The sequence below is a fragment of the Hordeum vulgare genome, chromosome 3H, assembly GCF_904849725.1.
Source record: "Hordeum vulgare subsp. vulgare chromosome 3H, MorexV3_pseudomolecules_assembly, whole genome shotgun sequence".
In the NCBI taxonomy this organism is placed as follows: Eukaryota; Viridiplantae; Streptophyta; class Magnoliopsida; order Poales; family Poaceae; genus Hordeum; species Hordeum vulgare.
The window spans coordinates 586,423,953-586,495,648 of NC_058520.1; the positions used below are offsets into that span (position 1 = coordinate 586,423,953).

The 71,696-nt window shown below is 45.8% G+C and overlaps 4 protein-coding genes and 1 long non-coding RNA gene across 5 annotated transcripts; 4 read left to right on the top strand and 1 right to left on the bottom strand.

Moving 5' to 3' along the window:
- The first annotated feature begins 18,893 nt into the window (after positions 1 to 18,893).
- Positions 18,894 to 21,785, top strand: LOC123442117 (histone H2A-like). The gene is made up of 2 exons (XM_045118215.1): positions 18,894 to 18,903; positions 20,973 to 21,785. Exons 1-2 carry the CDS (start codon positions 18,894 to 18,896, stop codon positions 21,584 to 21,586), a joined length of 624 nt encoding a protein of 207 aa, XP_044974150.1. The 3' UTR covers positions 21,587 to 21,785.
- Positions 21,786 to 23,699: 1,914 nt separating this feature from the next.
- Positions 23,700 to 24,690, top strand: LOC123440819. The gene is made up of 4 exons (XR_006630361.1): positions 23,700 to 23,775; positions 23,854 to 23,943; positions 24,136 to 24,202; positions 24,312 to 24,690. It is a non-coding gene; the product is annotated as an uncharacterized LOC123440819 (long non-coding RNA).
- Positions 24,691 to 24,964: 274 nt separating this feature from the next.
- On the top strand, positions 24,965 to 26,825 carry LOC123442118 (protein LONG AFTER FAR-RED 3-like). The gene is made up of 7 exons (XM_045118216.1): positions 24,965 to 25,004; positions 25,115 to 25,230; positions 25,309 to 25,407; positions 25,513 to 25,587; positions 26,006 to 26,137; positions 26,272 to 26,387; positions 26,651 to 26,825. The coding sequence occupies exons 1-7, from the start codon at positions 24,965 to 24,967 to the stop codon at positions 26,823 to 26,825; spliced, it is 753 nt and encodes a 250-aa protein (XP_044974151.1).
- Positions 26,826 to 34,785: 7,960 nt separating this feature from the next.
- Positions 34,786 to 38,019, top strand: LOC123445382 (tetraspanin-18-like). The gene is made up of 6 exons (XM_045122356.1): positions 34,786 to 35,091; positions 35,206 to 35,305; positions 35,445 to 35,525; positions 35,622 to 35,726; positions 35,923 to 36,117; positions 37,564 to 38,019. The coding sequence occupies exons 1-6, from the start codon at positions 34,901 to 34,903 to the stop codon at positions 37,630 to 37,632; spliced, it is 741 nt and encodes a 246-aa protein (XP_044978291.1). The 5' UTR covers positions 34,786 to 34,900; the 3' UTR covers positions 37,633 to 38,019.
- A 1,637-nt stretch (positions 38,020 to 39,656) lies between these two features.
- Positions 39,657 to 40,205, bottom strand: LOC123445383. The gene has a single exon (XM_045122357.1). The coding sequence runs from the start codon at positions 40,051 to 40,053 to the stop codon at positions 39,904 to 39,906; it is 150 nt and encodes a 49-aa protein (XP_044978292.1). The 5' UTR covers positions 40,054 to 40,205; the 3' UTR covers positions 39,657 to 39,903.
- Positions 40,206 to 71,696: the final 31,491 nt, after the last annotated feature.

Genomic DNA, 71,696 nt, shown 5'->3' on the forward strand with positions numbered 1-71,696 from the left:
TTGCACATTGTCCCTCTTATGTTGTGCCTCGACGCATGGGAACCCAGTAACCGGGATCACCCCATCCTTATTTAACGTTCCGCACTCGTTCCCAGTACGTTGGCACGATATCTCGACGAGTTATCGGGATAGGGACGTTGCCATGTCATCGTTTTCGACTTGCCGCCATGGTTCCCTCTCGCTCGCCGTGGCGACACATGTTTCCTTCTCTTCTTGCCGTGACGTTGTAACTTGCATGCATGTCACATTCATGGCATGATATCGTGTGTTGCATGTCTCTTGTGTCGTAGCATCCGTTCTATGCTCCGCGTGTTAACCGACTAGGATGTCAGGTAGAATCACTCGCTTCACCCCTTGCCATGCTAACAACGATTTAATATTGCCGTGTAAATAAACGGGAGTGAATTAAATAATTAATCATGGAGTTTCGTCGATATGCAACCCGTTGCATATCGAGCTTCACTTAATGTGTAGTGTTTGCGTGAGGTGAATTGCCATGCCATCACTTGCACCATTGATCTGTTCATGCATCATATTAGGTTGTGCATCATGTTGTGCATCGTGTGGTGAATATTTGTGTTGATGTTTGTTTCCGGTTTGCTCCGTCTCGATAGAGTTCCGCAAGCGTGTCACAATGTGAGGACCCGTTCGACTACGTGGGTTCGCCGACATCTCGGAGTTGTTCTTCTTCCAAGCGGGATCTGAGGCAAGATGACCATTTCCCCAGATACCATTACTATCATTGCCATGCTAGTTTACCGCTTTTATCGTTTATGTCTCGTTGCCTACCACTTGTTAAATATCAGCCTCTGAACAATGCCATGACTACCTTCAACCTGTTCGAGCTAGCAAACCATTGATTGGCTATGTTACTGCTTGCTTGTCCCTGTTGATAGTGTTGCTAGTTGTAGGTGAAGTTGCTTCCATGTGATTACATGGGTTCCTTGTGATATCACCCTATTTAAATGCTATTTAATTTAATGCACCTATATACTTGGTAAAAGGTGGAAGGCTCGGCCTTTCTAGCCTGGTGTTTTGTTCCACCTTTGCCCCCTTAGTTTCGGCTACCGGTGTTATGTTCCATAAATGAGCGCTCCTAACACGATCGGGGTTGTTATGGGGACCCCCTTGATAATTCGTTTTAGATTAAAGCTGGTCTGGCAAGGCCCAACTTTGGTACCACTTTTGCCTAATAACTAATGAACTGCATAGGGAGTAATTAACCCGAGGAAATTTAATCAACCCCCGGGCCAATGCTCCTCATGAGTGTTAGCCCCACCAGAGCGATGTCCGGCGCCCCTCTGGTCACCTAGAGGTTTAGTGATTCCGACGTCTAGCTCATCCGTCGTGTCCTGAGAACGAGGTACGCGACTCCTATCGGGATCGTCGACACGTCGGGTAGCCTTGCTAGATTAGTTTTACCTTTGACGGAATATCTTGTGCATCGGGATTCCGGTGATGCTTTGGGTAATCTCAGAGTTGAGGTTTTCCACTAGGGAATCCGACGAGATCGCGAGCTTCGTGACTGAGGATTTCTATGCGGCTTGTGGTAATTTGTGATGGACTAGTTGGAGCACCCCTGCAGGGTTAAATCTTTTCGGAAAGTCGTGCCCGCGGTTATGTGGCAACGTGGAAGCTTTGTTTAACACTGGTCCTAGATAACTTGAAGTTAACTTAATTAAAATATGCCAACTGTGTGCGTAACCGTGACTGTCTCTTTCGTGAGTTCCTTCTCCGATCGAGGACACGGTGGGTTTATGTCTGACGTAGGTAGGTGTTCAGGATCATTCATTTGATCAACCGTAGTCACGTCCGTTATGCGTAGATCTTCCCCCTCTTATCTCTTGTACTCGTAAGTTAGCCACCAAATATATGCTTAGCCGCTGCTGCAACCTCACCACTTAACCATACCTCACCTAATAAGCTTTGCTAGTCTTGATACCTATGAAAATGAGATTGCTCAGTCCCGTGTGGCTCACAGATTACTACAACACCAGTTGCACGTACAGGTAAAGGTTACTCGACTCGAGCGCGTTAATTGTTCATTTGGAGTTGCTTCTTCTTCTTCTTCTTCTTCATCGATCTAGGATGGGATCCAGGCCGATAGCCTGGGATAGCAAGGATGGACGTCGTTCTTCTTTTCTCGTTTGTTTTCGTCCGTAGTCGGACCCTGCTCTTACTCTTGATGATTATGTAATGTACTGATGTGACTCTGATGTAGCTTGTGGCGAGTGTAAGCCAATTCTATATATATATATATATATATCTCTTCTTTTCAGTACATGTACTTGTAACGATATCCATTCTTGCGACACGACGAGATGCGCTTCTATCCCTGACGAGGCCTTCGTGCCAAATTGAGGATAGGGTCGCATCTTGGGCGTGACAATAGCTCAAACACAAAGCTGGGTTGTTAAGCTTATAAGAAGAGAAATCTGACATGTAATGGTTCCATGAAACTGGTTTACATTCTTCATTGTTGTGCTTCTGGCACAATGGTGTATAGAATGGACAGATTTGCGAGACATACGTGTTTGCATCAATACATCAAAGTTTCTTTGCGTACTGGTAGTTGTACTTCCGATGTTTCTGCGGTATATTTCTGCGGGATATTGTTCTGTTGGTAATGGCTCTGAATGTGAGGGTGCTAAGAACTACTTGCTGTGTTATGTTATTCCCTTCATTACATGAAGTAGATTGAATGACAGTAAAGACTCGTGATGTGATATCTTACTATATGTCTATATGTCTATTTCAATCTACTCTTTCTGTGTCTAAATATAGAACCTTTTAAAGATTTGCCTTATAAATTACATACGGATGTATATAGATATATTTTAAAATATATATTAATTAGTTCATAATGAAAAATATTCTCTTCCATTTGATAAGTGACGAATACATAATTTTGTTACTTGTTGCAACACACGGATTTTTTTCGTCTGGTGCAACGCACGGGCATTTGTACTATACTAATAAAGCACCGACGACTTCTGCCGTACGTCGCGGTGTTTTTGCAAAAACGCCCTTGTACTTTTCTATAATTAAACCTGCGGTCCTTTTTAGTGGAAAGATAACGTTTCCTTTTTGCAAAAAGACCCCTGTATGCAACCCATGGTCATCCTCTTTCTCTTATCCACTGCCTGACGCTCCCATTTGTATGCGCCGTCCTCAGCTCTCTTCGACCTCCGCCTCGCCGGGGTGTGTGCTCAGGTGAGGGGCGTCGCCCTTGTCGGCGACGGGGACAGCTCTTCCTGGTCCCCATTTAGGTGCCCAGCGCCCTCCACTGCTATTCTCGAAGCACAGGACGACGAGAACGCAAGGAGGCACAGGCTTCGGTTAGCCAAGGTGCGGCCGGAGCAGAGGACGATGAGGGGCTATAGACCAGGGCTGCCGAGGTGGTCGGAAGCAGGGAGGAGGAGAGGTGAGGACGAAGCAGTGTGACCGCAAGCGCTGCTGGTGGAGGGAGACACTACTGGAAAACAATAATTTGCCATCAGCCAGGGCTTTGCCGTCTGCTCGCTGATGGCAAAGACGCTCTTTGCCGCCAGCTGACCTAAAGCGGACGGTAAAGGTCTCACTGATAGTAAAAAGGATATTTTCCATCGGCCAGGGCTTTGCCGTCCGTCAACGGACGACAAAGGTAGTGAAGGCAGACCGCAAACCTTTCCCACCCCACCTCTCCTCTCTCGCCACCCCACCCCGCCCCACCCCACCCCTTTGCCGTCAGCCTAACTAACTTTGCCGTCTGCGGCAAACGGCAAAGGGGATGGACCCCCTAACGTTAACGGTCGTCCTGCCCACCCGCGCGCTCCCCCACTCTCTCTCCCCCCTCTCTCCACCGCAACCTCCACCCCCCAGCGCCGCTGACGCCACCCCACCCCAGCGCCGCCGCCCCACCCCATCCCAGCGCCGCCGCCCCACCCCAACCCAGCGCCGCCGCCCCACCCCAGCGCCGCCGCCGCCACGCCACCCAACGCCCTCCTCGCGCCCCTTACCCTGCGGCCCTCCTCCCCGCGCCTCTCCTCCTCGCGCCCCTCCCCCCTGCGGCCCTCCATCCCACGCCCTCCTCGGGCCCCTCCCCGGGTCAGTTTTTTTAGCTTTTTTGTAATAGTTTTGTTTAATTAGTTATAGTTTTAGGTTTGTTTTGGCTTAGGTTTAGTTTTAGGTTAGGTTTAGTTTTAGTTTAGTTTACGTTTATGTTTAGTCTTAGGTTAGTTTCCTGTTTAGTAGAAGAAAATAAGAAAAAGTAGAAGAAGAAGAATAAGTAGAAGAAGAAAAAAGGAGAAGAAGAAGAAGAAGAGCTAGAGGAGGGGGAGGAGAAGAAGAAGAAAAGAAGAAGGAGAAGAAGAATAATAGGAAAAAATAAAAAATAAAATAAGAAGAAGAAGAAGAAGAAGAAGAAGAAGAAAAATACGAGAGGAAGAGAAGAATAAGAGGAAAAAAGAAAAAAGAAAATAATAATAATAATAATAAGAAGAAGAAGAAGAAGAAGAAGAAGAAGAAAAATAGGAGAGGAAGAAAAGAAGAAGAAAAGAACCTTGGTTAGCTCATGAATATTATATACTTAGCTTGTTTTCCTCTAAAATGGGATAATTAGCCCATTTAGCTCCAAAAAGACATAATTAGGTAATTTAGCTCCAACAAGAGGAGAAGAAATAGGCAAAATGAAAAGAAAGAATAAGAAGAAGAAGAAGAGAAGAAGGAGAAGGAGGAGGAGGAGGAGGAGCAGAAGGCCAAGGACCTTCTAGTCCTTCTCATCCTCCTCCTTCTCCTCCTTCTCCTCCTTCTTCTTGATTTCTTCTTCTTCTCCTCCTCCACCTCTTTCTTCTCCTCTTTCATATTAGCCTTTCTTTAATTTCCCCAACAATGACATAATTAGCCCATTTAGCTCCAAAATACCATAATAAGCTCAAAATGGCATAAGAACCTTGGTTAGCTCATGAATATTATATACTTAGCTTGTTTTCCTCTAAAATGGGATAATTAGCTCATTTAGCTCCAAAAATACATAATTAAGTAATTTAGCTCCAACAAGAGGAGAAGAGGAGAAGAAATAGGCAAAATGAAAAGAAAGAAGAAGAAGAAGAAGAAGAAGAAGAGAAGAAGGAGAAGGAGGAGGGGGAGGAGGAGAAGGAGAAGGCCAAGTACCTTCTAGTCCTTCTCCTCCTTCTTCTTGATTTCTTCTTCTTCTCCTCCAACTCCTCTTTCTTCTCCTCTTTCATATTATCCTTGCTTTAATTTCCCCAACAATGACGTAATTAGCCCATTTAACTCCAAAATACCATAATAAGCTCAAAATGGCATAATAACCTTGGTTAGCTCATGAATATTATATACTTAGCTTGTTTTCCTCTAAAATGGCATAATTAGCCCATTTAGCTCCAAAAAGACATAATTAGGTAATTTAGCTCCAACAAGAGGAGAAGAGGAGAAGAAATAGGCAAAATGAAAAGAAAGAAGAAGAAGAAGAAGAAGAAGAAGAAGAAGAAGAGAAGAAGGAGAAGGAGGAGGAGAAGGAGAAGGCCAAGGACCTTCTAGTCCTTCTCCTCCTCCTCCTTCTCCTCCTTCTCCTCCTTCTTCTTGATTTCTTCTTCTTCTTCTCCTCCTCCTCTTTCTTCTCCTCTTTCATATTATCCTTGCTTTAATTTCCCCAACAATGACGTAATTAGCCCATTTAGCTCCAAAATACCATAATAAGCTCAAAATGGCATAATAACCTTGGTTAGCTCATGAATATTATATACTTAGCTTGTTTTCCTCTAAAATGGCATAATTAACCCGTTTAGCTCCAAAAAGACATAATTAGGTTATTTAGCTGCACCAAGAGGAGAAGAGGAGAAGAAATAGGCAAAATGAAAAGAAAGAAGAAGAAGAAGAAGAAGAAGAAGAAGAAGAGAAGAAGGAGAAGGAGGAGGGGGAGGAGGAGAAGTAGAAGGCCAAGTACCTTCTAGTCCTTCTCCTCCTTCTTCTTGATTTCTTCTTCTTCTCCTCCTCCTCCTCTTTCTTCTCCTCTTTCATATTATCCTTGCTTTAATTTCCCCAACAATGACATAATTAGCCCATTTAGCTCCAAAATACCATAATAAGCTCAAAATGGCATAAGAACCTTGGTTAGCTCATGAATATTATATTCTTAGCTTGATTTCCTCTAAAATGGTATAATTAACCCATTTAGCTCCAAAAATACATAATTAGGTAATTTAGCTCCAACAAGAGGAGAAGAAATAGGCAAAATGAAAAGAAAGAAGAAGAATAAGAAGAAGAAGAGAAGAAGGAGAAGGAGGAGGAGGAGGAGGAGGAGAAGTCCAAGGACCTTCTAGTACTTCTCCTTCTCCTCCTTCTCCTCCTTCTTCTTGATTTCTTCTTCTTCTCCTCCTCCTCCCCTTTCTTCTCCTCTTTCATATTATCCTTGCTTTAATTAACCCAACAATGACATAATTAGCCCATTTAGCTCCAAAATACCATAATAAGCTCAAAATGGCATAAGAACCTTGGTTAGCTCATGAATATTATTTACTTAGCTTGTTTTCCTCTAAAATGGGATAATTAGCTCATTTAGCTCCAAAAATACATAATTAAGTAATTTAGCTCCAACAAGAGGAGAAGAGGAGAAGAAATAGGCAAAATGAAAAGAAAGAAGAAGAAGAAGAAGAAGAAGAAGAAGAAGAAGAGAAGAAGGAGAAGGAGGAAGGGGAGGAGGAGAAGGAGAAGGCCAAGTACCTTCTAGTCCTTCTCCTCCTCCTCCTTCTCCTCCTTCTTCTTGATTTCTTCTTCTTCTCCTCCAACTCCTCTTTCTTCTCCTCTTTCATATTATCCTTGCTTTAATTTCCCCAACAATGACGTAATTAGCCCATTTAACTCCAAAATACCATAATAAGCTCAAAATGGCATAAGAACCTTGGTTAGCTCATGAATATTATATACTTAGCTTGTTTTCCTCTAAAATGGGATAATTAGCCCATTTAGCTCCAAAAAGACATAATTAGGTAATTTAGCTCCAACAAGAGGAGAAGAGGAGAAGAAATAGGCAAAATGAAAAGAAAGAAGAAGAAGAAGAAGAAGAAGAAGAAGAGAAGAAGGAGAAGGAGGAGGAGAAGGAGAAGGCCAAGGACCTTCTAGTCCTTCTCCTCCTCCTCCTTCTCCTCCTTCTCCTCCTTCTTCTTGATTTCTTCTTCTTCTTCTCCTCCTCCTCTTTCTTCTCCTCTTTCATATTATCCTTGCTTTAATTTCCCCAACAATGACGTAATTAGCCCATTTAGCTCCAAAATACCATAATAAGCTCAAAATGGCATAATAACCTTGGTTAGCTCATGAATATTATATACTTAGCTTGTTTTCCTCTAAAATGGCATAATTAACCCGTTTAGCTCCAAAAAGACATAATTAGGTAATTTAGCTCCAACAAGAGGAGAAGAGGAGAAGAAATAGGCAAAATGAAAAGAAAGAAGAAGAAGAAGAAGAAGAAGAAGAAGAGAAGAAGGAGAAGGAGGAGGGGGAGGAGGAGAAGGAGAAGGCCAAGTACCTTCTAGTCCTTCTCCTCCTCCTCCTTCTCCTCCTTCTTCTTGATTTCTTCTTCTTCTCCTCCTCCTCCTCTTTCTTCTCCTCTTTCATATTATCCTTGCTTTAATTTCCCCAACAATGACATAATTAGCCCATTTAGCTCCAAAATACCATAATAAGCTCAAAATGGCATAAGAACCTTGGTTAGCTCATGAATATTATATTCTTAGCTTGATTTCCTCTAAAATGGTATAATTAACCCATTTAGCTCCAAAAATACATAATTAGGTAATTTAGCTCCAACAAGAGGAGAAGAAATAGGCAAAATGAAAAGAAAGAAGAAGAATAAGAAGAAGAAGAGAAGAAGGAGAAGGAGGAGGAGGAGGAGGAGGAGGAGGAGAAGTCCAAGGACCTTCTAGTACTTCTCCTTCTCCTCCTTCTCCTCCTTCTTCTTGATTTCTTCTTCTTCTCCTCCTCCTCCCCTTTCTTCTCCTCTTTCATATTATCCTTGCTTTAATTAACCCAACAATGACATAATTAGCCCATTTAGCTAGAAAATGCCATAATAAGCTCAAAATGGCATAAGAACCTTTGTTAGAGCATGAATATTATATACTTAGCTTGTTTTCCTCTAAAATGACATAATTAGCCCATATAGCTCCAAAAAGACATAATTAGATAATTTAGCTCCAACAAGAGGAGAAGAGGAGAATAAATAGGAAAAATGAAAAGAAAGATAGAAGAAGAAGAAGAAGATAAGAAAAATACCTTCTCCTCCTTCTCCTTCTTCTCCTCTTCCTCCTTCTCCTCCTTTTTGATTTCTTCTTCTTCTTCTCCTCCTCCTCTTTATTCTCCTCTTTCATATTATCCTTGCTTTAATTTCCCCAACAATGACATAATTAGCCCATTTAGCTCCAAAATACCATAATAAGCTCAAAATGGCATAAGAACCTTGGTTAGCTCATGAATATTATATTCTTAGCTTGATTTCCTCTAAAATGGTATAATTAACCCATTTAGATCCAAAAATACATAATTAGGTAATTTAGCTCCAACAAGAGGAGAAGAAATAGGCAAAATGAAAAGAAAGAAGAAGAATAAGAAGAAGAAGAGAAGAAGGAGAAGGAGGAGGAGGAGGAGGAGAAGTCCAAGGACCTTCTAGTACTTCTCCTTCTCCTCCTTCTCCTCCTTCTTCTTGATTTCTTCTTCTTATCCTCCTCCTCCCCTTTCTTCTCCTCTTTCATATTATCCTTGCTTTAATTAACCCAACAATGACATAATTAGCCCATTTAGCTCGAAAATGCCATAATAAGGTCAAAATGGCATAAGAACCTTTGTTAGCGCATGAATATTATATACTTAGCTTGTTTTCCTCTAAAATGACATAATTAGCCCATATAGCTCCAAAAAGACATAATTAGATAATTTAGCTCCAACAAGAGGAGAAGAGGAGAATAAATAGGAAAAATGAAAAGAAAGATAGAAGAAGAAGATAAGAAAAATACCTTCTCCTCCTTCTCCTTCTTCTCCTCTTCCTCCTTATCCTCCTTCTCCTCCTTTTTGATTTCTTCTTCTTCTTATCCTCCTCTTTCTTCTCCTCTTTCATATTATCCTTGCTTTAATTTCCCCAACAATGACATAATTAGCCCATTTAGCTCCAAAATGCCATAATAACCTCAAAATGGCATAAGAACCTTGGTTAGCTCATGAATATTATATACTTAGCTTGTTTTCCTCTAAAATGACATAATTGGAATATTTGTGTTGATCGGGTGGATTTACATGTGATAGTTGTCTCGTTGCTGTGAGGTCTGCTGTGCGAAGACCTGCCCGTGCGTTGTACGAGCTCCGCCCCTGCATTCGTGGGTCAATACAAATTTCATCTCCTCCCCACCCTTCATTTACTGTGGCTCGGTTTCCGGATGAAACTTTATAGATTTAGGTAATTCAATTAACTTATCAGTATGCGTGACCAGTATGCATCTCCCGTTCGAAAGGGCGACATCTATAAATATGCATGTCTTTGCATATTTATAACCGCCATCCTTTCGAATTGTCCAACATTATCCATGGACAGCCCGAGTATGTATAGATTGGGTTCATTTTCCCCTATGCTGTGCTCTGGATCCGATGCGGAATTTTGTCAGTGCCTCCCCCTTTGTTCTCCGGATGCACATCCTCTCTGTTTATTGCGGAGACGTGTATCAGGAGAACAGCGGGGAGGTGCTGCCAAAATTTTGCGTTGGATCCGGAGGAGAGCATGGGAAAACGAACCCAATCTACACATACTCGGGTGGGATTAGGACCTATCTTTACCTATTAGCGTGTGGGTTGCCTGGACGTAATAAAAATGGCGAACCTAATTAACCGATGAATATGAATGCTAAATTATATATAAATATATTTCTTCTGTCTTTAGTAGCTACGCAAGATGAGTGATCGTGCGTGGATGTATACCGGTCACCCTAGTCAGAAAGAGATGACGAAAGAATGGTTTGTAAAAACAAAGGAATTTGTGAAAGCCGCATTCGCAAATGGCCAGGAAAGTAACTATTGCCCCTGTCCTGGATGCGACAACTATAAAAAGACGACAGAGGCTGTAATGATTAAACACCTGCAGAGGAGGGGTTTTAAGCCTAATTATACGGTGTGGACATTTCATGGTGAGTCTATACAACGCACAAGAGCTGAGGTGGTCCGTCGTCGCACGGACGAGCATGGTACCGGGATCGAAGACATGGTGCAAGACTTTGATGTTGCTCGGGATTCGGAAGATGAGATGGAGGAATCTGCAAAGGCCTTTTATAAAATGTTGGAGTCTTCAAAACGTCCTCTCCATGAGCACACTGAGCTCTGTCAGCTGGATGCAATTGCACAAGTAATGGCTCTGAATGCTCAGTTCAATTTGGGAAGAGAATGCTACGACGTGATGATGACACTATTTGGACGTTTCCTACCGAAAGGCCATGCCATGCCTGCAAACCTGTACTAGTCGGACAAAATACTTCGTGTACTTAAGGTGCCCTATGAGAAGATAGATGCATGTGAGAAAGGATGTGTCTTATTTAGGAAGGAGTATGCACACTTGGACTATTGTCCCAATTGCGAGTCTTGCAGGTATCTTGTGGTAGACAACGGTATGGGTGAGAAGAGGCAGACCAAAATCGCAGTTACTGTTCTTCGGTATATGCCAATCGTACCAAGACTTCAATGTATTTTCATGGTCGAAGAGACAGCCAGATAGATGACATGGCACAAATTGGGCAAAAGAACCAAACTAGATGCGGATGGGAATAAGATGATGGTACACACATCGGATGGGGAAGCGTGGAAACATTTCGATGGATTGCATCAGGATAAAGCGGCAGATCCAAGGAATCCTCGAGTCTGCGCCGCCACGGATGGTTTTAATCCCTTCGGCATGACGGCAACCCAATACAGTTGTTGGCCTGTATTTGTAATTCCACTCAATCTCCCCCCGGGCAGATTATGCAAAGAAAGAACATATTTCTGACGTTGATAATTCCAGGGCCCAATTATCCGGGGAAGAATATGAATGTGTACCTGCAACCACTTAAGGATGAATTGGAAGAAGCTTGGGAAAATGGGGTCAAGACATACGATGCCGCTAGAAAAGAAAACTTCAAAATGCATGTGTGGTACATGTACTCTATGCATGACTTGCCGGCGTATGCGCTATTCTCTGGATGGTGTGTGCATGGAAGGTTCTCGTGCCCCCAATGCAAGGCAGCTCTTCAATTTCATTGGTTGCAGGAGGGTCGGAAGTATTCTTGCTTTGACTTGCATAGACAGTTCCTGGATCCTGACCATCAGTTCAGAAAAGACAAGAAGAACTTTACCAAAGGTAAAGTTGTCAAAAACTTGGCACCACCTGCGTTCACAGGCCAACAGATCCTGGATCAGTTAAACGCCCTCGAGCCTGATCCAGAGTGTCCACGGTATTTCAAGGGGTATAATTCAAAACACGCCTAGACTCACAAGCCATGCTTCTGGGATTTGCCTTACTTAAAAGACCTCCTTCTTCCACACAATATCGACATGATGCACACTGAAAAGAATATTGGAGAGGCTATTTTTGGTACATTGTTCGACATAGATGGGAAGACAAAGTATAATATTAAGGCTAGAGTCGATCAAGAGACACTATGTCATAGACCGTTACAAAACATGCGAGAAGGCAAAGGAAAGCAGAAGTGGTCGAAGCCAAAGGCCTGGTTCAATCTTGGAAGGCCAGCTATGAGGGAAATTATCTTGTGGGTCAAAATGCACTTGATGTTCCCCGATGGGTATGCAGCGAATCTAAAGAGGGGAGCGAGTCTTGAAAAATTAAAAAGCTTTGGTCTCAAGAGTCATGATTGGCACATATGGCTAGAGCGGGTAATGTCGGTGATGTTACGTGGCTTTATTCCTGAGGATGAATGGCTAGTACTCGCGGAGCTGAGCTATTTCTTCCGTGTTCTTTGTGCGAAAGGATTGTCGCCTGGCGTGGTAGAAGACATGGAGGAGTTTGCACCGGAGTTGTTGTGCAAGTTAGAGAAGATCTTTCCACCGGGCTTCTTTAATCCAATGCAGCATTTGATTTTACATCTACCGACCGATGCAAGATTGGGTGGGCCCGTGCAAGATCGTTGGTGCTATGCAACTGAGAGGATGCAGAAGACCCTTCGAGCTAAATGTAAAAATAAGCGTAGAATTGAAGCATCGATGGCTGAGGCATTCATTACTGAGGAGGTGGCAAACTTTGTGACAGCACACTACGAAGCCAAAAATCATCATTTGCATAATCCGAAGCCTCGGCACAATGATGCAGACCCTAAAAAGGAGGGTCCAACCTCAGCCTATTCAAAGGGAAGCTCGCACCAGCCGGTACTTCGAAACCAATAACTTTGGATGTCGAAGAATGGCGGAACATTTCGTTGTATATCTTCAACAACCTAACAGAAGTGCGGTCGTACATCGAGTGAGTTCTCGGCACATTTTCCCGTAACTTCTAATTCATTTGAACTACTCTTATTCCCGGATATTTCAAAAAGCCGTTACGTTGTCAAATTCTCGGATGGAGGGTGATCGAAAATGATTCCGTCGAAGAGTATGAGCTTCTGTCAAAGACAGGAGGCGGCTATCCTGGTTTTATCTCTTGGTTCAAACAAACGGTAATTATCAAAAATGGACCATTTCATTCTTGGTCTAACCTGCGGCTAATGCAACAACCGTTTCGTATTAAACTTGTAGGCTAATTCAGAGTCTATGGACGCCGAATTGAGACAAGTCGCTAATGGTTTTGACTATAAGGTCCGTTCATTTGAGAAATACAACATCAACGGGTATCTCTTTCGTACCTTTGGCAAAGAGCTATCTATGCCCGACCGGAAATCTACAAATTGTGGTGTCTCTGCTATCAGCGAAGGTGTTATCGAGTATTATGGAAGAGTTGAAGCAATTTATGAACTTCAATTCTATGGTGAAAACCCACCGAACGTCGTAGTCTTCAAATGTTATTGGTTCCAGTCGAAAAAGACTAGGAGGACTCATGAACATATAGGACTAGTCAAAATCAATCCAAACACCCATTTAGATGTTCACGATGTCTATATTACGGCTCAACAGGCGATCCAAGTTTTCTATCTACCGTGGGCATGCCAAATGGATAAGAATCTCGAAGGTTGGTATGGTGTTTATGAAGTGCCGCCACATGTCAGACCACTTCTCCCAAATGAACAGGATTATGAACCTCACATTAACCCAGACACATATGATGGAGAATTCTTCCAAGAAACACGTCTTTCCAAGAAACGTTTCAAGAACCGCCATGCTTCACCCAAGAACATGGAAGTAGAAAGCGACAATGAATCCGATTCCAGCCCTGAGCCGGAACCAGAAGACCTGGAACTCGTAGAGGTTACTGATGCGGATGACCTGTCAATGCTTCAACGATTAAAGAAAGGCCTTTCACAACTTCACACCGTTGAACCCGACGAGCACGTCATTCATGAAGACATGCGTGATAGTGATGATGATGATGCATTTATTGATGATGATTATTAGTTTGTAAGATTTACAACTTAAATTATATATTTTTTAATCTTTATTATTCATGTACATATTATTATTCATGTCAGTTATTCAATTTTTTTATGTTGTACTAATTTCTTTTAATCTTTATCATGGCAGGTCACCAGGTGTGGAAAGATGGTGGGCGCTGGTCTAGATCGCTCGACGGGTTCTTCCCAGGCGCCCCGCACGAGGGGTGGTACTTCCCTTCCACCCCTATCTCTCCGTAGAGCCTTGGCAGACAGTCTGTCGACACCACCCGTGGGTTCTTCTTCGTCGGTGGCATTTCCCACTGGGAGAGGTGCTGGTCAGGTAGGGAAGAAGGGGAAGGGTACAGGGAGAGGTGGTGGCCGCGGAAGATCCAGGAGGACTGTTGAGCCGTCCTCGCCACCACCACCAGCTCATTCACCCGAGCATAGGACTAGTATGGTCGACCCGTTTGCGGAGGAGGCTACGGGGACTCCGTTCCAGTAGCCTGTTGTTGACGGGCATTCGTCCCATGAGACTCCGGTCCAGGAGCAGCCTCGGGTCGAGGTGCATTCGGCCCAGGAGAAGCCGGAGGAGACTACGGTTCCGGAGGCTTCACCCGACGTGGAGAGGCCCGGATGGGAGACCTGGCCGGATCATACCGAGTTGCCGGATTGGACCGAGGGTCCGGGTGGCTCAGGGGGCGGGGATGGCGGGGATAAGCTTACAGATAGTGAGGGCGATGTGCAGGTGGACGGGGCCACCGTGTACAAGCGTGGTAGTACACGTCTCCCGGTCGCCCCGGCTACCCGCGAGCAGAGGCCGGAGATTAAACCTGAAGGAGATAGGTAAGTACATTTACCCTTTTTTAGCTTTTGCCTTCAAGTTTGTTCAAATATCTAATGCGTTGACCTTATCATACTGCAGGGGATGGGTACACCCTCTTGGAGTCCGTAGGCCGAACTCCATCCTTGGTGTGCTTTGTCGGACAAATTTCCCGGGGTTTGTCACGTTGCCTGGTGAGGGTCAGGTGCCTACACTAGGATTGACCTAGGAGCACTACCAGGCTGCGCGGGTGCCGCCGGAGGAGATTATAGATGGTGTCTTGTGCCACACGAGGGCGGAGATGGTGATCAAGAGCTTTTGGGTAATTATCCTTTTACAGAATCTAAAATTAACAATATAGCTAATTATTGTACTAATCGGTGTTTTCACGTTTGATTGCAGACCTTCTATAGGTGTGAGGATGGATATGAGGAGGAGGCGGCCAGGGTTCTCGAGGCCGAGTGTAGGCGGTTACTACAGAACTTGCGCCACGAGGCTCGGCCGCAGGCTATTCGAGATTACTACGCCACGCGTGGTATTAAGAAGCAGAAGAAGGATTGCCGCGGAAAGTTTCTGAAGAAGGAGCAATACATGAAGGTAATTACCTATTCTTAAGTCCTTCTACGTAGTTTTATTGATTTCATTCATAGGCGTAGCGCTAAAAATTCTTTCTAATAACTTACAGGTGCCCCCGAGATGGTGTGCGGATAAGATGGATTGTTGGGACGCGTTGGTTGATGAGTGGTGCACAGGCAGCTCGCGAGCCATCCACGAGAATGCGAGGGATCGGCGTAGCCAAATGGTTGGTGTGCCACACCATCAAGGCAGCGCCAACTTACTTCAGTTTGGACGAAACTGGGTATGTGATTTGCTTCATGATTCATGCAATTCATTCTTGATGCTAATATTTTGTTCCTCTCTTTTAGGCGCATCACAATAAGACTGAGATGCCACACTTGTACGACCTTTATGGCATGGCCCATACTGCCTCGTACAAGAAGGCAAAGGCATTCTCTGAGTCTGACCTGGATGATCCCAATAACTTCACCAACATATCATCCCACCAGAAGCTCGTGGCATACAGGGACGCGGGGAAGGCTACGAAAGGGGATGACTTTAACCCTAGCCAGGAACCTTTGGATCCAGAGCTGGTGATGATATCTGGTGGTGGGAGGCCCCATGGCTTGATAGCCATTGGAGATGGGATAATACGTTATCCACTCACTCTTCCGGAGATCAAGGCGTGCCAGTCGAGCAGCTGTCCTGAGATAACGCGTCGTCCACGGCCAGTCGAACTTGCCATCGAGGTTAGTTGTACGGACTAAGAACACTTTCATCCATTTCATTATGTGTGTCACCATAGATCATTACTGTGGTAACGAGGAATGGTGTTTCAGGCTGCTCTTCAGAAAGAGAGAGCGGCAAACCAGGCTGCTCTTGAGAAAGAGAGACTGGCAAGCCAGGCTGCTCTTCAGGCTGCTCTTGATGAGAGGGACCAGACCACGACACAATTGCTTGAGGAGGAGAGGGCCCGGAATGAGGCGGGTCAACGGGCCCTGTACGAGCTTTTTGTGGTATGTTTTTTTTTCACATTAGCCAAATCATGTGTGTAATGTCTGTTTCATTACTAACTAATACGACCCACTCTTCAGGGTCTGTGCGAGAAGAGCGGTCAAGTCCCTCCGCCGATGCCTGTCTTCTCTTCGATTGGCACGGTGAGTTCCATTATAAACTAGTATTAATAATTGAGTGTCATCCTGCTAAATGAGACATTGCAAAATATCTTTTCTGCAGAATAACTCCCGAGTGGCATCGCACGACCCTTCTCTAGGGCAACCGCCTCCAAACGAAGCCGCCGCGAGCAATCGTGGTGTTTCTCCTCCTTGATGACCACTACGGTAAGTTTCTCCTCCAAACTTAGCTTGTTTTCCTCTAAAATGAGATAATTAGCCCATTTAGCTCCAAGAAGACAAAATTAGGTAATTTAGCTCCAACAAGAGGAGAAGAAATAGGAAAAATGAAAAGAAAGAAGAAGAACAGAAGAAGGAGAAGGAGGAGAAGGAGGGGGAGGAGGAGGAGGAGAAGGAGGAGAAGGCCAAGGACCTTCTAGTCCTTCTCCTCCTTCCCCTCCTTCTTCTTGATTTCTTCTTCTTCTCCTCCCCCACCTCTTTCTTCTCCTCTTCCATATTATCCTTGCTTTAATTTCCCCAACAATGACATAATTAGCCCATTTAGCTCCAAAATACCATAATAAGCTTAAAATGGCATAAGAACCTTGGTTAGCTCATGAATATTATATACTTAGCTTGTTTTCCTCTAAAATGGGATAATTAACCCATTTAGCTCCAAAAAGACACAATTAGGTAATTTAGCTCCAACAAGAGGAGAAGAGGAGAAGAAATAGGCAAAATGAAAAGAAAGAAGAAGAAGAAGAAGAAGAGAAGAAGGAGAAGGAGGAGGAGCAGGAGAAGGAGGAGGAGCAGGAGGAGGAGGAGAAGGCCAAGGACCTTCTAGTCCTTCTCCTCCTCCTCCTTCTCCTTCTTCTCCTCCTTCTTCTTGATTTCTTCTTCTTCTCCTCCTCCTCCTCTTTCTTCTCCTCTTTCATATTATCCTTGCTTTAATTAACCCATTTAGCTCTAAAATGCCATAATAAGCTAAAAATGGTATAAGAACCTTGGTTAGCTCATGAATATTATATTCTTAGCTTGTTTTCCGCTAAAAATGACATAATTAGCTGAAAAACATCATATTTTGTTCTTCTTCTGACTTTCTTATTCACATTTTTGCAGATTGGATATACTACATACATGGAAGCTAGCTTTCATGGAGTTGAACAATGTTGATGGATGAGCTTTATATGTATATCATCTAGTTTTCATTTGAGTTGATGAACAATGTCGAACTATATGTATATGTATATATGGATAAACAGTGCAATACTTTGTATGTTGGTTCTTCCGATATATGGGGATGTACATTGATTTATATGTATATCATATATGTGTGTTGTATTATATATATGTGTTGGCAAGTATATGTGTGGTGAACTATATATCATATATGTGTGGTGAATTATATAAATATGCTGTCAAATATATATATATATATATATATGTGTGTGTGTGTGTGTGTGTGTGTGTGTGTGTGTGTGTGCGTGCGTGCGTGCTGTGAAACAATATAAAACAAAAAAACAGGTACTATATGGGCTCTTTGTCGTCTGCCAGCTGATGGCAAAGACCTGTGCCATCAGCTGGCAGATGGCAAAGGTGCCACATGGCACCCAGCTGTGCATTCTGGGGTGTCTATATAAACTCTTTACCGTCAGCCTCCAGGGTGAGCAAACGGCAAAGAAGAGGGCACAGAGGAGGGGGGAGGAGGAGGCAGACGACAAAGAGTGGAGGGGGGAGGCAGACGGCAAAGAGTGGAGGGGCGAGGGGAGGAGGAGGCAGACGACAAAGATGAAGGGGGAGGCAGACTACAAAGAGTGGAGAGGGGGAGGAGGAGGAGGCTGACGGCAAAGATAAAGGGGGAGGCAGACGACAAAGCCTCCGTTAACCCCTAACGGAGGCAACGCCTGGCGGCTGCCGTCTCGAGCACTTTGCCGACTGCTCCTAAGGAAAGCTGACGGCAAAGAGCTTTGCCATCCGCTTGGGGGGGGGGGGGCAGACGGCAAAGAAGGTCCTATGCCGTCGTAGGCTGACGCAGAAATTTTGCCGGCCGTGAGAATCTTTGCCGTCTGCTGTTTTGTCTTTGCCGTCCGGGATTTTGTCTTTGCCGTCTGTGATGGCACACGACAAAGAAGCTGATTCCTGTAGTGAGATCACGCATCGAGGAGGCAGGGTGAGTACGCCGGCGCGGGGTGGTGCGTCGCAGCGCATGACGACGGCGGCCTCGTGGAGTTCCTTGAAGGCGAATGCGGTGTCGCGGGCGAAGATGAGGCGGCAGGAGCCATCGAACGGGTCGACGGCGAACTCGAGCCCAGCGGCGGGGCAGCGCCAGGCGGCGAGGAAGGCGTCGGGGCGGGGAGGTCCCCGACCTCGAGGCGGGCCCCAGGGAAGCGGAAGGGCGCGATGCCGCGGCGGCAGGAGGCCCAGAGCGCGCTGTGGGCGCGGAGGCGGCGCTGAGCGGCTTCCCGGAGAGGATGAGCTCGCAGCTGCGGGCGGCGTCGGCGACGCGGCGGGCCTCCTCCGGGCGCGCGAAGTGGAGGAAAGCGTGCGGCGGGACGGGGACGAGCCGCTGCTGCGTCCGGCCGGGGGCGAGGGCGGCGGGCAAGAGGAAGTCGGGGTCGGCGTCCTGCGGGTAGGTGTTGGTCTTGACGCGGCAGCGCCAGACGGGGCCCGCCTCCAGCTCGAGGAAATCGGCGAGGTCGCGCGCCCGGACGGTGGCGTCGAACCCGCCCAGGCTGACCTGCGTGGTCACCATGTCGCCGGCGCGTGGCGCCCCCATTGCCGCGGCGGCTGGCTGGTCGGAGGGGATTGATTTGGGTTGGGGTTGGGGTTTGGGATCCCCAATTATTAACCGCTACGATGACAAGAGGTGTGAAGGAAGGCTGCCACGACCACGTTCTCATTTTTCTTTCTTCACTCATTCATTTACCGTTTTCACCCATCAATCATCAATCAATCAAGGAAACCAATGCGTGTGCAAGCAAAACGAGGAGCAAAAGATTGACTGCATTCATATTGGGTGGCGGTGGTATTTATTCATCGGATTTGCTACGTAACAATCCAGATGAGATTTTATTTCAAAAATAAATAAATCCAGATGAAATTTAACGATCTCACATCTGGGTGTTTGTATCCAAGAGACTTATTTTAGTCTGACTAAAAATAGTCTTTTTAAGAGGCTAAAATTCCAAGTACCCCTGTCTAAAGAGAGGCAAATCTGATGTAGCGACCGCAACACCCTTGACAATATCGATGAGTGCAGCATCGCGCAAGTGGCTTTGCAAAATACTAAAAGGCGAGCGGCTTGTAACGGAGATGACCGACCTTGCATCAACGCATGCCAAGTTGCAACATTGAGCACCCTTGTGCAATAACACCAGTCGCCTAATGGAATATATTTAAAATCTATAATCATGCAGGTCATCTTATAATCTATGGATATTAAATTTTACGAAAAAAGGTAAAATAAGACTGCTAAAATAATGACCATTGGAATTGCTATATCTCATACAAAAATCAAATTTTCAAGTTTGTGCCGAGCAGTTTGTGCCTTTATTTACAACTTAATTTCAATATGGAGGAAATTGTTTTTATTAGTACTTTTTATTTTCTTCTGCTTGGAGAGTTCGTATAGATATTATTCGTTACTATATATAATCATTTGTCGTATGTTTACATACCTACTTGCATTTCAAAGGCGGTGCGGAGTTTACGTAGATGTTGACGAAGAACATGATGGGCAGGGGTCAAATACTAAATACATGATCTGAAAATCGATAATCTAACCCGGTGCACGCACGGGCACTTTTACTAGTCTTTACCTACTAATAAAGCAAATAGTGTTTCTTCCGTACGTCATCCAAATTGTCCTTAAAGTTGACTAAAATTACACACCAATACCACCTATAAGTCATAAAAAACGTTTCAAACAGGAAAATATCCGGACTGGGCCGGCCCATGTAGGCACCTACTATATTACGGTCTGGGCGTTGGAAAAAGATGCAGCACACCTATTTTGGCCGGCCCATGCGTGGGCGTCTATTTTTTTAGTTTAGTTTTTTTATTTTTATTTTCAGCTCCATTTTGTTTATCTACTTTAAATAATTTAGAACTTCAAACAACTTTTCTCAATTTTAAAAAACTGAGAATTTCGAAATAAAATATTCAAAAAAGCATTTTTTTAGAATTTAAAAACTACTCAGGAGTTTTAAAAAATGTTTAAACTGTGAGAAAATGTCCATAAAATAAAAAAGTCAACGATTTTAAACAAAAGTTCGTGTAAAAATCTTAAAAACAGTTCGTGCCTCTGTTCTTAGTCTCATATTTTATTTTCATTTTTCTGTTTCATTTTTTAGTTTAAATAATTTAAAACTTTGAAAAACTTTTGCAATTTATAAAACTGGGAATTTTGAAATAAAAGTTTGAAGAAAATATAAAATGTTTGTGAATTCAAAAAATGCTCAGGATTTTTGTAAAATTATTCGCATATTCAGGAAAATGTTCATAATTTTGAGAACAATGTTGGTGAAAACAATAAAAGTCCAGGATCTTGAAAAAAAGTTTGTGTGTTATTTTTTGAGTGTAATTGAAAAAATGTTTGCTAATTCAAAAAATGTTCATGCATTTTAAGAAATGTCCTAAAATTTTAAAGACATAATATGTCAGCACCGTTGGAGATTATAATTGTTTTTCTTCCGTTGCAACGCACGGGTCCTTTTGCTAGTCCCTCCCTAATAATAAAGGGACTATTGCTCCTGTCGTCCGCCCAGTCGTCGTCGTTTTTGCAGAAAGGTCCTTATGGTTTTTGATAATTTAACCCGCGGTCCCTTCTTAAGTGGATCTGAAAAACGTTTCGTTTCTACACAACAACCCCTACATTTATATGAATTCACCCTGCGGTCTTTTTTTTTATCTTATCCATGCGCAGGTGAGGCGCAGGAGACGTGCTCAGGCGGGGGAAGGGAGGACGGCTCGCCGTGGTCGGACGGGAGGAGGGAGGACGGCTACATCTGCCCGTCGCCGTCGCCGTGGTAGGACGGGAGGAGGGAGCCCGCCTCCTTCTGGCCGTCGTCGCCGTGGTAGGACGGGAGGAGGGAGCCCGCCTCCTTCTGGCCGTCGTTGCCGTGGTAGGACGGCATGGACGCCTCCGGCACCGTCCCAGGAGGAAGTCGGTGTCCCGCTCGATCAAGGCCGGCCTCCAGTTCCCCGTCGGCCGCATCGGGCGGTACCTCAAGAAGGGTCCCTACGTGCAGCACCTCGGCACGGGCGCCCCCGTCTACCTCGCCGTCGTCCTCGAGTACCTCGCCGCCGAGCTGCTGGAGCTCACCGGGAACGCCGCCAAGGACAACAAGAAGAGCCGCATCATCCCCCGCCACCTTCTGCTCGCCGTCAGGAACGACGAGGAGCTCGGCAAGCTGTTGGCCGGCGTCACCATCGCGCACGGCGGCGTGGTCCCCAACATCAACACGGTGCTGCTACCCAAGAGGACCGTGGAGAAGGAGGGCAAGGCGCCCAAGTCGCCCAAGAAGGCCGCCACCCCGAAGAAGGCCTGAGGGAGATGCGTTCTGTGTCGTTTAGGCTGTGTGCTGTGTAGTGTTCTTCTGAATCTGAATAGGGGTGTGAAGTCGTTCGGTTAGTTGTTGATGTACCTTTTGTTGTGATGGAAGTAATTCAGAAATCTCTTTTGAGTTCCCAAATATGCACCGGAGATTTGCATCTGTGGCGCGCGACCTGTTGCCTGTGCCCTTGAAATTGGCAACGAATTTTGACAGCCTGCAGTTGTTCGGCTCATACTTGTAGATTCAATTTACTGCTCCATTTTTGCGGTTGTATTTAAAAAATACATGGCCGCTGTCTATATGCATGGTCTGTATGTCTGTGCGCTAATCGATCTACCTGACAAACACGTGAAAACCGACACACGAGAACACTTAAAAAAATGGACCCAAAAGTCCACCGGTACTAGACATGACACCCAGACTAAAAAACGTAGGCATTGGCATGGAAAGTTAAACCTCTTCCCCATCAACTTGCAGTAGAGTTGCAGTGTAAAAACTGTATAAGCTACAGTTTCTATACAGTGTAAATTCAGTATAATGACAGTGTAAACCTCTAAGAATTTACATTAGAGTTACAGTGTAATTAAGGTAGATTTTCTCACTGTTATCTCTCCCTAATAATAAAGCGGCTATTGCTTCTGTCGTCCGTCCGGTCGTCGTCGTTTTTGCAGAAAGGTCCCTATGGTTTTTGAGAATTTAACCCACGGTCCCTTCTTAAGTGGATCTTAAAAACGTTTCGTTTCTATACAACAACCCCTACATTTGTAAGAATTCACCCTACGGTCCTTTGTTTATCTTATCCACGCGCAGGTGAGGCGCAGGAGAGCGGGGGGAGGGAGGACGGTTCGCCATGGTCGGACGGGAGGAGGGAGGACGGCTCCATCTGCCCGTCGCCGTCGCCGTGGTAGGACGGGAGGAAGGAGCCCGCCTACTTCTGGCCGTCGTCGTCGTCGTGCTTCGACGGGAAGAGGGAGGCTGCCTTCATCTGGGCGCCGTCGGTGTTGTGCTCGGGCGGGAGGAGGGAGGCCACCTCCATCTCGCCATCGTAGGCGCCATGCTCGGGCCACGAGGAGGCAGGGCAACGCTAGAGGAGGGAGGCGGGCCCCATCTGGCCGCTGTCGGTCGCGGTGTTCGAGCGGAAGGAGGGAGGCCGCCTCCATCTGGCCGCTGTTGGCGCCGTGCTCGAGCGGGAGGAGGGAGGCCACCTCCATCTAGACGTCGGCGGCGGCGGCCACGTGGAGGAGCTGTCCCCAATCGCTTGTCGTTTCCCCGCGCCGCACAAGATCGGCCATGGCCGCCTCGAGTTCGTCTGGAAGAAGATGCTCGCTCGCGTTGACCCCCTGTAGTTGTCCGCCGGTTGGGCCGCGCTTGTGGAATCAGCTCGGTTGACGCACTTGGGCTTCTCGGATCGAGCACCTTGAGCGATTTTGTGGTTTGATTCAAGAATTTGTGGCATACTATGGTCATTGCAATTGTGTTTTTGTGGTAATTGTGCAGCTTTATGATGGAGTTGGAGTTTGAACCAATGATACTGACGCCCATTGTCTATATGTAGGTGTCACATTTTCTATCGTCCGTCGCTGGCGTTTTTGCAGAAAAGTCATTCTGTTCTTTCGAAATCAACCCGCAGTCCTATAGTAAGTGGAAAAAATGTTTTGGGTCGTGGCGCGGATCTCGGCGGGGAACGGCTGCAGAGGTTGCAGTGCTGGCCGAGCTAGGCCATGGGGAGGGCCGTGGCGCACGGATCTCGGCGGGGAATGGCTGCAGAGGTTGCAGCTCTGGCCGAGCTAGGCCATGGGGAGGGCGGCGGCTCGCGGATCTCGACGGGGAACGACTGCAGAGGTTGCAGCTCTGGCCTAGCTAGGCCATGGGGAGGGCGGCGGCTCGCGGATCTCGGCGTGCGACGGGCGGCGTGACGGCTGGGCGCGGGGGCTTCGGCCCTCGGAGCTTCGATCTGATTACAGAAGATGGGCGTTGACGAGGAGATCTTCGTCGTGGACCTCAAGAAGGGCGCCGTCTCCACAGGTCTCGATTTGTCTGATTTTTCTGTTCACCATTACAGTGTTTATGTATATGGAGAGATGCCAACCTTTCTGCTTCAGTTTACTAATCATCTCTTTTTTATACAGGTTGTCCCTACTATCTATACAGATATCAGGGGGCGAAAGATTCACTCAAATCAGGTAAACATCATGGATTTTAATGTTTACCCTTTATTACCAAGCCAAAGTTTCTGGCCAATACTTGACTTCCATCTGCAGTTTTCTGTGACGGAGCACTTTAGAGAAGCAATTTGCCTTCCAAGGCCCCCGCCCGGTGTATATTTCTTCTAGGAATTTTCGCCAATTCAGGTTATGGGAGGATCTCTTTTATTTAATGTTGTTACTGTTGAAGCTAGAGCTGCACTTTGCAGTTCATCTACCTTGGATATTAATCCTTGAGGTGGTACTTTTAGTTTGTTTCTTACTCGGTATCATGTTGAGCCCTTGTAGATCTTGTAAGGGTATTTCTGTGGTCATCCTGAAAACTGAATTGTTTGACAGGTTGATTTTACTGAAGAAAACACATCGCTTCTTCACTTGTTGACAAACATATGTGCGATTGTTGGAGGTACATGTGCAACCATGTGTTGGTGCTTTTCCTTCCAAAATACGGAGTGTGTGCGTGGCAGAGGTGATAAATTTTCTAACCCATGGTTGATCTTCCACTCTGGTGGCAGGAATATTCACCGTGGCTGGCATCATAGATTCATTTGTGTACCATGGTCATCGTGCAATCAAGAAGAAGATGGAGATCGGAAAGCTCGGGTAGGGTAATTCCAAGTGGAGCAGCATGTAGCCAGCCAGCCAGTAGGACGGTAGCCAGGAACTGAGCTGCCCTGGAAAGGCGAGCAGAGAGCTCAGGAGGAATTTTGGTCAAGAATACTATATTATTGTAATGCAGTTCCTACTCACTCGACTTTTGCTGGTAATTATTTGATCCCAGATGTGTCAATCATAGAGGTTTATTCTTTCTTACTCTCTTGTGTAAGCAACCGGATCGCAGTGTTTGTCTTATAGCAGTTCAAAGTCTTGTGTAACAATACTACATACACAAAACGCTCAGCTCAAACGGTTGCTGAAAACTCCATTTTGATCTGTTCCGCTTCCGCTGTATACATTTGGTGGCGACGCGACTTGCGTGAAACGTGGGAAAATAGGCACGAGTGTCGTGGTGGAACCTTTCCTCCTGGACCTACTCGCCCCCGCCTCCGTTGGTGCTTCACCTTCTCCTATGTTCAGTGAGTGATGTTTTTCTCAAGCTTTTTTTAATAGATTGTCATCAGTAGTGGCTTGAGTTTGAGCTCAACACGGATATTAAGTGATCTAAGACATGGGGAATTATAGATTTTGGTCTACTGACACTCAACATGGCAATTTCAGTGTATACACACGACAACTTAAGTCCCCTATCTTGACATGACATCTTTCCTGTAATATTGCCTCCCCCTCCCTGACTTTGTTCAGCAAGGAAGTTGATAAGTGTTTAATTTATATGGGCAGCCTTATGAGAATGCTCCTGGCGATTATGGTCTCCAATTGTTAGATATGGATATTCTGCTCAATGCAACATCAGAATCAGACAAATCAAGACTTCAGGTACACGTTTTCCATTTGCACATGGATAATTACATTTAGCATAAATTTGAGAAATTAAGTAATGTTGTTCTCTTTAAGGTTGCCATACATGTAATTGGAGATAAAGCAATCAATATGCTGCTAGATATGTTCGACAAGGTTGTTAGCTTGAATAGAATGAAGGACCGTAGGTTTCGGGTATGTTTTTGTGCTAGCGTGCTGAAAAAGAGATTTCGCCCTCAAATCCCTTTTGCGGTAATTACTAAGCTGAATATAATTTAAACTTGCTGCATATGAAATCAGATTGAGCATGCCCAGCATCTATCCCCAGGTGCAGCAAACCGCTTCGGAGAGCATGGTATCATCGCATCAGTGCAGGTCAACCATTCCCTTCCATTGCTTATACTTTGGATTGTAATGCTTGTAATGATGATCTCTGTTCGCTGCATAATATATGAGTCTGGAGGCTCTCGTATTGTGTAGAAATTAAAATTGTGATAGCACTAACGCGAGGACTTCATTCTGTTACTTCACTTGTAGTTACAATTTGAGAAGACAAAATCTATGTAGTAGAACGTGCCACTTCTTGAACTAGATATTCTCATGTTGTTAAGGGGCTCTTGCCATTCCCATTCATGTTTCATCTGTTACTTTTCAGATCATTTGTAACATTTCACATACTAGCTTGTTACAGTTCTCCCTGTCATTACTTGAAATTATCTGAAATGCTCCATATTGGTACGTTAAGTGTAGATCGGAATCTCCATCTTCTGAAAGACATGATTGTTTTTGGCAGCCAGATCATTTGTTGGATGATGCCGACTCTGCTGGAAAGAAGATTGGGGTAGAACAAGATGAGCGGAGCTCCTACTTGTTCCTATCACTACTGGCTGGCGGTGCACATCTGGCTTTTGGTTCTGATTGGCCTGTATGTGTTTCCCTGGAATCCCTTCAACAATCATATCGATTTTGTTTCGCGGGGAAGTTATACAGGCAGCTTTGTGTGTGTGCGCGCGAGTGCAGAGAGATATGGACAGTTAACTGTATGTGTCTGTTTTACAGGTTTCGGACATTTACCCGTTGCAAGCTATTAAAACTGCAATGTCCCGCAAGCTGCCCGAGTGGGAAGAGCCTTGGATCTCCGAGGAGCGCTTGCCCCTGGATGATTCCTTGAAAGCGTGAGTCTCTTTACAGTCATGCAATGCATGTTCCATTTTGGCTATACTCTGTTTCTGAAATGCCATGGGATGCTTCACTGACATCTGGTCACTCTGGTATCCACTCGCCTTATAGCGTATGATGTTGAGATCTCTATATCGTAGAATTTACAGACAGTATGATGTTAAGATCTGCATATGCGTGTTTATGACGCATGACACTTGCAGGAACTCACTATGTTTTTCTGTGTGTACTAATCGAGTTCTCTCTAAACGAGCTGCAGGCACACGATATCTGCCGCATACGCCTGCTTCATGGACCATGTTGTGGGCAGCCTCGCCGAACGGAAGTATGCGGACTTCGTGGTCCTGCCATCAACCTCATGGTGCGAGTTCGCCTACGACATCCCGGGGCACGTCCTGGCGACCTACGTGAACGGCAAGCAGGCCTATCCGTAGCCCCGTTCGCTGCGACAGCGCCAGGGCCGGTCTGGATTCAGATACAAGACGCACATACGTTAATTAGCACCATCCATTGATGGCTGTTGGTTAATTCTAAAACTACTTATCATCATAGTACCAATATTGTTTATTGATACTGTTGTCATAGCACCAATATTTTTTTGTACATACATGCATTACGAGCCGAAAGCTTTCTGGGTAGCACACGGGTGGTGTGATGATGCACACGGCACACCCAATTTTAAATTCCAGCATTGAACCCTTTCCACCCTGGCTGATTTTTTTAGGGGAAAGCTAAGCTTTATTAATCATAGTCCACATGGGGTGCGATACAATTTGGATCATGGGAGTGAGCCAACCAAATGTGGCGCCTTGGACCGAGAGATCGAGAGTACTTAGCTGAATCATGTACTTTGCCGTTAACATTTTGGCTTTCAAAAATAAAACTACAATTAAAATTGATGCTCGGTGCTTGATCTCCATGATGATAGCCCCGTATCGGCCTTGGTTCCCCTTAGCAATGTCTTCCACTACCTGCTTGGAGTCTGATGAGATGGTAAAATTTTGTAGTAGAAGATCTTCTGCCAAGGCCAAAGCTTCTCTGCACGCTAAAACTTCCAACGTAGCAGGATCAGTAACACCCGCAACCACCAACGAAGAGCTGCCGAGATAGTCCACGAATTCGTCTCGGCAAACTGCAGCCGCAGAACCACCCCTTGATCGTAGTACACCTCCATCCATATGGATTTTGGCCTGTCCCATTGGTGGCGCGGTGCACCTTTTCCGGGTTGCTTGAACTGCACCAACCTGCTGCTCGGCTTGAGGGAAAGCCCGAGCATTCGAGTTCAGCAACTCTAGCTCCGAGATGAATCTAACAATGAAGGCGTTGGTCGCATGCGGACTCTGAAAAGATCCCTGATGGATGGCCTTCCTTCGTGCATACCAAACAGCTCATAGTGTCACTGCCAAACGGATAAAGTCGACATGTGATAATGTATCCATCGTTGTGAAGATCCATTGCTTTGGATTTGGCTCTGTGTTAGATATGATTCGTTCCACCAAGTCACCCTGATCTGGGCCCAAACACACCTGGACATTGAACACTCGAAAAGGGAGTGCATCCATGCATCTCGAGAGCCACAGAGTCCACAAGTATTCGAGGTTGTCATGTTGCAGTGTGCTCCGACGTCCTCGATAGGGAGTGAAAGTTTTGATAGCCGCCAAAAAAACATACGGATCTTTGCCGGTATCTTTGTGTTTCATAGGGATTTCCACGAACGTGCATCAGTGCTTGAGCTTGACGGACTTGAAGTGACATTCAGCCAGGCCTCTCTCCATTGGCGAGTAGCTACTAGCATCCTGTAAGCCGATCGGACGGAGAAGATGCCGTTCCTCTCAAAATTCCATGCCCAGTAGTCGTTGATGTTCCTGGTGCACGGTGAGATAGACAGGATCGCTGGAATGTCAATGGGCAAGAACACCTTCTCGATCTTTTTACTAAAAAATATACATTAATTAGTTCATAATGAAAAATATTTTCTTTTGTTTGATAACTGACGAATACATAATTTTGTTACTTGTTGCAACACACGGATTTTTTTCACCCGGTACAAAGCACGGTCATTTGCATTAGTAGGTGGGGGGGGGGGTGTTTCGTGTCGGAGGAGGACAGGAGGATGCCGAGGAGGAGCGAGATCGAGTGCACATAGACGGAGGAGAGGATGCCGAGGAGGAGCGAGATCGAGTACACATCGCCGGAGGAGAGGATGCCACCGAGGAGCGAGTCCGCATCGTCGGTTCAGGTTTGCGGCCGTGTGTGGACTTCACGGAGTCGGTTAGGTTTGGTAGAGACGGATAAGTGGTTTCCAAAAAAAAATATTTAGAACCTACGCGCATGCAGCCATTTTCTTTTTTGACCGTAAAGTTCTACCATTTTGTTAAAATCTCTTTAAATTACGGGAACGTGGAAACAAGGCATAGTAAAAAAAACGTATGAATTTTTTTTTCTTGGCTGGTAAAAAAAAGTACTCCTAGAATTGAGATGGCAGTGGGTATCCGGAACCCATGAAATCTGACTGTTTTTTTCAGAAATAAATCCGACTAGTAAAGCTCCATTAGGGTAAGTATATATGAGAAATATAGCAAATGGCCCGTGACTTGCAACGAGAGAAAAAAAATCATAATCTTCAATGACCATCATCACATTTTGCTGCACCATCGAGACACACTATTACTCTAAATCTCGTAAAATCATGAACATTTTTTGAAGTCATGAACATTTTTTTAAACTCATGTACAAAATTGAAGTCATGAATACTTTTCAAATTCCTGAATAATTATACAAATTTTCAAATATTTTCTGAAATGAAGAAAAAAAATTGAATTCATAAATATTTTATACCATGGCAAATATGTTTTTAAAAATGGGCATATTTAACTAAAACATTCCAGAATCAGCGAACATTTATAGAATCGACAAACATTTCTTTGGAAATTGGTGTAACATTTTTTTCATTTAACGAACATTTTTTGGAATGCATTATCATTTTTTGAACCAACTAATATTTATAAATGAATATACTACTTTGTAAGTCATGAAGAGTTGTTGAATTTTTAGGATAATTTTACATTAATGATCATTTTTTGAGTTGACTAGTTGTTTTCAATTTTATTTTTTAATACACATGCTTTTTCAAAAAACGTGAACATTTTTTGATTTCCAGAACATTTGTTTTCACAATTTCAATCATTTTTGGATAAGCAAACATTTTTTTGAATCCACAAACTTTTTTTATTTATCATAGATATTATTTCGAAATTATTATTTTAGAATTTTTGGAACTTTATTTAAGTCCAAAGTTATTTAAAGTAGAAAAAAGAAAATAAAAAATAAAAAACAAAAAACAAAAATTTAGAAAACAGATCGCTCGGACATGGGTTAGCCCAAACTGGCGTGCTGCGTCTTGTCATAACACGCAATATAGGAGGTCCCTACTGAATGGACCAACCCAGACGAGGTATTCCCGTGTGCAAAACGTTTGTTTATCACTTATGACATTGGTGAGTAATATTTTACAGCTTTGGACGGAATGAAACTCGCGAGCTGTGAGGGAATGTGTGAATCCTTCCTCCTTTACTAGTGGTACTCAATCTTCCTCACCAACCATCCTGCGACGATCGATCCCTTCTCACATATCTTTCCCAAATGAGACGGAAGAGGACCGCACTAAGAGGGAGTTCTAGGAGAGGGCTTGGAACTTTTTCCAATGGGTCGAGGAAGCCAAGCTCCGTAAGGCTAAATCAGCCGTCGGGCCACACCGCCCCAGCCGCCCATCGCTACTGTGCCTGGATAATATATGTGATTTTCACAGAAACGAATGCAACACTGGTAATCCGTCGCTTGGTGTCGGATCAACGATGCCTAGAAGTTCGTAGACCGCATGACGGTGGAAGTGGAAGACGCCACAACCCATGCATGTGAGATCACTTCCTAAATTAGGAAGAGCCCGTAGTAAAGGGGAGAAGAAATCTATTTTTCCGGAGCTCCTAATCGTTTTAGATATTAGTAATTTGTTATGTTGTTGAAATTGTACTAGATATTGTAACTAAACTCGTACTAGAAATCAATCTTACAAATCAAATTCGAAGCTTTAATTATTTAATGAGATGGAGAAAAAATAGATCTCGTTAAGTCAATTACAAATAAGTCCCACATAAAGGAACATTTTGATTATGGCGATTTTTTACGTACCCCCTCTGCAACTTTCAAAATATTATGGAGCATGCTTCATATAGGGGAGTACATAGGATATTTATATGGATTTCTCAAACGGTCAGTCGAAAGACTCTTCCATCAAAGAAGTGACAATTAGACAGATATTAATTCATTCTTGTCTCTACTACATACTCTTAGGACAATGATAACGATTGTCATCGGAACAGAAATCCTCAAATGTCCGCGTACATGTCCGGATGTGTCTTCAGACATCGAAACAGGAGGCAGCCATCCAAACATACCCATCAAATTTTGCCCTTGCTCTATGAAGAGAAGGGAGGGAGAGGAAAATGTGGGTTTATGATGGAATCTGAGATTGAGTTGGTGTGCCCGGATTCCCCTAACCACCCCCCCTCCTCCCGCCACTTTGAGGACTATTTGAGAAAATTGGAATGGTCGGAGTAGTCCCTGGACATTTGATGATCTGCGTTGGAAGGGGGGAGGGTCAACCGATTTTGTGATTCATGCTTCATGCTGGAGTTGTCCTTTCTTGTAATAGACATTGGTTTTTTCTCGAGTCTTGTAATAGGCGTGGATAACTGCAAACTAACATGTGTCCCACATGCTGTAAAAACATGGCCCACATTTCAGAGATGCAGAAGAGGGCCATTTGTGCCATGGATCAATCAGTTCAAAGAATTTACTCCTAACAAATTCTTATAGGAATTCTTATAGAATTGGAGAGCATTAAAAATACGATACTATACTATAAGCCCTTTTTTCCTTAAAAAAGAAAGAGTACGGGAATGATGTCCTGAATAGAAGAAGCGGGAATAGGAAGATTTGTTATTCCCTAAACTCTAAACTACCTGTTATCCAAAAAAAACCCTAAAATTCCTAATAATAGACCAAAATCCCCTACACGATTAGTTACGGAAGCTTTTTGACAAGCACTCGCTGCGATTGGTCGTGTAAACCAAAAGCCTATCAATAAATAAGAGCACATTCCCACGAGTTCCTAAAAAAAATTGTATCTGCCTGTTCTTGATTCGTCCACCTACAATTGGCCAAACAAGATGAGATGGAGAAAACAAATCTTATCTCTTGTTAAGGAAATGACAAACAAGTGTCGCATGGAGGGAAATTTTGATTATGATGATTTTATGTTTTCGCGCCCTCTCTGCACTTTCAAAATATTATGGTGCACGCACCATACATGATACGTGAGCTATCTATATCGATTTGAATAACTCTTTCATCAAGAGAGTGGCGGTGCGACGACTATGAATTCATTTTTATGTCTACTACATAATTTAGGGCAACAATAATGATGACGTATGTCACCAAAATCACTAAAATGAACATCCTTAAATGTCTGCCATGTCCGGACGTGTCTCCCAACATCTGAACAGAAACAGGAGGCAACCTTCCAACCATATATATGAAATATCTGTCTCTTGTCCAACATAGAGAAGGGATGAAGAGGAAAAAGTCGGTTATGATGGGATTTGAGGCTGACTTGGCTTGTTCGGACTCCACTATCCCATCTAGTTTTTGGACGATTTGAGGAAATTGAAATGTTCAGATTAGTTCATAGACATTTGATGACTCTTGTTGGATGGTAAAAATTATCTGAACTCTCTTGTTCAAACATTTAAGACAATTTTGATTGCGTGCATGATGGTTTAATTGGTTGCAGGCAACCAAACAAGTGAGAGGGTGGGGAAGAAATGTAGTGGTTCACGTTGAAATTGCCCTTGCTTGTAAGCGCGTGTTTAGTTGCATTCCCTATCTAGCATGGTTGTTCTCACCTAAGACATGGTCAGTGTAAACAGGCTGAGTAGATGCATTTGCTGTTGTTTGGTAGTAATGTATGTGTTGATACATGTTGAATGTTGAGGTGAGACTTTTTTTGGTAGGAAGAGGAAGGAGGAAGAGGGAGGAAGAAGAGGGTCGACGGGGCGCGGGAAGAGGAGTCCCGATGAGGAGGAAGAGGGCGAGGCCGCCGGGGCGCAGTGGGCCGCCGGCGAGGCTGCCGCCGGGGCTCGGGCGGAGGAAGAGGAGGGTCGGCGGGGCTCGGGAGGAGGAAGAGGAGGGCTGACGGGGCTCGACGCGAGGCGTGGCGGGGCTCGAGAGGAGGAAGAGGAGGGCAGGCGGGGCTCAGGCGAGGCGCGGCGGTGCTCGGGAGAGGCATGGGAGGGCGAGGCGGGGCGTGGGTGGTGGGCTCAGCTATGCTGAGGCCCTTTTTTTGCATCAGATGGACCATGAGTAGAGCTCTTGCACCCTACCAAACTGTTGGGAATATGCCATAGAGGCAATAATAAATTAGTTATTATCATATTTCCTTGTTCGTAATAATCGTTTATTATCCATGCTAGAATTGTATTGATTGAAAACTCAAATACACGTGTGGATACGTAGACAACACATTGTCCCTAGTGAGCCTCTAATGGACTAGCTCGTTGATCAAAGATGGTCAAGGTTTCCTGACCATAAACAAGAGTTGTCATTTGATAAAGGGATCACATCATTAGGAGAATGATGTGATGGACAAGACCCAAACTATAAACGTAGCATGTGATCGTCTCAGTTTCTTGTTACTGTTTTCTGCATGTCAAGTATCTGTTCCTATGACCATGAGATCATGCAACTCCCGGACACTGGAGGAATGCCTTGTGTGTATCAGACGTCACAACATAACTGGGTGGCTATAAATGTGCTCTACAGGTATCTCCGAGGGTTTCTGTTGGGTTGGCGTGAATCGAGACTGGGATTTGTCACTCCGTATAACAGAGAGGTATCTTTACGACCCACTCGGTAATACAACATCACAAGAAGCCTTGCAAGTAATGTGACTAAAGAGCTAGTCATGGGATTTTGTATTACGGAACGAGTAAAGAGACTTGCCGGTAACGAGATTGAACTAGGTATGAAGATACCAACGATCAAATCTCGGGCAAGTAACATACCGATGGACAAAGGGAATAGTATACGAGATTAACTGAATCCTTGACAAAGAGGTTCGACCGATAAAGACCTTCGTAGAATATGTAGGAGCCAATATGGACATCCAGGTCCCGCTATTGGTTATTGGTCGGAGAGTGTCTCAGTCATGTCCGCATAGTTTTCGAACCCGCAGGGTCTGCACACAGTTTGGTGACGATTTGGTATTAATGAGTTATGTGTGGTAGTACCGAAAGTTGTTCGGAGTCTCGGATGGGATCCCAGACGTCACGAGGAGCTCCGGAATGGTCCGTAGTTAAAGATTTATATATGGGAAGTCATATTCTGGCTATCGAAATTTTTTTTCGGATTTTTCCGGTATTGTATCAAAAAGCTTCTAGAAGGTTCTGGAAACTTCCGGAGGAGTCCGGAAGTCCACCAAGGGTTCCACCACGTCCCAAGGTTTTGCATGGGCCGAGGGAAGACGTCGTGGCCTTATTGGGCCAAGCGCACAAGTCCCGCAAGGCCATGTAGTTGGGAAAGGTGAAAAGTCCACCTTTATATGGAAAGGGAAGGAAGGGGACTAGGATCCCACCTCCTCCCCCGTTGGCTGCGCCCTAGGGTTTGGAGGGGTTGCTCCCCATGCCCCTCCACCTATATATAGAGAGGAGGGGCGCCCCAAGAGCACACACGAAGCCCTTGACGCCCCTCTCTCTCCCTAGATCGTTTTTTCCTCCGCTTGCAGTTTCGGTAGTGCTAAGCGTAGCCCTGACGGGATAGCACCACCACCGCCGTCACCACGACGTCATGTTGCCGAAGAAATCATCTCTACTCCGCTCCTCGCTCGCTGGATCGAGGAGGTGGAGACGTCATCGAGCTGTACGCGTGTTGAACGCGGAGGTGCCGTCCGTTCGGCGCTCGATTGGGAGTTCGTGGGACCGATCGTGATTGGATTGCGAAGACGTACCACTACATCAACCGCATTCTTTAACGCTTCGGTTCATCGATCTACAAGGGTATGTAGATACAATCTCTCCTTTCATAGATGGTCATCATTATAGATAGAACTTATGTGCGTGCAATTTTTGTTTTGTTTACCATGCGACGTTGGCAACACAAATATACAAAAATGAGTTAAGAAGAAAACTGCTGCCCTCAGGAGAAATACTAGTACTCAACATGGGTAGCTGCAAAACAAACAAACATGCGTGGCCCACATGTCCATCACTAAAAAATTTATATTTATAACTATAAATGAATACATTTATATTTAGGACGGTTGGTCCACCTCCAGCTGGCCTCCTCGTCCTTCTCCTCCTCAATCAATCATCTTCCACCAGATCCAGCTTAGCTTTGCTTCCTCTTCCTCCTCTTCTCCTCTGAACCCAAACCCAAGTCCCCGAACCCACAGGCGATGGCTGGCGGCGGACGCTCCGAGAAGAATGGCGGCGGGTGCGGGCCGTGCTGCCTGCGGTTCCTGCTCAAGCTGCTCGCCTTCCCGCAGGCCTTCGCCGCCCTCTCCGCCGTCCTCTACGCAGCCTCCATCCTCTCCCGATGGGCGCGCCACCATGAGCTCCACATCCACCACCTCCTCCCGGACCTCTGGTATGTACATTAGAGATCTCTTCTATATCCCTCCCATGGCCTGCCTCCACTTCCCTTCCCACCTGTACTGTATCTGTATGTATGCAGTGCTGATTCAACTTTTTGGACTCGCAGGTTCGCCTGCGCCGTCATGGCCGCCGGCCTCCTCTACTGCGCCATCCTCCTCGCGGTCTACATCGCCGCCGAGTTCAGCAGCGGGTGCTGCTTCTACTTCGTAAGAAGCACCACATCCCGCACCCATTCATTTCCCCCTCGTGCTTGCTCGTGAATATTCATCTTCATTCCCGGTGATTGATGTATCCGTACTAATCAATCTTTCGTCACTGATGATAACAACTAACTAATTATTCCAGTACACCGGCTTGGCATCGGTGATGATCCTGCTCGAGGAAGCCGTGGCCCATAACATCCTCCTCAACGAGCACTGGATCCAGGTGGGTTCATTGGATGCACATTCATTCCCCTGACAGTTATAAGTTCAGTTCACTTGATAAAACCAGATCACTGATTCATTCATCTTCTTCTTGCAGTATCTGCCGTATGACCGCACCGGAGAGCTCCAGAACCTCGTCTCCTTCGTCAATAACAACCTCGACCTCTGCCAATGGGCTGCTCTCGCCACCTTTGCCACCCAGGTCCGTCAGATCGATATAAACAAGCAATTTCATCACCTCAAATGACACACCAAGTATACACATGCCTTTAAGTTGGATGCTCTAATTAATGCTCTCTCACACTAATTTCCGTTGGTAATAACTAATAAGGTCAACAAACCTACTCTGTTTTCCTTTGCACCTCGAGGAGGATGATCGGATCCGTTTACATGTACAGGTACTCTCGCTTTTCTTGGCGATGATTCTACGAGCCTGGGTTTCACCCACGAGCAGCGACTATGACAACAATGAAGATTTTGTGGTCATAAGGAAGCCGCTGCTTATTGCCCAAGGCGCTCCATCCTATCTCCCTACCACGGCTGACCCCAGAGGCGTCCATCCGAACCTATGGAGCTCATCGATGAGGCAGAAGGTGAGAATTTCTTACCCTCCAATGCTTACTTGCTTGCGCTGATTTCAGATGGATGGGACTATGTAACCTAAGCAAGAGTGCGCCATCGTTAACGACAATACATTTGCTATGTCCGTACAGCACTGTTCATCCTAGCAAACTCAAGAATGTTTTGAACCAGTAATCAAGCACATATTTTGCTTCATCGAAAAAAGCACATATTTTGCTCCTTGGTTTCTATTTGTCAAGATTATTTTAGTTGAAACCTTTATATCTCAAGGCTTGCTGTTACTCTCATGAGTCATGACCACCAGCTGCTTGATACCATAATTATCTTGTACTCTGCTACTACATGTGTAGTCCACCGCAGGATTTAGAACACAACCTGATTGTAGCACACACCATAGTTGAAGCATTTCTAGACGAGCACTAGTTCATTTGCTTACTCCTACAAGGCTGTAACCAAGCAAGTAGTCTGAAGAAAAAGGTGCTAAAGTGGTATTTTTGTATGCTCATTAGTGGTTACACATTATCTAGGTTGGATCATATGCTAGCTTTAGGGTCAAGTTATTACTATCCTTTCTACCTTTTCAATACATCGGAGACGCAAGCATACATTATCTGTGTTGTTGAGTTGCAAAGACTAAAGACAAACTAGTTAGCTGGAAACCATTCACATACATTTCATTAGTAGAGACGCAACAATAATGTGGAGCACGTTGATTGCAAAAGTAAAGTAAAAAAAAAGGGAAACGGCTATTGTCTTGCTGCAGTTACACACCATTGTTTTAGAGCCGTAAACCTTGTGCAAGTTCGCGAACAAATTGTGACAACTTTATTATAGAAACCAAACATTCCCTTAGTGGACATTGTAAATGTATTGACGTCCCAACAGTGAGTCGTGTATTTCTACTTGAGATTGTGTCTGCGCATCACTCTTCTCCCTAGCAAACTGAAGAAAATTTTGAACCATTACGCAAGCACATATTTTTCTCTTTGATTTCAGTTCGCCGAGCTTATTTTGCTGCAGACTATTATGTCTCAACATTTGCTGTTACTCGTGAGTCATGATGCTCGCCTGCTTGATAGCCTCTGTCATAATACTCATTGTTTTTTCCTTTTTCTCTACCATAATTGTTCTATACTCTACTGCATGAATCTGACAATCAAACCCTATGTGAAATCTTATTATCTTGCTGCAGTTACTCATTATTATTTTTAGAGTACGAAAATCTCATAATGCCCGACAAACATTTCATATATCATGAAAGGCTATATATGATGATCTAACCGTAAGCGAAACGGCGAAAAGATCGTGGCAACTTTATTATATGAACCAATCACGCCCTTAGTTGGACACTGAAAATGTATTCCCATCCCAACAGTCCTGTGTTTATTCTTGATTACTATATCAACTAAAAAGAGCAATGGCAACTAATTTGTATTTTCCTCCTGTGTGCCCTCTAGTATGGACTGAGCTCCTCAGGGGACTACACCTACAACACACTGGATCAAAATGCAGTGCGACCACAGTGAGAAGCTTCTGTGCGACAGGTGATGAAGAAGGAAGGCCATGCATGGCTTTATTGGAAGCACCTGTGCAGCATATTTGTAGTATCTTGTAATATTCCATGGTGTGATGCGCACTGTATACATCTGTGCGCCTAGTCACTCTGTCAATCCCGAACTCATTGTGCATAGTTCCGTCATTAGTGAAGATTGTATATGTGTGACCCTGGTTGGCTAGTTGGAAAGGACATGTTGTCAACATTTCCTTGGGTGTTTATTAAGCTAGGTAGAGATAGCAGTTTATTAAGTGAAAAAGATCCTGTGTAAAGTAATGTTACTAGCACAGTTTCAGTTGTGTGGTGAGATAGTGTTGTTAGGCCGCCAAGTATTAAGTGCTATGTATCTGTTCCTAAACCTCACTGCAGCATCACTTTTGCATAAAAACTTCGTCTCATAATGTACTAAGAACTAACAACAACAGCAAAAACATGAGCAAGATGAGCACTAACAGGTAACAAACAACAACAAAAACAACACATACACTAGTAACAACACTAAGACTAACAATGTGGCAGTAAGAACTAAGCTTAAAGCAATACAGAGTAACTTACAATGTGGCACTACAAAGACAGGATGCGGCACTAAGACTAACAATGTGGCAGTAAGAAGTAGCCATGTGGGATGCACTCTGGTTCAACCCAAAAAGAACGGATTCTTATCGAATCCGGTCTAATACAGTCGAATCGGGCCTAATCTACTATCACGGAACACACCTTGAACTACCCTAGGAACCCTGTATAAGAAACAACGAGAGATTTGAGAGCTTACGGTGCGGGTTGCTGACGGCGCGTACGCCGGTCGTGGAGAAAAACCCGACGAAAAGAGAGGTGCTGGCACGGCTGATGAAGAGGACCCGACCATTTCGGAGGTTGCGGCCATGGACCCCGTCCTGCGCCGACTTGAAGACGACACCGACATCCTGAAGCTTCCCTCCCCTTGCACCGGACGCAGAGGAGAAAACCCTCTTATGAGGGTAAAGACACCACCATAAAAAGGGGCCGTCAAAAGATGGTGCCGGCAGCTGTCGAAGGAGTACACGACCGAGCGGAGCCAAAGCGACAAAAAAGAAAAACCGCTTCCGTTGGAACTATCCACCACGTGGCGTGACCCCTTGTTACGATGAACGCGTCGCGCATCGTTTGGGTTTTTCTTTTGAGGGGAGCGCGAGTCTAGTACCGTGGACCGCGTGAAGGAGGCACCGGTCGTGCGTGCGGCGCAGACCTCACGCTACGCACCCCTCGTCCGCGTCCCTCGTCGACGCTGCCGTCGCCGTGCCATTCACCAAGTGCGACCGGGACGTGACGGACTCCGTCACCATTAATTCCCATTCGACCGTCGGTGATCGGCCTCGCCTTCGCCCGTCGCAGTCCTTCCCGTCCCACGTGCTCCTGCTCACTGACTCAGCAGTCCTACCAACTACTAGTAGAATGAAAGCCCCGCCCCAAACGGCGAAACCAAGCAAGATGATGCCCAGTTGCCCACCACACATGCATTTGTTTGCCCGCCCCGATCTTCTCCCACAAACCACAAACCTCTCTGCCTGTTTCCCTGTGCCCATGTGCGTGCGCTCTGGGCCTAGCTCACCCATGATCAGAATCCAGAAACAATGCGCACCTATTCCTGAATTACAGGCTCATCGCTGTCCTGTCCTGTCCTGCACAAGAACTGCTCGTCCAGCAGTCACTCCGACACATGGGTGGTGGAATGGAATGGCTGGAGTCAGAGGAATGGCACATCTTTTTTCTTCTCTTGTGTGCATGCGGATTGCAGAAACACACAAAATAAACCTCTTCTTGTGCTCCTCTGGACTCTCTCTAATAAGTCGGTTAATCAAGACGAGTAGATTGATTCGGGCCTCACGCAGGCTACTCGGCAAGAAGATATTCAGACAACAAATCGAGATGTGAGTCGATTCAGCCGACACGCAGACTACTCGGCAGAAGAAATTCAGGCATGAAATCGAGATGTGAGTGGATTCAGGCCCGCACTCGGAGAATAATCGACGGCACGCACATCAATTCGAGTACGAATATAATTAACAACAAGCAAGACTTACTTGCCACAGAACGACTTTAGCTTTACAGTCCGATCCATTCCAAACCAGCAGAGATGAGATTATTCTTCCGTGGAACCACCCAACACGCATCAGTCAGAAAATTCAGACACCACCAACCAAACGCCCACCACACAACCAACACTTGCCTGCCTGCCTGCAGAGCCGCGCCGCCGATCATGAGGTTAGTAGCACGGGACGACGACGCAGCGCCTGCGCCGGGGCGGCGGCGAGCAGACGACGAAGAGCAGCATGATGACGAAGGCGGCCATGAGCAGCGGCAGCAGGTTGAACCCCGCCTCGTCCTCCTCCTGGCTACAGCACATCTTCCCCATCGCCGATCGCCCGCTTCTTTCACGCTGGGAGTTTCTTGGCCTGGCAGTGGCAGGGAGAAGAAGAAGAGGAGGAGGCGAATTGAAGGAGACGAGGAGTTTCTTGGCTTGGAGGACGAGGAGGAAGAAGGGAGACAAGTTGTTCTTTGTTGCTGCAGTGGGATTTCTGCTGTATCTATCTTAAAGACCACTCTCCCCCTCTCGGCGTCCGGTGGGTCGGTCGTCTCCGAACGAAAATTCCACACTATTTCCCTATGGCACTTCTGAAGCTCTGACGCCAACGGAAGGGTCTCGCTCGCTTGCGTGCTTTGTGGCATCGATGCCATGTGGGGCGGTGGTTGCGGCGTCGCCGTCGAGCTCTTCTATTCCTCTTCCACGATGGGATTGGGATTTCTTTTTCGCTCGTCGTTGGGACCGTCTGGTTGGGGACGCGACAAGTGAGTCGGCCAAGGCCAATCAATCAATCGCCTCGCCTACGCGCGCGCCCACCGCGGGCGAGGAGCCAGAGAGAGCCCGCCCACTACGTACCACCAACAGATGAGGGTTCATGATGGGGTTGCTACTTGCTACGGGCAGCAGGTAGCTACTCTACGTAGGAATGCAGCATGGTTTTAGTTAGTTCGTTAGTTAATCACCAACTGACACTACAGGTCTGGTCAAATGCGTGTTCCTCTGCTTGGTATACTATACTACCGCTGTAGTTGATAGTACAATCGTAGTACGTGGTGTCATTATCGCCTGGCGATTAGTCTAAGCCTCGGTTGATTTGGACGCCGGTGAAAAGCATGGCTGAGGCCGACGCTGGTTCTGCTGATAATTCCGTGATGGTGACATGAGACCGGAACTTTGGTTTTTTTTTTTTTTGCTGCTCTGTTTAATCTTTAATGCGTGTTGTTCACCTATCAGCGTGATTACATGTAGTATAGATATCATTGACATTCGCACTGGAAAGAGGGTGTCCATGATTGAGCAAGCAGGTGGCGATTACTCTACGTCAATTTGGGTACTGATACGCGCATGAATACCCGTCCCTCCGTCTCAAAATTCTTGTTTTAAATTTGTCTAGATATGTATACATTTTAGTATTTTGATACATCTATTTCTAGATAAACCTAAGATAAATTTTTTGGAACGAAACGAGTACTTTCGTACCAAGAACAACTTGCTATCTTTGTACGTGCGACCTTGATTGGGTCCTTACCGCGATTAGGTCGGGGTCTCCCACCTTCCTAAATCCTAATGTAAACATCTATCATCGCGCATTTCTGTTGATGGCGATGGCGATGGCGACTCCTGATGCATCATTGTATTGTATTGCCATCCATAATTCATTTTATTCGTTTTGAGAAAAGGAGAAGCTGACCGTGCACCCGCAAAGGTACACGCCGACATGAAATTAACAACCTACATTGTGTGCATGTGGGACCTTCAACATTTCTAGGCTGATACTTTTTTTTGGGGTCTTTTGGCTTAAGATCAATTGTAGCAATATTGCAAGGTCGGTCACATTTAAGGAATTTCACCCATTCTTTTGGACCTGTTATGCTCAAATAATTGTGTGTTAAAAATATATATTACATACCAAACGATGATTAGTAAATAAAACATTTACGTGTTGTTCATAATTGGCGTACTATGTATAATTATGATCTTAGTAATAAAAAATGTTTATATATTCATGTGCTATAAATATTGTAAATACAAATGAAATAACTTTCCAACGTGAAACCTTGGGGAGGGAGACCGGAGTAGGCTGATGCGGTCGTCGCGTCGGGGATCTGTTGCTAGGTGGTGGGGGTGGGTGGGTGGGTGTGGGACAGGGGGGGTAGAGGCAGCAACCAGTCTTCAGTAGATGAGAGAGTTTCTCCGCTCCGGCGATGTCCAGTCCTTCCCTTAATGAGAGGCGCCATCTGGATGTACACAGACGAAATAACATCCGCCTTGATAGCCATCAGATCTTTAGGGCCCTCTGATCTCGTCCTTAGCACGTCGTTCACTACATCGACTGTCTCGTCTCGTGGCCATGGTCTGCCTATCACAACTACAACAACTCCGTCGTGGAGATGACCGATATGTGCGTCACTCCGGTAGCAACTCCGTCAGCCCTGCAGCAACGCCGCTCTTGTAGTAGCAAATCCGACGTCCAGTCAACAACACCGCCACGGTCCATCGCAACACCACTGCAGTCGTAGAGCGTCGCAATGTCTAGGTCGCCGACGGGGCATCGCCGCTCCGCTGTTGCTGTCGTCAGCTCACCGATGTTGCTGAAGCCAGATGTGATGCATGTCACAACTGCTGCAACCTCCGTCGTAGCAGCTGACGTTGCTGTAGATGGATTCACCGCCGGTCACCGTTGCTGCAACCACCGTCGTCCTAGCCGACTACTAGTGCTGCCACCCCTCATCACAGCAGTTGGCTTGCCGCCTGTTTGTGCTGCCTCGTCTCAGTGCCGCCTTCTTCTACCTCTCAGCTGCCTCACACAACACACAACTCTCTTATCAGTAGAACGAGATTATATTCACTGATGGTTTGATGTTACAATGTGCATGCCTTATATACACAGGTGAGGAGTGGGCGTTACTCCTCCTAGAAGCTAGGCATGACTAACCAACGGTTGTTACAAGATAAGTGTTACATGCAGTTCAACACCCCCCCTCAGCCGGAACTCCATAACCGTGGATGTTGAGGCTGGACCGGAACTCGTGGAATACCAGCGACGGTAGACCCTTGGTGAAGACATCCCCGAACTGAGATGTGGATGGCACGTGAAGGACGCGGACCTCTCCCATGGCGATGCGATCATGGACAAAGTGTAGGTCTATCTCGATATGTTTGGTACGTTGATGTTGTACCGGGTTGGAGGCGAGGTATGATGCGCTGATGTTGTCACAATAGACCACGGTGGCACGTGTCGGGGGGTGACGAAGCTCGGTGAGGAGTTGGCGTAACCAACAAGACTCAGCAACACAGTTTGCTACACCTCGGTATTCGGCTTCGGCGCTGGAACGGGAGACGGTTGCTTGTCGTTTGGAGGACCAGGAGACGAGGTTGGATCCAAGGAAAACATAGAACCCGGAGGTGGATTTCCGTGTGTCCGGACAACCAGCCCAATCGGCGTCAGTGTAGGCGACAAGATCCAAGGAAGAGGAGCGGTAGAGCTGCAAACCTAAGTGGGAAGTGCCCTGGAGGTAGCGCATGATACGTTTGATGAGCTGCATATGTGTGTCGCGTGGTTCGTGCATGAACAAGCAGACTTGTTGCACGACATAGGAGATGTCGGGACGTGTGAGGGTGAGGTACTGAAGAGCCCCCGCGAGACTCCTATAGTATGTGGGATTGGAGAGAGCACGATCGTGGGAGAGGGACAGCTTGGAGCTGGTGTCGACCGGAGTAGAGACTGGTTTGCAATTTAGCATGTCAGCACGCTCAAGGACTTCAAGTGTGTATTGCTGTTGGCTGAGAAAGAGACCATACGCGGTGGGTGTCACATTGATGCCTAGGAAATGGTGGAGAGGACCCATGTCGGTCATGGCAAACTCAGACTTGAGAGAGGAGATGATGGTGGTAAGGGTGGTGGTAGTGTTGCCGGTGAGTATGATGTCATCGACATAAACGAGCAAGTAGGCAAGGGAGGTGCCGCTGTGTAGTATGAAGAGGGATGTGTCACTCTTGGAGGCGTGGAAGCCGATGGAAAGTAGAAAAGCCTTGAACCGTAGAAACCAGGTGCGAGGAGCTTGTTTGAGGCCATATAGGGATTTGTGGAGACGACAAACATGATCCGGAGAGGTTGGGTCGACAAAGCCGGCTGGTTGAGAGCAGAAAACGTTTTCATTGAGCTCACCGTGAAGAAAAGTGTTCTTGACGTCAAGTTGATGTATTGGCCAAGAGTGGGAGGTGGCAAGATTGAGGACGACCCGAATGGTTGCTGGTTTGACAACGGGGTTGAAGGTTTCGTCGTAGTCGACGCCTTCACGTTGGGTGAAACCGCGAAGCACCCATCTGGCCTTGTAGCGAGCCAGGGAGCCATCCATGTTAAACTTGCGCCGAGAAATCCACTTGCCGGTAACCACATTCACACCTGCAGGCTTAGGCACCAAAGACCATGTAGAGTTATTCATTAGAGCATTGTATTCATCTTGCATAGCCTGGCGCCAATGGGGATCTTTGAGGGCGGATTTGTATGTTGGAGGAATGGGTGAGATGGCAGTGGTGGTAGTGTTGGCCAAATAGAGGCGACGTGGCATGGAGAAACCAGCTTTGGACCGGGTGGCCATGGGATGGGAGTTTTTGGTTGGTGCAACTGGGTGCGCACGTCGCGGGAGCGGGCGAGGCGGTGTGCATGGCGGTGGGGATCCCGAGGAGGATGCGGTGGGGTCAGCGTCAGAGGTGGTGGAGTGGCGAGGCGCGCGGAGCGAGGAAGATGCGGGCGTAGGAGAATTAGCAGACGCGGTCGCTGCGGAAGGAGAGCTGGGATTGGTGGCGCCCGAATCGGTAGGTGGGGTGGTGGGGTGGGAGCTGCCGGCTGGTGCGTGATCCGAGGTTGTCGGGCGCGTGGGCGTCGCGACGCGGTTGGCGCGACGTGCATGGGGAGGCGACCGAGGGAGGTGGATCTGACGGAGGCGATGGATTGGCGGGCGAGGTCGTCAGATCAGGTGCTGGAACGGACAGTGGGGTAGGTAGGATACGTCGGCTGGGATTTTCTGCAGACCAGGGATCCGATGGGGGGGGGGTTGTACGGGAAGTAGGATTCGTCAAAGACGACGTGGCGAGAAACAATGACGCGACGAGTGGCTAAGTCGAAACAGCGATACCCCTTATGTTCGAGGGGGTAGCCAAGGAAGACGCAACGAGCGGCACGGGGAGAAAGTTTATGTGGCATTGTTGCGGCGGTGTGTGGAAAGCAAAGGCAACCAAATACACGGAGGTGGTCGTAAGAGGGGTGTACACCGTGAAGAAGGAAGTATGGCGTGTGGCCCGCAATGGCACGGGAGGGTCGTCGGTTTAGGAGGTATGTGGCTGTATGGAGAGCTTCAACCCAGAATTGTGGTGTGAGGTTGGCCTGAAAGAGGAGGGGACGGACGATGTCGTTTGTTGTGCGTATGAGGCGCTTGGCTTTGCCGTTCTGTGAAGAGGTGTGTGGGCAGGAGAAACGGTAGGCGATGCCGTTGGATGAGAAGAACGTGCAGAGAGTCTGGTTGATGAACTCGCCGCTGTTATCGCATTGCATGGCTTTGATGACAATGTTATATTGTGTATGGACAAAGGAGAAGAAACGTTGTAGGGTAGGTGATGTGTCGGATTTGTTACGCAGCGGGAATGACCAGGAGTAGTGAGTGAAGTCGTCCAAAACAACAAGGTAATATTGATATCCAGAGAAGCTTACAATAGGGGATGTCCACATATCACAATGAATGAGATCAAACGGGGCACAAGTTTTACTAAACGAAGAAGAAAAAGGTAAACGAGGTTGCCGTCCTAGCTGACAGGCGGTACATGGAGGTGTAGGAGTCTTATTGCAATCGGGGAGAAGCTCTTTTGCTAAAGTGGAGAGGGACTGTGCGCCAGGGTGACCGAGGCGCCTATGCCAGAGGGCGGAGGAGGCGTGGGCGAGGAGCGCGGAGGCCGATGAAGGGTGGCTGCCACGGAAGGGGTAGAGGCCGTCGTTGCTAATGGAGATCATGAGAACCCTCCGCGTTCGAAGATCCTTCACAAGAAAACCACAGGGGTAAAATTCAACTGAACAAGAATTATCTTTAGTGAATTTGCGGACTGAAATGAGACTGGTGATGACGGTGGGAGAGACGAGGACGTCGGTGAGGCGGAAATCATGGGGTGGAAGGGTGGTTGTGCCGGCGGCAGTGGCAGGAAGGGGTTGCCCATTGCCGACCAGGATGCTAGATGGTACATGCGATAATGAAGAACTAGACACGGAGAGGTTACCTGGGTTGCCGGTGACATGAGATGAGGCGCCGCTGTCAAAGTACCAGTCGGTGGAGGGGGTGGCGGGGACGCCGCCGGAGCTGTAGGCGGCGTTGAGCATGGCGGCGTGATCCCACGAGGGCTGCTGGTTGGGGAAGTAGGCATGTGGCATCGGCGAGTGGAGCACGGGGTAGGCGTGGGCGTGGGATCCAGGCCGAGGGCCGAGCACGCCTGCGGAGTTGGGTGGCACCCAACCTGGGCGAGGAGGCGGGATGACCATGCCGTAGGGAGCGAAGTAGCCCGTGAATGGAGCAGCCGGAGGGTGCGACGGCGGGGCACGACCTCCAGTCATGACGGCCGCGTCCACGGCCACGGCCGCGACCACGACCGCGGTCACCACCATCGCCGCGACCACGTTGCTGCTGAGGAGGGTGCGGGTGATGCGGAGGTGGACGGTCAGAGCCGCGATCAGGAACGTGGTCGCCAGTGGGACGCCCGCCCGAGCCGCAGGCGGTGTTGGTGGAGGAACCGGCGCCCGGGAGGGCGAAGGCAGACGCACTTTCTTCGGCAGCGCGATGCGTCATGGATTCTTCGGCGAGGACAACGCGGGAGAGCACCGTGTCGAAGGGGAGCCCTTGATCACCAAGAACAACACGGATGGTGTCAAGGCGCTTGTCCAGGCCGTGGAGGAATTGCGTGGTGAGATCCACCTCGGTGACGGCGTAGTCGATGTCGGCGAGGCCGTCGGTGAGGAGCTTGAGGCAACGCGCGTACTCGGTGACGGAGAGGTCTCCCTGCTTGAGGTTGCGGTATTGGCGATTGAGGAGCATGAAGCGGGCGGCGCGGTTGGCAAGGAAATAGTCCTTGATCTTGGTCCAGACGGCATAGGTGGTGGTGGCACCGACGACATGGTCGATGAGAGGATCCGCGAGAGTGGCGTAGATCCAGAGAGCAACGTGGGCGTCAAGCTCGCGGTATTGGGTGTCGGCGTTGGGTGGTGGTGGGTGTTCGATCAGAAATAGGACGCCATAGCGGACAAGCACCATGAGGAAGGACTTCCACTTGTGGTAGTTGTGGTTGGCAGGGTTGAGGAGAAATTTTATGTGGTTGGTGATGTGGTCGCTGAAGATCGGGTGGCGAGGAGGAGGAGGCGCGGCGGCGGCCGGAGCAGAGGAGGTGAAGAGAGGGGCAAATTGGGAGATGGGGGTGCCGGAGGTGGCCTGGAAGGTGAATGGGGGATTACCAGGGTTGGATGGCATCGGAGAGGTTGCAGCGGTGGCGGCCGGGGCAGTGGTTGGTGGTGGCGCCGCGTTGGAGGAGAGAGAGCTCGGGGAGTCGGCGGAGGTCGGTGCGCCAGAGCTGGAGAAAGGAGACGCCATCGCGGTGGCCTGGAGACTGATACCAAGTAGAACGAGATTATATTCACTGATGGTTTGATGTTACAATGTGCATGCCTTATATACACAGGTGAGGAGTGGGCGTTACTCCTCCTAGAAGCTAGGCATGACTAACCAACGGTTGTTACAAGATAAGTGTTACATGCAGTTCAACATTATCTTCTCTCAAGAACACACAACATGGAAACAAAACACACACACACATGTACCAAGGAAGAGGAACACAATGGCTTTGCCAAAGAAACTCCCTTGGTAACCCACAGTGGCTACATGTTTTCTGCTTAGCCCTCACTGCCTTTTTCATTACTGAATATGCAAGGTATATATACATAGGACTCAGCCACTTATGTCCTACACTCACGCCACTATCCCACGTACCCATGGCCGGCTAACTAACTCATGCACTAACCCATACATGCGTTAACCACTAGCTGCTTGACCGAATTACTCGGCCAAGTTCAACACCTTTGTAGGCTCCTTAACGGCCATACGACTAACGACTCGGGCATCCTAACAAACTACACCGACTTACCCCTTTTTCTCTACTGATTTGTTCAGCCGCTCCATCCGTCTTGGACCTACTTTCCACATCTCACGACAGTGCTACATCGCACAGCACGACATCACACCTCTAACCTATGCTATGCATGACTAAACCAAATATGCAGATACATCATGACTAAACAATATTAGTGCTAACATTCACCTCCCTAATCTTGTCAATCTAATTCGCCAAATCATCATGTGTATCACCCCGCAGCTTCTTGCCGGCGCCATCGCAGCGCCAAATATCACCTCGCTTCATCAAGTCATGGATGACTCCATCGCGGTGTCGAGCACCACAACATCTTGACGCACGCAGCGGCCTCATCTGAACGTGGACGACGCCATCGCAGCGCCGGTCACCGTATCGTCTTCGTCTAGCAGCATCGCACCGCCTCACCTTGTAACGACATCTCACCGTCATTGTAGCAGCATCACACCGCCATTTCCTCTTGCGGCATCGCACCGCAACCACATGTTCACGCGGCATCGCACCGCAGCCACATGTTCGCGCGGCATCACACCGCTAAACACCTCCTTGTCGTGGACGACGCCGTCGCAGCGCCAACACCCGCCATGGACCATCTTGGCGTGGATGGCTCCATCACAACACCGGTCACCACGACGTCGTGCCGCACGCAGTGGCCTCCTCTTGACGCGGACCACACCTTGGCGACGCCGGTCACCACGCCATCATCATCTTACGGCATCACATCGCAACCGACCACCAGCAGCATCGCGTCGCCGACGGCCTCCACCTCACGCCGATGTCCTCCACCTTACATGGACTCCGTCGCACCGCCACCGCCTCGGATCGACAAGGTTCTGAATACCAAATGTTGATGCCGCCTCCTCTCAGCGCCGCCTTCTTCTACCTTTGTAGGCTCCTTAATGGACATACGATTAATGAATCACTCGGCCAAGTTGTGCACCTTTGTAGGCTCCTTAATGGACATGCGACTAACGACTCCGGCATCCTAACAAACTACAATGACTTACCCATTTTTCTTTACTGATTTGTCCAGCCGCTCCATTCGTCTTGGGCCTACTTGCCGCATCTCACGACACTGTTGCATCGCACGCACATCATCACACCTTGCATGCCATATCACACGACAGCTATCATCTCGTCTTCCTTGCACCCTCAGCGAGACCTTGTTGGACAAGGACTTTCTAATTTATGCTAGATGCATGACTAAACCAAATATGCAGATACAACATGACAATAGTAGTGCTAACACCGCCAGCCACCAGTGTTGCCACCCCTTGGCGCAGCAACCGGTGTTGCTGCATCCTGCTCGCAGCCGACCACTCCTGCAACTCCCCTTGTCACAGCATTGTCGCTTCCTCGCCGTACCCTTTGCTGACCTTATAACTTTCCGCCGCCGTTCTTTTCGTACGTCTGTTGCAGCATAGACGACTCGTCGGTGTGCTGCTTGAAGCTCGTAACATCTTGTGGCCAGCAGCCGGGCCCCTGCTGCTCTGGTGGTCGCCATTGTTATCCTCCGGCTTGCAACAATAGTAGCCGCTGCAATGGAAGGGTTGCACGACGACGACGCGGTTGGAATTGCGATCTTGAAGCACGTTGGCGGGAGGATGATGCGACAACGCTTGGCGGCGGCATCTCATCTACGAAGCACCGATACTTCAGAAATCTGTGTATCGTCATTCAATACTTTGCCGATACTCCGATATGCCAGATACGCCTTCGATACGGGTATCTGCTTGTTAGATAAAATTGCTTGTCGATGTTATTGGCTTGCTGCTTGTTGATTTTTGTGACGTAAAATTACTTGCTGATGTTGTTGCTGCCTCCTATTGATAGGAAAGAAGATACAACTATAAATCATGGCATCTTTTAACTTTCTCCATCATCATTTGAGCATTACTGATGTGTATTGCTTGCTGATTTGGCCCATTCATGCAATTCAAAGTTGTTATTTATATATGTTTGTCATTTAACCATCTTAAGTTTTTAATTTTTAAAGGTTTATCGATTTTATGCTGTTATGTTAATAGGTATTACAGTTCAAATTAGATTGGGGCAGTCGATGGTCGATTGACCGTGTTACCCCGTTGATGATAGTGAGATTTTTAAAATGAAAAATAAGCAGTATGAACACAATTAGGCAACTAATGGAGCTATATTTTGATCTTATTTCATACATTTTATTATGTTAATTTTTATTACATGTCCTTTTATCATTACTTATATATGATTACCGTATCATCGTATTGTTGTCTTTAAAAATTATCATATTCCTTATCGTTAAAATCAATGTTGCCGTATCGGTGCTTCGTAGCATCTTATGAATGGGCTGAGAAAAGTAGATGAAAAAAGGGCTTCATGAAGAAAACGCTGTGTGGACGAGGATAAGATAAGGATAGACAAGACGTGACAGGGCAAGCAGCTGCCGAGCTACTTGCGTGTTCCTCTGTTTTGGTATACTACCGGTTTTTTTTCTAAACACGCTTTTGGTACACTACTGTAATTGGTAGTACAATCGTAGTACGTAGTGTCATTATCGCCTGGCGATTAGTCTAAACCACGGCTGATTTAGACACCGGTGAAAAGCATGGCTGAGGCCGCCGCTGGTTCTACTGAAAAAATTCGGTGATGGCGAAATAAGACCGGACTTTTTTTTGCTGCTCTGTTTAATGCGTGTGGTCAGCAATCAGCATGTTTCTATGCTCTATAATGAGTATAAGATATCATTGACATTAGCACTGAAAACAGGGTGTGCATGATTGAGCACGCAAGTGGCGACGCGATTACTCTACCTCAATTTGGCTAACTTGATACGCGCTTGAATACTACTACTAGTCTACTACTACTTTCATACCAAGAACAACTTGCTGTCAGTGTACGTGCGACCTTGATCGGGTCCTTACCTCGACTAGGTCAGGGTCTCCCACCTTCCTAAATCCTGATGTAAACATACATATCAATCGTGAATTCCCAATGATGGAGACGGCGATGCAACTCCCAGATGCATCATTTGTTTTGAGAAAAGGAGAAGCTGACGTGCACCGCAAAGGCAGACGCCGACGTAAAATTAACAACCTACATTTGCCACTGTTTGTCCGTGTGCATGTGGGGCCTTCAACATTTCTAGGCCGGTACCTTTTTTTTGGGCCTTTTGGTTAAGATCAGGTGTAGCAATAGTATTTCAAGGTCAGTTACGTTTAAGGAGTTTTACCCCTTCTTTTGCACCTGTTTTATATCTTTGACACGAATCACACCATTTAAGGATTTTTCATTCATTTTACCACATTTAATGAAACGTGTGGCACATTTTATCTTTTTTTTTGTTTTAAGTATGTTATGTCCAGCTGGTCTAATTGTTGGGGAACTTCGCTTGGGAGACAAAATTTTTCCTACGCGCATGAAGACCTATCATGGTGATGTCCATCTACGAGAGGGGATGAGTGATCTACGTACCCTTGTAGATCGTACAGCAGAAGCGTTAGTGAACGCGGTTGATGTAGTGGAACGTCCTCACGTCCCTCGATCCGCCCCGCGAACAATCCCGCGATCAGTCCCACGATCTAGTACCGAACGGACGGCACCTCCGCGTTGAGCACACGTACAGCTCGACGATGATCTCGGCCTTCTTGATCCAGCAAGAGAGACGGAGAGGTAGAAGAGTTCTCCGGCAGCGTGACGGCGCTCCGGAGGTTGGTGATGACCTTGTCTCAGCAGGGCTCCGCCCGAGCTCCGCAGAAACGCGATCTAGAGGAAAAACCGTGGAGGTATGTGGTCGGGCTGCCGTGGAAAAGTCGTCTCAAATCAGCCCTAAAACCTCCGTATATATAGGTGGGAGGGAGGGGACCTTGCCTTGGGGATCAAGGAGCCCCAAGGGGGTCGGTCGAGTCCAAGGGGGAAGGCTCCCCCCCCCAAACCGAGTTGGACTTGGTTTGGTGGGTGGGAGTCCTTCCTTCCCTTCCCACCTCCTCTTTTTTTTTCTCTTTGATTTTCTTTCCTAGGCGCATAGGGCCCTTTTGGGCTGTCCCACCAGCCCACTAAGGGCTGGTGTGCCACCCTCAAGGCCTATGGGCTTCCCCGGGGTGGGTTGCCCCCCCCCCCCCGGTGAACTCCCGGAACCCATTCGTCATTCCCGGTAACTCCGAAAACCTTCCGGTAATCAAATGAGGTCATCCTATATATCAATCTTCGTTTCCGGACCATTCCGGAAACCCTCGTGACGTCCGTGATCTCATCCGGGACTCCGAACAACATTCGGTAACCAACCATATAACTCAAATACGCATAAAACAACGTCGAACCTTAAGTGTGCAGACCCTGCGGGTTCGAGAACTATGTAGACATGACCCGAGAGACTCCTCGGTCAATATCAAATAGCGGGACCTGGATGCCCATATTGGATCCTACATATTCTACGAAGATCTTATCGTTTGAACCTCAGTGCCAAGGATTCATATAATCCCGTATGTCATTCCCTTTGTCCTTCGCTATGTTACTTGCCCGAGATTCGATCGTCAGTATCCGCATACCTATTTCAATCTCGTTTACCGGCAAGTCTCTTTACTCGTTTCGTAATACAAGATCCCGCAACTTACACTAAGTCACATTGCTTGCAAGGCTTGTGTGTGATGTTGTATTACCGAGTGGGCCCCGAGATACCTCTCCGTCACACGGAGTTGCAAATCCTAGTCTTGATCCACACTAACTCAACGAACACCTTCGGAGATACCTGTAGAGCATCTTTATAGTCATCCAGTTACGTTGCGACGTTTGATACACACAAAGTATTCCTCCGGTGTTAGTGAGTTATATGATCTCATGTTCATAGGAAAAAATACTTGACACGCAGAAAAACAGTAGCAACAAAATGACACGATCAACATGCTACGTCTATTAGTTTGGGTCTAGTCCATCACGTGATTCTCCTAATGACGTGATCCAGTTATCAAGCAACAACACTTTGTTCATAATCAGAAGACACTGACTATCTTTGATCAACTGGCTAGCCAACTAGAGGCTTGCTAGGGACGGTGTTTTGTCTATGTATCCACACATGTAAATGAGTCTTCATTCAATACAATTATAGCATGGATAATAAATGATTATCTTGATACAGGAATTATAATAATAAGTATATTTATTATTGCCTCTAGGGCATAATTCCAACAGTCTCCCACTTGCACTAGAGTCAATAATCTAGCCCTCACATCATCATGTGAATTACATTGTAATAAATCTAACACCCATACAGTTCTGGTGTTGATCATGCTTTGGCCGTGGAAGAGGTTTAGTCAGCGGGTCTACTACATTCAGATCCGTGTGCACTTTGCATATGTTTACGTCCTCTCCCTCGACGTAGTCGCGGATGAGGTTGAAGCGTCGTTTGATGTGTCTGGTCTTCTTGTGAAACCGTGGTTCCTTAGCTAAGGCAATGGCACCCGTGTTGTCACAGAACAAGGTTATTGGATTCAGTGCGCTTGGCACCACTCCAAGATCCGTCATGAACTGCTTCATACAAACACCCTCCTTAGCCGCCTCCGAGGCAGCCATGTACTCCGCTTCACATGTAGAATCTGCTACGACGCTTTGCTTGGAACTGCACCAGCTTACCGCACCCCCATTAAGAATAAATACGTATTCGGTTTGCAACTTAGAGTCGTCCGGATCTGTGTCAAAGCTTGCATCGACGTAACCTTTTACGGCGAGCTCTTCGTCACCTCCATACACGAGAAACATCTCCTTAGTCCTTTTCAGGTACTTTAGGATATTCTTGACCGCTATCCAGTGATCCACTCCTGGATTACTCTGGAACCTACCTGCCATACTTATGGCCAGGCTAACATCCGGTCTAGTGCACAACATTGCATACATGATAGAACCTATGGCTGAAGCATAGGGAACGGAGCGCATATGCTCTCTATCTTCATCAGTTGCTGGGCACTGAGTCTTACTCAATCTCGTACCTTGTAAAACTGGCAAGAACCCTTTCTTGGACTGTTCCATTTTGAACCTCTTCAAAACTTTATCAAGGTATGTGCTTTGTGAAAGTCCTATCAGGCGTTTTGATCTATCCCTATAGATCTTAATGCCTAGAATGTAAGCAGCTTCTCCTAGGTCCTTCATAGAAAAACTCTTATTCAAGTAATCTTTTATGCTCTCTAAAAAACTCCATGTTGTTTCCAATCAGCAATATGTCATCCACATATAATATTAGAAACGCCACAGAGCTCCCACTCACTTTCTTGTAAATACAAGATTCTCCAACCACTTGTATAAACCCAAATGCTTTGATCACCTCATCAAAGCGTTTGTTCCAACTCCGAGATGCTTGCACCAGTCCATAAATGGATCGCTGGAGCTTGCACACCTTGTTAGCATTCTTAGGATCGACAAAACCTTCGGGTTGTATCATATACAACTCTTCCTTAAGGAAACCGTTAAGGAACGCCGTTTTGACATCCATCTGCCATATTTCATAATCGAAAAATGCAGCTATTGCTAACATGATTCTGACGGACTTAAGCATCGCTACGGGTGAGAATGTCTCATCGTAGTCAACTCCTTGAACTTGTGAAAAACCCTTTGCCACAAGTCGAGCTTTATAAACGGTCACATTGCCGTCAGCGTCCGTCTTCCTCTTAAAGATCCATTTGTTCTGAATAGCCTTGCGGCCCTCAGGTAGTACCTCCAAAGTCCACACTTTGTTCTCATACATGGATCCTATCTCGGACTTCATGGCTTCTAGCCATTTGTTGGAATCTGGGCCCACCATTGCTTCTTCATAATATGCAGGTTCATTGTTGTCTAACAACATGATTGATAAGACGGGATTACCGTACCACTCTGGAGCAGCACGTGGTCTCGTCGACCTGCGTGGTTCGACAGAAACTTGAACTGGAGTTTCATGATCATCATCATTAACTTCCTCCTCAACCGGCGTCGCAACGACAGAGGTTTCCCCTTGCCCTGCGCCACCATCCAGAGGGATGAGAGGTTCGACAACCTCGTCAAGTTCTATCTTCCTCCCACTCAATTCTCTCGAGAGAAACTCCTTCTCGAGAAAAGCTCCGTTTTTAGCAACAAACACTTTGCCCTCGGATTTGAGATAGAAGGTGTACCCAACTGTCTCTTTTGGGTAACCTATGAAGACGCACTTTTCCGCTTTGGGTTCCAGCTTTTCAGGCTGAAGCTTTTTGACATAAGCATCACATCCCCAAACTTTAAGAAACGACAACTTTGGCCTTTTGCCATACCACAGTTCGTATGGTGTCGTCTCAACGGATTTTGATGGTGCCCTATTTAAAGTGAATGCAGTTGTTTCTAAAGCATAACCCCAAAACGATAACGGCAAATCAGTAAGAGACATCATAGATCGCACCATCTCTAATAGAGTACGATTACGACGTTCGGACACACCATTACGCTGTGGTGTTCCAGGCGGTGTTAACTGTGATACAATTCCACATTGTCTTAAGTGAGTACCAAACTCGAAACTCAGATATTCACCCCCACGATCAGACCGTAGGAACTTGATCTTCTTGTTACGATGATTTTCCACTTCACTCTGAAATTGCTTGAACTTTTCAAATGTTTCAGACTTGTGCTTCATCAAGTAGACATAACCATATCTACTCAAATCGTCAGTGAAGGTGAGAAAATAACGATATCCGCCGCGTACCTCCACGCTCATCGGACCACACACATCGGTATGTATGATTTCCAACAAGTCACTTGCACGCTCCATTGTTCCGGAGAACGGAGTCTTAGTCATCTTGCCCATGAGGCATGGTTCGCACGTGTCAAGTGAATCAAAGTCAAGTGACTCCAAAAGTCCATCAGCATGGAGTTTTTTCATGCGCTTTACACCAATATGACCTAAGCGGCAGTGCCACAAAAATATGGCGCTATCATTGTTAACTCTAACTCTTTTGGTCTCAATGTTATGTACATGCGTATCGCTATCAAGATTCAATATGAACAATCCTCTCACATTAGGTGCATGACCATAAAAGATGTTACTCATAGAAATAGAACAACCATTATTCTCTGACTTAAAAGAGTAACCGTCTCGCAATAAACAAGATCCAGATATAATGTTCATGCTCAACGCAGGCACTAAATAACAATGATTTAAGTTCATCACTAATCCTGATGGTAACTGAAGTGAAACTGTGCCGACGGCGATTGCATCAACCTTGGAACCATTTCCTACGCGCATCGTCACTTCATCTTTCGCCAGCCTTCGTCTATTCCGCAGTTCCTATTTCGAGTTGCAAATATGAGCAACAGAACCGGTATCGAATACCTAGGCACTACTACGAGAGCCGGTTAAGTACACATCAATAACATGTATATCAAATATACCTGATTTTTCTTTGGCCGCCTTCTTATCTGCCAGATACTTGGGGCAATTGCGCTTCCAGTGACCCATACCCTTGCAATAGTAACACTCCGTTTCAGGCTTAGGTCCAGCTTTGGGTTTCTTCGTCGGATTGGCAACAGGCTTGCCGCTCTTCTTCGAATTACCCTTCTTGCCTTTGCCGTTTCTCTTGAAACTAGTGGTCTTATTCACCATCAACACTTGATGCTCTTTACGGAGTTCAGACTCTGCGACTTTCAACATCGCAAACAACTCGCCCGGAGACTTGTTCATCCCTTGCATGTTGTAGTTCAACACAAAGCCTTTATAGCTTGGCGGCAGTGATTGAAGGATTCTGTCAGTGATAGCCTCTTGCGGGAGTTCAATCCCCAGCTCAGCTAGACGGTTTGAGTACCCAGACATTTTGAGCACATGTTCACTGACAGACGAGGTTTCCTCCATCTTGCAAGCATATAATTTATCGGAGGTCTCATACCTCTCGATCCGGGAGTTATTCTGAAAGATAAACTTCAACTCCTGGAACATCTCAAATGCTCCATGACGCTCAAAGCGACGTTGAAGTCCCGGTTCTAAGCCATACAAGACTGCACATTGAACTACTGAGTAGTCCTCCTTACGTGCTAACCAAGCGTTCTTAACATCCTGATCAGCCGTAGCGGGTGGTTCATCTCCTAGCGCAACATTAATGACATAATCCTTCTTCCCAGCTTGTAAGATTAGCTTAAGATTATGAGCCCAGTCTACAAAGTTGCTTCCATCGTCTTTCAACTTAGCTTTCTCTAGGAACGTATTAAAATTCAGGATGACTGTAGCGTGAGCCATGATCTACAACACAAATATATTCAAAGTGGACTTTAGACTATGTTCAAGATAATTAGAGTTTAAGTTAATCAAATTATTCGCTAAACTCCCACTCAAAAAGTACATCTCTCTAGTCATTTGAGTGGTTCATGATCCACTTATACTAGCTCAAGTCCGATCATCACGTGAGTTGAGTATAGTTTCAGTGGTAAGCATCCCTATGCTAATCATATCATCTATATGATTCATGATCGACCTTTCGGTCTCATGTGTTCCGAGGCCATGTCTGCACATGCTAGGCTCGTCAAGCTTAACCCGAGTGTTCCGCGTGCGCAACTGTTTTGCACCCGTTGTATGTGAACGTTGAGTCTATCACACCCGATCATCACGTGGTGTCTCGAAACGACGAACTGTAGCAACGGTGCACAGTCGGGGAGAACACAATTTCGTCTTGAAATTTTAGTGAGAGATCACCTCATAATGCTACCGTCGTTCTAAGCAAAATAAGGTGCATAAAAGGATTAACATCACATGCAATTCATGAGTGACATGATATGGCCATCATCACGTGCTTCTTGATCTCCATCACCAAAGCACCGGCACGATCTTTTTGTCACCGGCGCCACACCATGATCTCCATCAACGTGTTGCCATCGGGGTTGTCGTGCTACTCATGTTATTACTACTAAAGCTACATCCTAGCAAAATAGTAAACGCATTTGCAAGCACAAACGTTAGTATAAAGACAACCCTATGGCTCCTGCCGGTTGCCGTACCATCGACGTGCAAGTCGATATTTACTATTACAACATGATCATCTCATACATCCAATATATCACATCACATCGTTGGCCATATCACATCACAAGCATACCCTGCAAAAACAAGTTAGACGTCCTCTAATTTTGTTGTTTGCATGTTTTACGTGATGACCATGGGTATCTATTAGGATCGCCTCTTACTTACGCAAACACCACAACGGAGATATATGAGTTGCTATTTAACCTAATCCAAGGACCTCCTCGGTCAAATCCGATTCAACTAAAGTTGGAGAAACCGACACTTGCCAGTCATCTTTGAGCAACGGGGTTACTCGTAGCGATGAAACCAGTCTCTCGTAAGCGTACGAGTAATGTCGGTCCAAGCCGCTTCAATCCAACAATACCGCGGAATCAAGAAAAGACTAAGGAGGACAGCAAAACGCACATCACCGCCCACAAAAACTTTTGTGTTCTACTCGAGAAGACATCTACGCATGAACCTAGCTCTGATACCACTGTCGGGGAACTTTGCATGGGAGACAAAAAATATCCTACGCGCACGAAGACCTATCATGGTGATGTCCATCTACGAGAGGGGATGAGTGATCTACGTACCCTTGTAGATCGTACAGCAGAAGCGTTAGTGAACGCGGTTGATGTAGTGGAACATCCTCACGTCCCTCGATCCGCCCCGCGAACAATCCCGCGATCAGTCCCACGATCTAGTACCGAACGGACGGCACCTCCGTGTTCAGCACACGTACAGCTCGATGATGATCTCGGCCTTCTTGATCCAGCAAGAGAGACTGAGAGGTAGAAGAGTTCTCCGGCAGCGTGACGGCGCTCGGGAGGTTGGTGATGACCTTGTCTCAGCAGGGCTCCGCCCGAGCTATGCAGAAGCGCGATCTAGAGGAAAAACCGTGGAGGTATGTGGTCGGGCTGATGTGGAAAAGTCGTCTCAAATCAGCCCTAAAACCTCCGTATATATAGGTGGGAGGGAGGGGACCTTGCCTTGGGGCTCAAGGAGCCCCAAGGGGGTCGGCCGAGTCCAAGGGGGAAGGCTCCCCCCCCCAAAACGAGTTGGACTTGGTTTGGTGGGTGGGAGTCCTTCCTTCCCTTCCCACCTCCTCTTTTTTTTTCTCTTTGATTTTCTTTCCTAGGCGCATAGGGCCCTTTTGGGCTGTCCCACCAGCCCACTAAGGGCTGGTGTGCCACCCTCAAGGCCTATGGGCTTCCCCGGGGTGGGTTGCCCCCCCGGTGAACTCCCGGAACCCATTCGTCATTCCCGGTAACTCCGAAAACCTTCCGGTAATCAAATGAGGTCATCCTATATATCAATCTTCGTTTCCGGACCATTCTGGAAACCCTCGTGACGTTCGTGATCTCATCCGGGACTCCGAACAACATTCGGTAACCAACCATATAACTCAAATACGCATAAAACAACGTCGAACCTTAAGTGTGCAGACCCTGCGGGTTCGAGAACTATGTAGACATGACCCGAGAGACTCCTCGGTCAATATCAAATAGCGGGACCTGGATGCCCATATTGGATCCTACATATTCTACGAAGATCTTATCGTTTGAACCTCAGTGCCAAGGATTCATATAATCCCGTATGTCATTCCCTTTGTCCTTCGGTATGTTACTTGCCCGAGATTTGATCGTCAGTATCCGCATACCTATTTCAATCTCGTTCACCGGCAAGTCTCTTTACTCGTTCCGTAATACAAGATCCCGCAACTTTCACTAACTCACATTGCTTGCAAGGCTTGTGTGTGATGTTGTATTACCGAGTGGGCCCCGAGATACCTCTCCGTCACACGGAGTGACAAATCCCACTCTTGATCCAGACTAACTCAACTAACACCTTCGGAGATACCTGTAGAGCATCTTTATAATCACCCAGTTACGTTGCGACGTTTGATACACACAAAACATTCCTCCGGTGTCAGTGAGTTATATGATCTCATGGTCATAGGAATAAATACTTGACACGTAGAAAAACAGTAGCAACAAAATGACACGATCAACATGCTACGTCTATTAGTTTGGGTCTAGTCCATCACGTGATTCTCCTAATGACGTGATCCAGTTATCAAGCAACAACACTTTGTTCATAATCAGAAGACACTGACTATCTTTGATCAACTGGCTAGCCAACTAGAGGCTTGCTAGGGATGGTGTTTTGTCTATGTATCCACACATGTAAATGAGTCTTCATTCAATACAATTATAGCATGGATAATAAACGATTATCTTGATACAGGAATTATAATAATAACTATATTTATTATTGCCTCTAGGGCATAATTCCAACACTAATGACAAATAAGGGTGGTAGAAAGTGTGATTTGCTTCTTTATTTTTCGTTTACTTTTTGTGTGATAATGGATCTGTAGGTTTGGAGCAAATGTATATAATTAATACTTTGGTTAGAAGATTACGTCACATTAAGTTCAGTTCAATATTTTTTCTTTTTATTCATCATTTGGTCACATACTTCCTACATTTTACTATTTTTCAAATACATAAATTTAGAACACTTTTAAATTTGAATATCAACTAGTTTGATTTGTTTTAAGCACTTATTTATGCGGTTTTTGAGGCAGCGTACATGACATAATCTAGTTTGGTCAAGAATCGCCTCCCAAAGTTACCGGGACATTTCTGCATTTTAATTGCACCGCAAAGAAAAACTCTCGAAGTTACCGGAAATTTCTGCCTTTTAGTTGTACCACAAAATGAATTTACCTCCCAATTTTCTCGCGAGGAACTTTCAGTCTATTCATCATGTCATGGTAGTATAAAGAGCACATGAACAATAAAATTTACATCCATATCTGTAGACAATCTAGCAAAGACTAAAAGCACAGGACCAAGGAATATTTCTGCCTTTTAATTGTACAACATGCTTTTCCCAAATACCATAAGGAATTGTACATTTATTGATAGAGTGAATTTCACAGTGGAATTTCCACTTTTGTCCTCTAGATCGAGTTCGTGACACTTTTTACAGCCCATTTAGCAAATTCATTCAGCTTTTCCCTTCTAAAAGGTTTGTACCGATCTATCGGGTGGGGGGAAGATTTATCCTTTTTTCTTTGCCGCGAGTTAAAATCAAAACTGTGCATTCATCCATAAGGAAGGGGTGTTTGCACGCCCCCACTTAACTAGCTCTTGAGCAACTACATTTGATTCTCCATTACAATGCTTAATAATAATCGTTCTAAATTCTCATAATAAAAATTATCTTACTTGCTTATGATAAAAAAGTTTTATCTTATTGCTAGTGTGTTCTGAGCATCGTTCATTAGCGATCACAGTCATGCTGCGTCCTTCTGCCCGCTGAACTGTTTGCCTCTGCTCTCGGATTCCCCACGTGGAGAAACAAGGAAGAGGGAAATGACTTGGGCCTAATCGGGTGACCAGGTCGTGCTAAACCATGTTCCTCCATGTTACGTGTCGCGTCGGAGCCAACCGCATGAATGTGCCTCCGAAACTGAGGTTGATCCAACTCACTATTTGGGATTGTCAACATGACCTACCTAAGAGAATGATACAAAACTCCAGGTGATCAGTTTAGGCGAGTTTTCCTGTGTGCGCCTGCAATGGCATCAAGATCTTGGGAGCTCAAATGAAGTTCTTATCCACCCACGAGTGAAGTTTTTTTTCTTGAACTGTAACCACATATCAACCAGAACTAAAGTTTTTTCTTGAGGTAATATCACTGGGTTTATAGAACTTGCGCTGGATATCCATTTTGGTTCTACATATCTCATTTATTAATGATGTTGAGACTTTCAAGAACAATTATGAAATAAACTGAAATTATGGTCAAACGTGCGACTAGTCCACGTGTTGATCTCATGGCAATATTTGTTACTAGTCTAAACTAAACTACAATGTTCACTATGTTATTATCATGTTCTTCAATAGAAACTCCCGAAGGAATACATGCCTCATCTGATGTATGTGGAAGGTGAGATGGATATTATTAACTTACGGCCAAGTCTGCCGGTGGCTTTCCAGAGTCCATACTCAATTTTGCGAAGATATAAAGACCTCAGAATTAAAGGATGGAGAAAAGCAAGGAATACGAACAACTACTTGGAAGCTACATGGTGCACATACCACAAATTGGAGACATCTGGATCTCTATTGTGCATAATGGAGATGGAGGGGTTATCCTGTTTATGCTATTTTACCTTAGAGAGAGGAGTATGTCCTATCTAGTACTTGTCATGTGCTAATGATGATGAGTTATTATATGACTACAGATGATGATGTGTTATATGACTAAGATGATGATGAGGATGCCGTACTACTTGTCATGTGCTAGAATGACGATGAGTTATTATACATATGACTATGGATGATTAGTTGTTATATAAATGACTACGGATGATGATGATATTGAGTTGTTATTATATAACTACGGATGATGAGTTGTTATATCATTGGAATGAAAGAAACACGGATTAGATTAAGTGAATAGATTTAAGCGAGTTAAATTAGTAGGACGATGTGATGTTGTGATTAGACACTTGTGTGCCGTCCCAACATCACATCGTCCTACTAATTCTAATTGCTCACTTGGATCCGTCCACTTTAATCTAATCCGCGTTTCTTCCACAACCTCTACATTGCTAATATATAAAAATTGTATTACCCCATGCTAAAGCTATGTTTTTTCATAGTAGTGAATAGCTCACACTAGACATCGAATGAAAAACATTCCAATATATCAACAAACTATATATGAGAACTAAGTTGATTTTTTTTGTCCGGATTTCAGGTGAAAAGTCAATAAATAAACCTTTCAGCCATGATTTGTTGTCGATTAAATTGCGGACCCTGAAAGAAGCCCGAGAACCACGAGGAAGCGAGCATCTATTTCACACCTTAACATCCTGTTTTGTTGTAGCCATGCATGTGCATATGCGACAATCACCAATAGAAACTACATTTAGCAAGAGTTAGGACAAACATTGAACTGTCCCCAACCGACGATCGCCGGAGACAAGGAAGAAGGGGTGGAAGACGAACACAGTGATTTTACGGGCGCACAAACACCTTGTCGCACGAACGGCCTTTTTTTTCACCACGAGAACGCACTCGATCGTCTCAGCTCAATACACACGGGGGAGAGGGTTTTGTACCCGGGTGCACGGACACCCCAGTCCGTGCTCTAACGCACCCCACTCCTATGATCTCCAGCCCCCCTATGCCTATTGCGCTAACACACATCTATACGCACGCACGCACACACACACGCGCGCTCACGCGACCGTGCCCGGACCGCACCAGAGCACACGCACGCCCGTGGTCGGACCGCACCAGGCGCACGCACGCCCATCGCCGCCGATCATGGCTTATTCCTCACAATCACGCCCTAAGCCGTGACTAGAGAAGCGCCGGCCCGACGTTGTCGTCGACCGCCGCCATGAGAGCCTGCTCCGCCGCTGCCGCCGTGTGCCGAGGCTTTGGGCAATCGCGTTTGAAGTGGCCGCGCTACCCACAGTTGTAGTAGCGCCCGCGCCTCTTCACCCTGACGCACGACATGCCATCGTCGTCAAAGCCGCCGCTCCGCTGTTGCTGACGCGCCACCCATTGCGCCTCCGTGAACATCAGCTGCCCATCAGATCGCTCGCCGCGGCCTGCGTTCGCCGATGTGTTTGCTCCTCAAAGGCCTTCAGCCGCCCGAGCGCCTCATCGAAGGCCATCGACTCGACGTCGCAGAACTACTCGATCCCGGCCACCGCAGCATACAACCGGTCTTGCACGGTGTCGAGCAGCTTCCTCACCATTGCTGCATCGTCGAGGGTCGCCCCGAACACCGCATACCTCGCTGCCACCCCGTACACCTTGCTGGCGTATGCATTGAGCTTGTCGCCGTCATCCATGCACAACTGGTCGAACTCATCGCGCAATGTCGCCAACCGCGCGGCCTTCACCCGATCGGCGCCAACGAAGCGAATTTTGAGGGAGTCCCACACCTCCCTCGCCGTACGCTTCGGCACCACCTGCATCAGCACCTCCTCCGATAGCGCCCCGAGCAACATCGCCTGCACCGTCTTGCTCCTGCCGGCATCCACCGCCGTACCTTCCACCGGTTCCACCACGCCCCATAACCCCTGGGCATCAAGGATCGCCTCCACCTTGATCGCCGATGAGGTGTAGTTCGTCGGTGTTAGCAGCGGAATCTGCATCGACATCGATCCGCCGCCGCCGTACTTGACCAGTGCGATGGCCGCCGGTACTCACCCCTCCAACTTGGCTCTGATGCCAATTGTTAGGACAAAAGTGGAACCGCCCCAGGTCGACGATCGTCGGAGACAAGGAAGAAGGGGTGGAAGATGAACACAGTGATTTTGCGGACGCACCAACACCCTGCCGCACGAATGACCTTTTATTTTTTTCACCACGAGCACGCACTCGATCGTCTCAGCTCAATACACAGGGGGAGAGGGTTTTATACCCGGGTGCACGGACACCCCACGCCACGCTCTAACGCACCCACTCCCACGATCTTCACACCCCGCACTCTACCGCTCGCGCGCCCGAAACACGGCTAGGTCTCGTGCCTAAACGTGGTCATCCCTGCGCCTATTGCGCTAACACACACCTGTACGCACGCACGCACGCACACACGCGCCCACGCACCCGTGCCCGGACCGCACCATAGGACACGCACGCCCCGTGGTCGGACCGCACCAGGCGCACACACGCCCGTCGCCTCCGATCACGGCTTATTCCTTCCAGCATGGTATAAGGAACTATGGCTTGAGTCACTTCCTTCGTCGTCGGGGGCAATACACTTTTTTCCGTATGGTATTCTGGTTTATTCTTTCCAGGTCTTCTTCTAGATTTTCTATTTTGGATTTCGGGCTTCCTATTTTTTTATTTAGTATATTTTCCTGTTATGTTTCATGTTTTTTTATATTTTACCTTCTTTGTTTTCTTTTTATTTTTTTTGGAAAATATATGGTCAATTTTTTGAGAATTGCATGGGCACATATTTAACATGCACGACCAATTTATTCTATTCATTTTTGCCTTTTTTTTCCTTATATGTTTCCTATTTTTTTGGTAAAATGTATGAACATTTTTATTTACATGAATATAAATTTAAGACACATGAAAATATTCTTAATAAAATTATTTTAGAATACATAATTTGAAAATTTACTCTACTTTCGTAATACGATATGAAAACTATATATGATATAGATAGATGAAATGTCCAATATGAAGGAATACGCAGGGCGAGGTTACCACAATCATCCACTCCTTTCTTCGACATCTGTACAAGAAGAGAAAAGATAAGGAGGAGAGGGAGATAATAGTGACCTTAGGGCATCATGTGGGCCCCAGCCCCTGCCACCCACGACATACCCATCTCATCCTCATCCTCATCCCTCTTGTCTCTCGCACCCACGGTCCCACCCTGACCACCCCCCATCTCACATTTCCCCATCGCCCCCACCTCTCCCTCCTTGTTGTGCCTCACGTCCGATCCATTGGCTTCAGCCCCCTCCCCAACTCGCGATGCGCCTTACCCTCCCAAGTGAACGACCTCAGCTCCTTTCCGACGAGTCTCCGTGGCGTGCCCTGCTTCTCTTGCTCCGGTCAGATCCAGCCACCCCAACGTCGGATCCGGCCACACATGCCTCACATCTACTCCCTCCGTTCCTAAATATAAGTCTTTTAAGCGATTTTACTATGTGTCTACATACGAAGCAAAATGATTGAATGTATACTCTAAAATATGTCTATATACATCCGTATGTGGCCTACTAGTGAAATCTTTACAAAGACTTATATTTAGGAACGGAGAGAGTAGCCTCTATCATCAACATGCATACCTCCCCGTTGTAGGACAGCACCAGCTGGCGGTGGTCGTCCACATGCCGAGGTTGCCGTCTCCAGGATCCGCGCATGGACGTCTCCGTCGCCAGGACACCACCAGCCAGAGGAGGAGGAGATGCAGTTTCTCCAAATGGTCGGCGTCGTCTCCTCTCATGTGCGGCAATGGGAAGGTACACGGGCTCATGGGCCCTGTTGCCATCGACCATGAGGAGTGGCCAGGATCCACGTGCCCGCGACTAGAAGAGGAGGACAATCATGGTGCCCACGATCATATGTTTCAAACAAAAAATATTCACAAAAACTTTGAAGACATCGCAAATAATGTATAAAAAATGTCAAAAAAAATTCGAATTCAGAAAAACATTTAAACAAGAACAATTTTGGAAAATTTTAGCAAGAATTGTTTTTAAATGCTGAACCTTTATTGACTTTTTTTTGTATATTAAAAATTTGGGTAATATACATTAAACAGTTTTTGAATATGCACTTAAAATTTCTTTGACATATGCTGCACAATATGTATATACACATTGAACATTTTTGTGATATACGATGCTTTTTAAAAAAAATATGTTGAACAATTTTGTACACAGGGTAAACTTTTCCTTAAATAAAGGATAAACATTATTTTTATATAAACACAGAATGACCTTCTTTATAAAATATAAAAAATAAGTAAGTGAACATAAAATAAAATAAATAAAAGAAGAAATAAAGAAATAGAAAAGAAGAGAAGCAGCCTTGCAACTGCGGGCCGGCCTAACGGGTGCGTCAGGAGGCCGGGTTTCATGGAAGCCGCATCATTTGATGCTCGCGAGCATCACATAGGATCTTCAACAACAACTAGTTAGCGAGCACTCCGTGGAAAACCTCCCAGAGATCACTTCCACGTGTGGTCACTTGGTGCGTTCTCAACCATCGCCACATGTCACGCTCTGAGCGTTTTCTTCGGATTTTGTTTTTTCATTTTTCTGCACGGGTTTTCAGCCTTTTAGAATGGTTTTTTTCTAGGTGTTTTGGTGTTTCGGTTTTTCACCGGTCTTTCTTAGCTTTTTGATTAAAAAAAATAAAAAAAGGTTGCACAAAAAACGTGTTTTCTTTTTTTCGCGAGAAAAAAGGTGTTTTCTATTTTTTTATGAGAGGCAAAGTTTTAGTTCCGTGAGAGGCACGGTTTTGCCTTCGCGAGAGGAACAGCCGTGCTTCTCGTTAATGGAAAAAAGATGTGCTTTTTGTTTTTTTCGCGGGAGTCAAGATTGTGCCTTCGCGAGAGGTACGACTATGCCTTTCGAAAAAAAATATTTTCTGTTTTTTTCAATCACGAGAGGTAGGTTTTGCTTCCGCGAGAGGCACGTTTTTTTTGCGAGAGGCGTATTTTCTGTGTTTTTCTATCACTTGAGGCAGGTTTCGCATCCGCGAGAGGCACGAAAAGAAAAAAAAAGTATTTTCTATTTTTTTATTGCGAGAGGCATGGTTTTGCCTTCACGAGAAACACGCACGCCTCTCAGAAAAAAATACATTTTCTGTTTTTATTTTTTATTGCGAGAGGCACGGTTTGTCCATCCTGTTTTTTGTCCCTTTTTTCGTGATTTTTTTCATCAAAATCTATCAACAGGCGATTTAGTTTTTCAAGATCTCGACACAAGGAGGCCAACAATGAAAATGGTTCAAGATTTGAACACACGATTTAAGAGATAAAATAGTTTAAAAATACGAATATACGAAAAAAAAGAAAACTTTTAGGTTGTGGCATACATGCAGTGCCACTTGTTCCAGCAAGAAAAGATTGAGGGATATTTGAAAGATGTACTCTTCAATTAGTAATTTTGAGGATGTACATGCTTCCAGTTTGCCAATTTCGAACAATAAGACCCACGTCCTTGGCCCTGTTTGGATATTCTAACCGGGTTAGAGGTTAGAGTTAGATTCTAACCCTTAACTAACCCTAAACTAACTCTAACCCAAGAGGTGTTTGGATGAGAGGGTTAGATTGGCAATAAATGCCCTTTCTCAATCATTTGGTTACTTTTGTCCACATTCACTACCGGATTTGGTGTGGTCGATCGTTGTGTAGCCTTCTCTCGCTCACAAATCAAGTATAAAAAAGATGATAAAAAATAATTTGTCCGTATAAATTTGATGTCTCACTTAAACATACAAGTCGTCAATCGAAGTTTGAAAAAATATTACACTCCATGAAACAAAGCATGAGCTAACTCATCACGGAAGGCATTCATGTTAACATCTTCAACAAGAGGTTCGTCTTCTGGCCATGCAGATGCAGAAGAAAACGTCAAAAAAGACACACACATGCACACATACATACCTGCGGGTGCTGCAGCCGGCGGAGCGGGGTAGGGCTGGACTTGCGACAGACGGCTGGGGCGGCCGGCGGTAGGGCGTGGCGGGGCGGGGCGACCGGCGGCAGGGCGCGGCGGGGCGGGGTGGCCGGCGGCAGGGCGGGCCGCGGCAGAAGGCTGGGCGTGCGGCAGAGGCTGGGGCGGCCGGCGGCAGGGCGCGGCGGCCGGCGGGTGGGGCGGCCGGCGGCTGGGAAGGTGAGGAGGGAGGGCGACGGCAGGGACGGGGGGTTGGTGGGAGGATCTGGTGCGGGGTGGATGCGGTCAGAAGTGATTTTTTTTTGTCCCCACCTAACTCTAACCCAAAAAAGCACCTCTTGGGTGGGTTAGAGTTTTTGGGTGGGTTAAATGCATCTAACCCAATCTAACCCTACCTGTTTGGATTTTTGAGGGTTAGATAGCTCAACTCTAACCCAATCTAACTCTAACCGTGGGATCCAAACAGGGCCCTTATAAAGTGGCCTCTTGCCCCTCTTTTCGGCGCTGCAATAAATTGGACAATGACCCAGCACTCCTGGACCGCCTTGGTAGATTATTTTGTCCGATCACTATGTTTTTTCCGGTCGTGTTAGCCTTAAAAAACCAAACAGCTAGAAAAAAAATCAGTTTTTTTTGTGAAAAACAACATGATTTGAAAAATAATACCGAATTTGAGAAACTTGACAAATTTCAGAAAGTTTGCAAATTTAAAAAGTTAATGACTCCAAAAAGTCATGAATTCTAAAACAATTTCTGAAGATCAAAAAATTCAAACCATTCTAATAATTCACACGATTTGTAAAACAAATCATGAATTCGAAAAGGCTTTGTGAATTAAAAATTAAAAATTAGAAAATAAGTCCCCGAATTTAAGTAAGACTTCATAACTTGAAAACAATTCAGGATTTTTAAAATAGTTCACAAATTAAAAATATGTTTAAAAATGAGAAAGGAATACAGATATTGAAAAAAGGAAGAAAACAAGTAGAAAAACAATAGAGGAAGAAAAAGAAGAAGAACGGTATGAAGGCTTCCAAAAGCTTGCCAAAACCTGGCTAGAAGCTTGCATAAACTAGAATCGAATCTTCGCTCAAACAATGACAAATAGGCTGGACCACAAAAATTGACCGTTGATGAGCATGTGTGATAGAGAATAACCTATAAATGGTGCTTTAATGTCAAATAGGAGTTGACATTTACAACTTAGGCTTTGGTAAGCTCCTACGTACTCCCTTCGAAGTTCCTTTATTGTGTGATAGAGAATAACCTATATATTGGTAGTTCCTTTATTGTCTAAAAAACTTAGTAGTTCCCTAAAAAGGAGAGTAATCCCTTCGAAACATATTACTTGCGTAGGGCTAGTTTGTTAGCAAGGTAAAAATAAATAAATAAGAGAACAAACCCTGGTCGTAGGATTTCCCGGGGCAAATGAGATCCCTTTCCACCAAAGGGGATAGCTCCTTAATCTTTATTACATCATTTGGTGGCTGGAGGATGGGGAGCTACACTCCAGGGCCGGTAGGCTCTAAGTCGATCAGGTGAGAAGAACAAAGGCATGGTTTCTCCCGGAACGCTCTAAGTCATGGATTGGTTTCTCGATGAAACGACACGGATTGGGCCACAGAGTCACTGATGATGAGTGATCAAATGCCCTTTGCTTTTTCACGGGCTGGTTTATTGCGTGGACCATGAGCCCTGGATTTTGAGGGGTTCCCTCGGGGATCCTTGGTAACTACATGAGGCCTAAGAGGTTTGGAAAACCTTCCATTTGATTTTTGGTGTTACGTTCAGTTTTTCTCCTTTTTCTATTTCCCACACTTTTTTGAATCCGTTTTCTTTCGATTATTATTTTTTCTTTTTTCCTTTTTTTTTTCAAATCATGATTTTTCTATTCTTCCAGTGTTAGTGTATGAACATTTTGGTAAGTGTCATGATTTTAAAATTGTATGATTTGTTTTTACATTTTCATGAATATTTTTTATATGTTATGACCATTTGTTTTATATTGTGTGAACATTTTGGTAAGTGTCATGAACATATTATTAATGGTTCATTGTTTTTAAATGCTATGAACATTTTTCTGAATGGTACAATGTTTCCAAATAAGGTTAACACATTTTTACATTATGGTGAACATTTGTAACAATGTCGTTTATTGTTCTCTTTATTTTTGTCCCTCTTTTAATTCCCCCCTTTTTTTAATACAAATTGATGTTTTTGTAGATACACGTCGTACAAGGATGGACTGGCCTTTTGGGCAAGGACTTTGTTTGCAATTTGTTCTCCGTATACTAGCATGTGACAAGTTCGAGCTTGGTATAGTCTCAAGGCAACTAATTAGGTCTAAAGTTTTATGTAAGTTGCGAAAAAGACATATTATCATTGTTATCATCATGTTTCTGAACTTGTTTTACCCAACCTGTGATGTTTGATTCTACAGGATATGGAAATGGCACGTAAAGTCAGATATTCTAACATAGACAACTTTCATAGCTGGCATGTGATAGAGTACCCTTTTGTCGTGCAAATTAGTAAGATTATTTGGTCGACCACTTTTGTCGTGATTCATGTCAATTAAAACAATGTTGATTAAGTAAGATCCTAACTATTTAATCCAAACTAATTTGAGAACAGTGATCATACAAACTGGTTGGTATCACATGTAAATTAAAACCAATGAGGGGCTCAGTAGTGCATGACATTTTACCACCGGCGAGTCAAAACCATTCAGCACTGATGAGTTGATACCCCATCAGAGGTGAGTTCATGATCACCAACTGGTTACCCACCTTGTTAGAAAGAAGTCATAGCACTAACTTGTTGCTAAGTGGATCTCAGTAGTATTAATAATTGTATGGGTGAGTAGGAGTCTTCTTGAGAAGATACTACTGATGGTTCAGCTAGACATGCCCGTCATTAAGTGGCCATCTTGAATGAACAATCAATGTTAACTTGATACCGCCAAAATGAAAACATAACCACTAACAAGATCCATGAACCATGTCAGTTATGACATGTGTTGTGCTTTTGGTAGTTGTGGCTACAACTGCTAACAGTGCCTGAAAAACACACTCCTAGCGGTGCAACCGGAGATGCATTACATCTTAGTAGGCCCAACTCCTAAGTAAGCACCTATATTAATATATCTATATATAGTGCATTCATATCATGACATACATATATACATTGCATACGATCACATACATACACATCATACATTCATCAACAACATAATAAAAAATCGCCTTTCTAAATTTTTGGCCTCATGCCAGAATTTCCCGACGAATCCTCGGAAAGACATATCTTGCGAATTTCATTCATTTCAAGTAGTTTTCGTTGTCACTGAATGATGCATAAAAATTTAAACACAAGTTATATCCAACTCTAACATAAAGATGAAAACACAAGTTTACACATAAACTAAAAGATAAGCGTACAAGTTTTTACCGGACAATGTCTTAGAGCTTCAACATAGATTATTCCTTCGGCTTAAGATCGCTTCTCTGATGAAAAATATGTGTTTTACAAACAAGGATCATGTAGCGACAAAGATTTGGTGGGCGGGTATCTGAAGAGCGATGCCACCATATAATATACCTATTGGTCACAACACTTCATCGTTAATGAAATGTGCCATTGTATCATTCCTACGAC

Bases quoted from the DNA above. Each gene is read 5' to 3' on its own strand.
- LOC123442118 (XM_045118216.1), top strand. From the start codon at position 24,965: ATGGGGAATTATAGATTTTGGTCTACTGACACTCAACATG. The intron at 26,138-26,271 runs GTATGTGTTTCC...TCTGTTTTACAG, and splicing joins CTTTTGGTTCTGATTGGCCT to GTTTCGGACATTTACCCGTT. The intron at 26,388-26,650 runs GTGAGTCTCTTT...AACGAGCTGCAG, and splicing joins CTGGATGATTCCTTGAAAGC to GCACACGATATCTGCCGCAT.
- LOC123445382 (XM_045122356.1), top strand. From the start codon at position 34,901: ATGGCTGGCGGCGGACGCTCCGAGAAGAATGGCGGCGGGTGCGGGCCG. The intron at 35,306-35,444 runs GTAAGAAGCACC...TAATTATTCCAG, and splicing joins GCGGGTGCTGCTTCTACTTC to TACACCGGCTTGGCATCGGT. The intron at 35,526-35,621 runs GTGGGTTCATTG...TTCTTCTTGCAG, and splicing joins TCAACGAGCACTGGATCCAG to TATCTGCCGTATGACCGCAC.
- LOC123445383 (XM_045122357.1), bottom strand. From the start codon at position 40,053: ATGGGGAAGATGTGCTGTAGCCAGGAGGAGGACGAGGCGGGGTTCAAC.